Below are 60,948 nucleotides of genomic sequence, written 5' to 3' on the forward strand. Positions count from 1 at the left end.
GCGTTTGATATTGCTTTTTGAATGAAAAGGGAGACAAACATTTAATTTCTGAAGGAACCTTACCCCATGCTTGGGGTCCCAAGTACTGTAGCATTTTTTGCCCGGAGTTATTATTAGTTCTGGGTAAGAAATATTGGGATTTTATCTTGTGGCGAGTATTATGTTGATGGATATTATTTAAATCATTAAAATAAGCACTAAAACAATCAGGTAGAAGTCCATTTTTATATTTGTGCATGAAATTGGCATACTCAATTTCAATTAAGTCATTAAGCTTGGGAACATCAAATTTAACATATAATAAATTTACAGAGGCCTGTCTAGGGTAAAATAAACATGCTCTAAGAGCTTTATTTTGAATAGCTTCTATGGGATGTAAAATAGATTTATCAGCCCTACCCCAATTTATTTATGAATATTGTAAATGAGATTGAAAAAGAGCAAAATAAACAACACGCAATGTACTAAGTGGTACAAAATGTCTGAGCTTATATAAAATTCCACAAGTTTTATTTAGCTTTGTGCGAAGACAAGTTAAATGTGAAACATCCGCATCTTCTTCTAACTTTTCTTCCAGATCAAAAAGAGAGCGTTTGTTAGCTTTCTTAAATCTTCATGTAACTAAGGTTAAAACACAATAGACTAGGACACAGTTCCCTCTTTCGACACTTTCTTACATGCTGTAGGCGTAACCGGGTACACCAAAATAAGTGCAAAGTAAGCTTTATTGTACAGCAGTCTACCCAATAACTGAGCAAGCGCAAAAGACAATTGATCAATCAGACAAACAGGCTCTTCAAATCAAATCAACCGCGTGTTTGAAATGGCACGTGACTTCAATCAAGCGCAACTAAACGGTATAATCAAGCGCGAAGCTCGGCCTTTTGTACGAAACCAACACCATCTGACGAAACTCGACGGCGCGTTGCCAGCGGAAAGCGAGCGAAAATCGAAAGCGCGTCTTTCGCTCGAAAGTCGACGGCGCGAAGCTAGCAGAAAACGCTCACATTGGCGACTCGAAAATCGTTAGCTGTAGGACAGCGCCTGACTGGCGAATATCGTCATGACTTTACAGAAAAAAAATCATGACGATATTCGCCAGTGAGGCGCTGTCCTACAGCTAACGATTTTCGATGTCGCCAATGTGAGCGCTCGCCGCCCTGATGACGCCAGCTGCACGCCGACTATTGCTACCTGGGAAGTTGGTCTACACTAGAGCGTTAAAGAGGAAATTATTATTAGATTAACTCCCGACTATTTAAGTAACTATGCATTGACATGGATGCAGAAACGTAACCAAGCGAGTGCTTGAGCTCAGAGACGAGCTGAAATTCTTTTTTGACCTTTAAATAAAATTGGAATTTTTTGCATTGCTGAATGATGACAGATGGATTCCTTGCTTATTTGTTTGGTCCATTGAATAAACTAAATCTGAATATGCAAGAGAAAAACACCAATATACGGTATATATTGAATCGCCATCTCCGTTCAAAGCAGATTGCGCATCAACATTGGTTATCTGTATCTATGAACCATTGACATATTGATACCATGTGAATTTACAAGCTGTACTGCTTCCCTGCTGGCTCAAGGCAGGTTGGAGGAGAGTGATTGATTAATGTCGCTGTTATTAGGAGATTGTCTTAAGGTATTAGAAGGCTCTGCTGTCCTGGTCGAGGAGGACTAAATTTTGTCTGGCCTCTACTTTTCGACCAGCCTGGCTTGAGTGGCCCTTCAAGAAGCAGATGCCAGTACCGCTCAGCATTTAAAGATGCTTTGGAAGCTTTCAACAGCAAGCTTGATCGTTGAAAGAGAAAAGTTAGAATAAACAATTATTAGTTAGTCAATAAACAAAGTTAGAATTATCATCGGTGCTGGTTGTTGACGGCAAAGAACAAAAGTTCTTCCAGAGTTGGAAAAAGAATTGATTTTGCAACATCTCACAGCTTTATAACTAGAATTCATTCGATATTTTCCTGAAGTTTATGACGATGAGCTTGATTTAATACGAAATTTGTTCACATTGTTGACGACAAACCTTCCGATAAATTGCAGGATGAATTATTTTTATTTATTTACATACTTTTCTTTTAACTGTTGGCTAAAGTAACCACACTTTGTCAAATTTGAGCAATTTTTTTTTTTTTTTTTAAAACACGAGAATATCAATAAAATAAGCATTTTGCAAGGGACCAGTAAAGTAATAGATATTCTGCTACAAACACAAAGTTTTATATCGCGCATCAAGCTGCATCATTTTAAAATGATGATGGGCACGAAAGAGCCGTTGGGAAAGCAACTTGGAAATATGCTGCAGCAAGGTAGTAGGCACGAAGGGCGTAACCGTCGGGCGAAGCCCGAAGGCGTGTTGCCGAAGGCAACACTTCCAGCGGGGTGTCTGGGGTGCCTCCCCCAGAAATTTTTGAAAAACACTTCCAATTTGGTGCGCTCTGAGAGCATTTCCAAAACAAATCAAAAATAAGAATCTGTCAAATTGTGCTTTGCCTATGTCGTGATCATACATCCATTTAATGTTTATAGAAGTCATGAACAATCTTAATTTTAACGTTGCAGGACCAAAATCCAGTGTTAGACATGGAATAATAGTTGTCTAAATATTTAATTCGACATGAATGTTCATTCTCAGATATTCAGTTAGACCTACATTACGGTACCCGGTCAGTTGGTCGACAGGACAATTGGTCGACAGACAATTGGTCGACAAGACAGTTGGTCGACAGGACGTTAGGTCGACAGAACGATTCATTTTAGGGTTAGGGTTAGTTAACTAGGGTTAGTTAACCTAACTCTAACTCTAACCCTAACCCTAACCCTAAAATGAATCGTTCTGTCGACCTAACGTCCTGTCGACCAACTGTCTTGTCGACCAATTGTCCTGTCGACCAAATGTCTGTCGACCAATCGACCGTGCACCTACATTACAAAACCTAACACTTAGGCCTAAACATTACAACCGCAAGCATTTTGTACAAAAAGCTGGATAAGTTTGCCTCCTGCGTATAGAAGCTTAACGAACTAAATATTGCATCCGCACCTGAACGTTCATTGGCAAAGTAACGTTATATCAACGCTGTAAAAAGGGCAAAGGCATGACTATGAAAGCTAGTAGGCTAAACTAGGCCTACATGGCGAGGAGACATCAAAAAACAGCAACAATCTTTTCGCCTTTTATGATGCTGTGCTGTGTACCGTGACGAGAGACCATTCTGTGCGTATGACGAGTAGTCTAGCGGTTGTACGCATTGACCTCACTGGGAAAGCAACTCTAACCATAACACATCTGATTAGCTAAGCAGCTGGTGACGTTTTGCAAAACGAGTGGAGATTGGATAAAACGAAGGCGTTTTTTGACGTTTTAAAACGTGGGGAAAGCAACTTTCATAGTTGATTTCCCTGGAGCCTCAGCGATTGTTTCTGACAGGAGCGTGTGCGTTAATTGGCATTTATAGGCAAGACATGCGGTTTGGTGAGGACTTAGACTACTCACAAGCGTTACGAGTAATTCCAGTCAAGAACACATTACTTTTCAAGTTAAAATAGACGTGATAAAAATAATAAGAAGTTAAACCTAGACTTCAGTCATTATATTTTGCATAGTTTTCGCTCAGGTAAGCACTGCTTTCCTTGCTTTCCCTCACCGATCGTCACTGGAGGAATACGAGATATCAAAAAAGTTTCTAAAACACTTAGCTCTGTTTCGGCATCCAGGTGATTTTTTTGCTTTGTTATTAAAGCTAGAGATGAAAAAGAATTGTCGTTTGTACATAGCTAGTTGAAACAATTACCATCAAATCGATGGTTTTAAAAGTTAGGCACGAATTCGTTTGCAAGACATAACCAGAAGTGTGACAATAATGTTTTTCGAATCTGGACTGCAAAGTAGAAGCCCAACATATTGTAATTCAATCAGACTTTCTTTTTCATGATGATTAAGGTCGCATGTGTTGACATCATCGATGCATGGATTGTTTATCCAAAAGTTTCCATGTCGAGGATCTTCATGTTACGAAAAATGATCGTTAAAATTGTTAGCCAACTCTTTTAAGTGTTGACTCACAATGCTCAGCACCTCTTTTTACAATTTTTCACCACTCCATTTCACCAGCATTTTCCACAGAAAATCGGCTTGTCTTCATTTCATTCCGAAGCGCTATTTCCCGTATAGTCTTTGAAAAACAAGACCTTTGCTTTCTTAAACTCCGTTTCTGAAAAATTTCCATTGCAGGCCTGACTTTATCCCGGAACTTCAAATTTATCTGATTCCAAATTTTCGTTGTGCACAAAAAAGCTGGTTAAAACCCCGCATTTGTGCACAAAAAAGCTGGTTCGCGAGTTGCGACGCATTTCGCGGACGGCTTAATTCGGCTCCACTTTGTGCAATAATTTTCACTTCGTGCAATAATCCACTTTGTGCAATAATTTTCACTTCCTGCAATAATTTTCACTTTGTGCAATAATCCACTTCGTGCAATAATTTTCACTTCGTGCAATAATTTTCACTTCGTGCAATAATTTTCACTTCGTGCAATAATCCACTTCGTGCAATAATATAATTTTCAGACCTCTCCACCATTGAGCTTGATATCTGGATTTTTTATTGATTATCGTGGCTTTATTTTTAATGCGTTAAACTTTTTTAAAAGTGGTGTTGAATCTTATTCCTGCTAGGCATTCAGTAGTGAAATGGTGTGTAGCCTACTCAGTTGCGTCCCTAGGCTATACGGCTGCATTGACACTGTCTAATTTGTAAAGCGCTGAGGAGCAACGCAGTCTGCGATGGATGCAGCGCTATATAAAAGCAAACATTATCCACCACTTTTCTTTACAAACGCCACTTCTTAATGTGTTGTTTTGTAAATAAAATTTAGTGAACACATAGTTTTGTTGTGACATAGGAATTATAGCCAAGTAATCATTTGTGACAGAACAAAAAATATAGCTTGCATCAAAATTTGGAAAATTTCAAGTAGCCTACTCTTATGCAGTGCTTTCCAACCATTAAAACAACCGTTCGCACATTTTTATTTCGAAAAAGTTTCATCTGCACAAACCAACCATAGTTAGTTTGTAGTAATTTAAAAGGAAGGGCTTATTCAATAAAATCTTGCAATTCAACCTATTTTTAAATCGATAGCTTAAGTCGTTACGGACTGACTCTGATTTATTTACTCCCTACTGCTCTACAGTAACTAGCCTACCTCTTAGGCATGTAAGAAACGTGAAATAGAATTGGTATAGTAAAACAACAACAACGAAAATCGTTATCGGTGCGATGCTGACATACGTTTTGCCAAGAAAGCAGATCATCTAAGGTAGACTTACTGCTACTCATTCTAAACTAACGATTGATTCCTGATTCCTCAATTCTGTCACAAGATTTTTTTCCGAGGTCATTCCTTCTTCGATACATGAACTGCATAGTAGCGGCTCGCTAGTGTGTGCTGCGGTGCTGCAGCACTCCCACAAAAGTTTTCACGAAAAGTTTCTCAAATATCTTGGCGTTTTTTAGGCCCAAAATGTATTTTGTGTTCTCTGTTCACAGAATTGCTGACTGGTAGCCCATAAGTTAAATTATTTGGAAACTCGGCGTGTTGTGAAATATTTGGTAGCCACTTTAACAAGGAAAAATTCCGCCACTGCAAATGACTAGAATGACACCGCCAACCAATCATAGGCTACCTTTTCCGTGACGTAAAAAAAGAGCGAAAAGAAGATGATACAAACCAAATCAAGTGATGGATTTTCTGTGAGCTGGTTACCTTAGACTGAGATTAGGGTTAGGGCTAGAAAGTAGTGATTTTATTGACGCGGATTCGATGCCACAACTGCCAGTGGTCTTTTTTCTTCTGTAATTACCAAATAAAGTTCAAAACAAGTATTAGGCCTACTTCTTTGGCTGATAAAGCTTTGGTAGAGAGTTTGCTTTGTTGAACCATAGAGAAATAAATTTATTTTTCTTTGGCTGAGTGCTAGAAGGGTCACAATTGGACGGTAGTCTCTTAAAACATGTTCTGATTGGTTGGCAGTTGCATTGTAGTCATTCAAAGTGGCAGAATTTTTCCTTGTTAAAGAGGCTACCCAAATATTTTGCACAAGATTACAATAAAAGAAACACTCGACTGTGACGTCAAAGAGCCCCAAGTTGTCTTGAATTGCAAATACAAACGAATAGCAAAAGCTTGTACAAACAGCACAATTGACCAGGATGCTATCCCAATTGGAACGGCAGTCGGCAAGTGTTACGTTTTGAAATTTCACGACGATGGTTGCTGCAAGCAATTAGGATTTGTTAGGGATATTTGACGTTTTAATGAAAGCTGGGAATACCTTTAAGAAAAAAGTAAATCTGATATTCTTATTATTAAACAGTTAAAAAGTTTTGAAACTGCAGATAGTTCATATGTTTCAGTCAGGTAGGGTAGGCTACTCAAGATTCTGCAGGAACAATTGTAAGCTGGTGGTCACAGCGGTAAACCATAATCTCTTCTTGGGAAAATTTTAACATAAAGTTCCCGAATCCGTTCGTCTGTATATAATGACCGAAGAAACACACACTTGAACTTCTTTTCAAACAGTGTATTTCTGTAAAATTAGCCCGCGGCTACCGAAAACGAGGGGGTGCAACGCCGTACACCACTTAAACTGTCACTACAGAACAGATTACTTGGATAAAAGACGGAACCTTTGTCCAGCTAGCAAGCACTAAGCCAACAGTTAAATGTGCGGCCAACTTTCAAACAATCATTTTACGAATGACCAGAATAGATAGCAATATCTCAAATTCACGTATGCAGTACTGTGACGCAATAATGAAAGACAATTATGAAGTCATTCCAACAGGTGTTTAAAGCTGATGTAATATTTCCTGTTTAAACAGGCCCAAACAGGCCCAAACAGGTTTGACACAAGTTTTATGAACGATGGTGCAATTTTGGCACATTTTCTAGCAACTTGCATGACGTAATATTCAGTAGACTTGAACGGTTTTTATATGACGTTTGAATAGGTGAACCATTGTCTGGAACATAGCGGCCCCTAGTTATGACAGTCTGACATGGCATAACTAAAAATGAATTGACGACAATTGTGAGCCAATGAATAAAAACACATGATACACTAATTGTTTGAATCACTCACGTTTAAGTTAATAGGCAAATACAAAGGGCATGCAAAGAATGAACAGCAATAAGAATAAACACGACGATACATGAAATTGGTACCATAGGTACACGCTAAATGACGCTATATACAATGGTTGCGATAATAACCGACTGTTCTGGGCTCAGACAAGTGTCGGCCACCGCAGACAAAACCAGGCTCAAACCCTAACACTTAGGTGTTCTTTACGGGGGCGAGGCACGAAATATCCCTCAACACGTAGCCTACTTTCACTTTCCCCGTACTCTCATCATAGTTGCAGACGGCAACTTTGGCTCTACGAACCACAGGCTTCCCTTTCCTAATTTGTGGAACTACCTCATGCACTCTCCCAAGTTGATACTTCCCACGTTTACCAATGTCTTGGAGAGAACCCACCACTACAAGTTGACCAGGCTCCAAATTCTCGGCCATTTTTTGCCATTTTTTCCGGCCCTGAAGCCCTGGCAAGTAAAAATCGATCCATTTACTCCAAAACTGCTGAGAAAGTGACAAATTGAACCGATAATCCCTTCTTAGTTGGTCACGATCATGTGGTTGCCCAACAGCACAGTATGGGTCTAAGTATGGGGTCAAAAGTGAGGCAGGGGTGATGACAGTAAAATCCCTAGGGTCATCACTCAAAGGTACCAAAGGGCGTTCGTTCACGATCCGAACGGCACTGCCTGTGTACGTAAGCAGTTCAATAAAATTGGGCTTACGAATTGAAGAGTCCAAAATGTGAAAAAATGCAATTTTAAATTGTTTAACCATTGCCTCCCAGGCGCCACCTTGCGCCGGAGCATACGGAGGTATAAATTCCCAGTTTATCTCTCTCTGTCTCAGGGCGTTGTGAAATTCAGCTGATTCTATCAACTCGGGTAACTTCTTAGATGCTGCCTGAAAGGTACTTCCATTATCAGAATAGATAGCATTAACCTGCCCACGTAAATCTGTAAACCTCGTAAAGGCAAGTAAAAAATCACTCAGCGACAATGACGTAACCAGCTCAACATGAATAGCGCGAGATGCCATACATGTGAACAAGAGTCCCCAAGCTTTTTTGTGACTCCTACCTTCAACAAAGGTCAATGGTCTAAGATAGTCTAAGCCGCAATCAAAAAAGGGTTTCCTATGGGCAGTTGTGCGAGACAAAGGTAAATCAGACATGAGCTGCCTTATAGGCCGAGCTTTCTCAATCGCACATACACCACAATCATTAAGATACCTCTTCACGGAAGCATTACCATTAGCGATCCAAAACTTCTGTCGCGTAGACAACAAAGTGTGCTGTACTCCACAGTGCGCATTTCGATTATGATGCGACAGTACAACAAGCCTAGTGAAGGAGTGTTTCGAAGGCAAAACAATCGGATGCTTTGCTTCTAAAGAAATCTCGGGAGAATTACTTAAGCGCCCTTCAATGCGGATTACACCAGCATCATCTACACAAGGTCTGTACTTTTTAAGTGTACGCAATTCTTTCAAGCGTTCCTGCTCACGTTGTGAAGCGCCAACACTACCCCGCTTTATCACTTCCTCAAGTGCATCCGGCGATCGTTTGGTCATTAAATGTAACACATCGCCATACACGCTTTTCTGAACAAACTTCACAGTTAAGTCTAAGGCTCTATTAAGATAAGAGGCGTCCAGTTTTGGCTTTATAAAGCTACGCTTTCTCGTTTTACAGCACAAAAATTCAACAAAAGCAACCAAATAAGCAATTCTCTTTTTCATAACATACAAAGAAGATGCGGCCCCGATCAATCTGTGAAGGCCATCCTGTCCAACGTCAAGCGACCCCTCTTCGTCACGAAGATATAGGCTATGGACAGGTACTGGAGTGGGGTTTTCTACAGATGGAATTTCTTCACACTGATAGAGAAGACTAGAACCATTTAACCACAACTCTCGAAACTCTTTCTTTGTAATAAGATTTGGCCTTGTGCCAACATCAGCTGGGTTCATATCGGTAGGGCAAAAACGCCAATCCTGGGCTTCAGACAACAATAAAATATGCTCAACTCGACGCGTAATAAACTTATTCAAACGTAAATCATGGTTTTTAACCCACTGCAACACAGTCCGAGAATCACACCAAAAATACTTACTGCAGTCGGGCATCTTCAATGCCTCGTAGGCCTGCTTCACGAGTCTTGCTGTATTTAAAGTGGCAACAAGCTCTTTCCTAGCTATCGGCCAAGAAAACTGATTTTTTACAACAATGGTAGATTTACCCAGAACGAAAGACACCCTCGGAACTCCGTTAACCAGTCTACGTAAGTAAACAACAGAAGAGAAAGCTTGATTCGAAGCATCACTAAACCCATGCAATTGATATGAAACAATATCATCCGGACTGCACACACCAGAGTTTGCAAAATACCATCTCGGTAACGAAAAATCCTTAAGCAGGTCCAAAGAGCGAAGCCACGACTCCCACTCTTTAACAAAGCTATCAGGGACCTCGGTGTCCCAATCAAACTTGTCTATCGCCAATTGCTGAAGTATAAGGCGTGCTTTTAGAAAAAATGGCGCTCCAAAGCCTAGCGGATCAAAATTTTGTCCAAGCTGACTGAGCATACTTTGGCGCGTGTGTTTAGCTAAGGGCTTTAAGGAACATGCGATACGCATCTCGTCAGACTCGGTTTGCCACACACAACCCAATGGCAAAGTCATATTTTCAGTCTGAAAGTCAATGTCACGAATCAAAGGTGAAAGCATCTCATTATCCAAATTTGACAAGACAATCATAGCCTCCTTGTTAGCACTCCACTTAACAAGTTTAAACCCACGGCTATCAAACAAAGCAATTGATTCATGAGTGATTTGCTGAGCTTCCTCTAAGCTATCAGCCGAAAATATAAAATCATCCATGTACATATTATTTGCAATATTGCAGAGAGTCAATTCACCAGCACTGCTGGGATTCTGCTCGATCATTTTCTTTATAGCCAAGCAAGCGATATACGGGCTACTCTTTATTCCCCAAGGGTGTACACAAAAACGAAATGGTACCATCCTACCATTTTCAAGGTCATCATCTTCAAACCACAATATACGAAACAAATCCCTTTGCGACTCAGGTAACATTATTTGAAAGAAGCATTTAGTCACATCAGCCATGAGACCAAATCTACCAAGCCGAAATCTAGCCAAGACATCTACCAGAGGGTTTAACAAGTCAGGACCCGAAAACATTACATCATTAACACAAGTTCCTCGAAATTCAGACTTGCCATCGTAAACAATGCGCTTTTTTAATTGTGACGTCACAAAGTATGGTAAATACCATTCAAATCCCTTGACATTTCCTGCTTCACCCGCACGCTCAATATAGCCATTAGATTTAAGATCTTTCATGGTGTCAGTAAGGAAATCACGAAGTTCAGGTTGTTTTAAAGCCTTCTTCCTTAAAGCAGCAGCTCTATCTGACGCCAACACAAAATTGTTAGGTAGATCAATATCTTCCTTCAACGGAACAGGTATCTCAAATCGACCATCTTTCAACTCAATATTCGGTTCGACAAGTTCTCTAGCCAAAATATCATTGCGATACAATTCACAGGTTTCATTTTGCAAAGTCAAATCCTGAATGACTTTATTCAGGTCTGCTATTTCCATATCGCGAGACTCAATTTTACGCTGAAAGCCAGAGATGACATCCGACTCTGAAGACGTCTGCACTCTGCACACTTTAGCAACGCTTTCAACTAAGGGTGACTTACCACCACAAGCCAACCAACCGAGAGGAGTGAGTAAAGCATACGGTTCACTGCGATTTTCACCAACACGTTCTTCTTTTGCCCACATCAAATAAGCGTTGTCATTTCCAATCAGTACATCTACAGCACTACAATCATTCAAATGAAACATATTCACGTCATGAAAATGACGGAAACTACTTAAATCCTGCTTATGTGGTAAAGTCTTAACATCGTCAGCCCAAGCTGGGTTAACCACCGAAGTTATATCACAAAACAGTTCATTCGTCTCTAACGACTGAATGTTGAGTTTAACAAGTTCAGCACAAGTAGGTTTCTGACCAGCCAGAGTATCCATTTTAAACGACGCTTTATCATACGGTTTAAGACCAAGTTCGCACGCCAAATCACTCGAAACAAACGTCAACTGCGAACCAGGATCATGCTGACAATACACCAACTTCGATTTGCCAGTCATTGGATTCAAAACACGAGCAGCAGTAACGCGGTTAAAAGCTGCTTTAACATTTCCAATCTTAACATTACGCACAGGAACTCTGGCACCAGTATCATCTTTGCCAACCGAATCCAGAGAATCACGTGACGTCACATAAAAATCATGCAGAAGAAAATAGTGTTTCCTATCGTTGGTAGGTCCACACTTACGACAGTTATTTGCATGATTACAGTCTCTAACCATATGCTGGCGCAAACAATTCAAGCATTTGCTAGCTTTCACAATGACATCTCTCCGATCTTTAGGTGTCAAGCGCAAAAATTCTTTACAATTAGACAAAAAATGATATTCAACTTGACCACGTGACGAACAACAAATACATGCCGGCAGGTCTTTTCGTCTAGCCTCACCACCGCGCGGTGCGCCAACAGCAGTCGAGTACTGCGAACTTCCTGACATGACATTATCATGGGGTTTTACAGACGTCTGCCTAACCGGACATGAAGGCAATTTTCCTTTGCCAAACTTTTTAAAATGCTGCGACTCACCAGAATCGCCCATTAGCATAATGCTAAAATCAGTCGACTTGCGCGTTTCCTCCCGTACTACAAAATCAAACAAACTCTGAAAAGTAGGTTCCTCAGTGCTACCATACTGATCACCTAAAAAGTCAAGATAACGCTGCTTAGCGTCAAACGGGAGTCGCTTAGCCAAATCCAAAACAAAACGTCCTTCTAATTTATCACGCTGACCATAAGCTTTCGCGTAAAGCAAACACTGCGACAATTCATCTTTAAACTCTTTCAAATCACTGGAAGAAATAGAAGTCAATTTGCTACCATAGCGATACTTTCTAATTTCTGGTTCTGCGAAAAGACCTCCACGAACTCCAAAACGTTGGAACAAGCGAGCTAACGACATTTCTATCCTGTCTTCCTCTGACAAGCCAGGAGTGTCGGAAACCAAATTAGCAATCGTTTGTGCAGCTGTTCTAACACAAGCTGCTTGCAACAAAGTCAAACGAGTTCCCTTAAAGGGCGAAACTGCCATCAAGGCCATAACACGATTTTTAAAGAAGACAAATGGCATATTATTACCATCGTAACCAATCAAGGCCGCCTTATCGAAAAACGTCCTACTATTTTGGTATTCAAAAAAGCAATCCTGCTGTTGAGAACTCGATTTAGCGGGAGAAGACAAGCTATATCCCTTAAGGGGCTGAGTGGGCTCAGTCACATGCACAGCCCGATCACGATCCTCAAACACGTTAAAATCAGGAGACACGATACGCCTCTCACAACCACCCAAATTACGTGTAGCTGGGCGATCAGCAACTAGCGGCGCAGAAAACTTTGAAGGGGGCAAAGCATTACTGCTATTGGCGGCCCCGTGACCTGTACGCTCTGGGGGAGGAGTTCGGTTGTAATTCGCAGACCTTGGCTCTACAGCCTTCGGAAGACCCTTAGCCGCGGCCCTGAGACCTCCTGAAACAGCTGGAAAACATGTGGATTGTACAGGTCCACTTACAGATTGAACAGGCGTCTGGAAAAGGTTAGGTAAATTAAACTGCGATTGATGTTCACTTCTGGAATGCCTAGTAGAGCCCTTCCTAGAGCTACGCCGGGAGCCCAACTCAGAACGATATTCAGCTAAAACTGCCTCTTTACGTTGTTCGGCCCTCAACTGAGCGTCTTTGAGTGCGAACTCAGCAGCTCTCGCTTCGGCCTCAGCTCTCGTGGCAGCCTCAGCTCGTATGGCCTCAGCTCTTGCGATGGCCTCAGCAGCTCTAGCTTCGGCCTCAGCTTGGATCTGGAGCTCCTCTCGTCTTAACTGTAGGTTAATTTGTGCAACTATCCGTGACGAGCTCTCAGACATCCTAGTGCTTACATTTGAAGCGCTATCCTCAGGATGTATGTCAGCATCCAACCTATCTGAGAACTCACTTTCTTTTTGTTCGAAGTTATTTTTTAACGAGTTAAATTCGGGATCTACCCTATCACGAAGTTCTGCTAAGATTGCAGAGTTAAAGATTTTAGTCAAAAGAGCATGGAAATGCCGTAATTCCTCTTCTAAAGTAGATAAGTTAGATCGAAAAATTAACAGTTCCTGCTTATCACTCAAAGAACCTAGGGCCACAGAAAGTTTCCCAATTTGAGTCAAAATATCCCGTCTAAGATGCCGGGCCTCTCGAACTGACTTAGCCTCATCGTTAATGGGTCCCTCCCCAGAATGGCCTGCCCGACCGCAAAGAACATCATCAGGCTTAAACTCAGTCGAGTCGACGGCGGTCGAGTCCCTGTCACCACCGAGTGTAGACATATTAAATGTTGGGGCTAAATTTTACAATTAAAAAATTAAGTTACACAAACACACAAAATTTAAGTTATAAAAAACTTAACTGTAAAGACCGTAAAAATACAAAAAAGAATTTAAATGCACGATACCGTAGCTGTACGAGTATGAAGTCCTAAAGTCCACAAAACTTGCTTGGATTCTTCCACTTGAATCTTCAAGCACAGATGGATTGCCTTTAATCTTCTTTCTTGCCAATGAATGTCAAAGTTATTTTTCTTCTGTACCAAACTGAGAAGAAATGTCTTTACTTTTTAGCTTAAAGTTCTTCAGTTGCCTACCGAGAAGAAATGTCTTTACTTTTTAGCTTAAAGTTCTTCAGTTGCCTACCGAGAAGAAATGTCTTTAATTTTCTTTGCTTCTTTAGACTACCAACCAATAAGATCTTCTTTTATTATTTCTTTGCTTCTAAGTGCTTCTTAGCCTACCAACTAACAAACTTCGTCTTTTATTTTTTGCTTCTAAGTGCTTCTGTGCCAAACACTAGACAGAGAATCGTCTTTTATTTTTTATGTGCTTCTAAGTGCTTCTGTGCCAAACACTAGACAGAGAATCGTCTTTTATTTTTTATGGTCAAAGCGGTAAACCATAATCTCTTCTTGGGAAAATTTTAACATAAAGTTCCCGAATCTGTTCGTCTGTATATAATGACCGAAGAAACACACACTTGAACTTCTTTTCAAACAGTGTATTTCTGTAAAATTAGCCCGCGGCTACCGAAAACGAGGGGGTGCAACGCCGTACACCACTTAAACTGTCACTACAGAACAGATTACTTGGATAAAAGACGGAACCTTTGTCCAGCTAGCAAGCACTAACTAAGCCAACAGTTAAATGTGCGGCCAACTTTCAAACAATCATTTTACGAATGACCAGAATAGATAGCAATATCTCAAATTCACGTATGCAGTACTGTGACGCAATAATGAAAGACAATTATGAAGTCATTCCAACAGGTGTTTAAAGCTGATGTAATATTTCCTGTTTAAACAGGCCCAAACAGGCCCAAACAGGTTCGACACAAGTTTTATGAACGATGGTGCAATTTTGGCACATTTTCTAGCAACTTGCATGACGTAATATTCAGTAGACTTGAACGGTTTTTATATGACGTTTGAATAGGTGAACCATTGTCTGGAACAGCTGGCTTTACAACTTTTAATTTACATGGAAATGTATGTTAGTCGCTTTAGAAACCATTTGTTTGGTTTTAAGCTTGCAGCTGTTGTTTATGACTGACCACTAACCAGTCAGGCCTGCTGCCTGTTACTGTAATGAATATTACTTTTATCACAATTTAGAGCTAAAAATACGCTCAGAATGCACCAAATCAAATGTAATTTTTCAAAAATTTCCAGACCCCGCTTTTGAATTCATCTTCGGCGAACACACAACACCTCCAACTTCTAGAACTGACCAGCCGGCACTGGAGCCGCACCCACTTTGTACTCGTAGATTTACGTCTTTTTAGCGTTGTGCATCTGCTGTATGCCACAGTGCGTTTGTATGTTGTGATTAAGTGCATCGCTTGGAACATTCCAAGCACACTGGTTTTATGATTATTTTCAGTGATTGAGTCGTGGCATCTTTTAGTCAGTTCACCACGCTTTGTTTGCAGTTTATGGTACCACTTCACTTGTGTTATCAGTTTAATTTATGTTACGAGTCATGATTTGATTCAGTTCACCACGCTTTGTTTGCAGTTATGGTACCAGTTCAGTTGTGGTGTTAGTTTAATTTATGTTACCAGTCATGATGTGATTCAGTTCACCACGTTCTGTTAGTAAAGCATTTTTTGGTTGTAACTTTTTGAGTTAATGCGTCCTGATGGTTTGAATATTTGTTTTCTGCAAATGCGATGTCGGGTTTTGCTATAACTTTGCAAGTTTTTCAACGGATATCTGAACCAGCCTACTCACCCAATGGCTTCCATACGTTAAACGTCTTGTTTCTATGGAAACCAATATGAACATGTCAACGCAAATCATAAAGCGGAAATGCGCCAGAGAGGAAAACACGCCCACACGCTGTATGCTAAATGCTACGCAAGCGCAGTGTGAACCCCGCATAAAGCGGTGGGAAAAAGGCTTTAATTCCACAAACCGTTTTTTGTGGAATATCATATGCTTAAAGAATGTTAAACATTTTGTCTCTCTTAATTGAATCAAATGCTTTTTTTAAATGTGAGGATAGCACCCAGAGACTTGGCAGCTATAGGTTTCGTTTTCTGATTGTCTCATTTAGAGGTGACACCACCGTAAAGGTTTTTATTAGTGAAACGCTGCTTCCAGCTAATGTTGAGTGTGTCAAAACCCTACAAGTCAAAACCCTACAAGTGCCTTTCTTAGATGCCATGGGCGATTCTCCATACTTTTTGTTAGAATCCAACTTTCAGCACCGCAGGTGAAGACGCTTGAAACTGTTGCTCGAAAAAATTATATTTTTAGGTTTTTTGTAATGTCTGATTTCCATACCAAGTTTAATTTATTAGCTGCAGCCCAAGCCTTTGAATTTCAAGATTTTATATCATTCCGTAAGAAATCGATTTAAAATCCTAAGTAGCCTATTTAAAATCATGACTTTTTGATGTGAGTTCCTTTTAAATTGTGGATGGTGCCGTTTTGATTGTAAAATAAATTCTGTTTTAATTTCATTCGTTCGCAGTTCAATGTCTGATGCAACAGATTTTACTAGCCCAAGTGCAAAAGCATTTCGGCATCAGTAGGCCTAGCCTATTGCTGTCTGATAACAAAGCAATGCAGTCTACAAAGTTGCTGTCGGTGATAAATGTTGCAAGATATCTTGGCGGTGTTTTGTGTTTCAGTGTGAAACCCAAATGTAGACTTTGACCAATAGCTATGGGTGCGCAATCAATTTGCTATTGATGTTGATACCCTGCCTGAAAACTACCAAAGCATTTTTGTGTTTCAAGAGGAGTTTATTGACATTCAGTGCGACAGTGTATTGATGAACTGTTTTAACCCTTTAATGCCCAGTGTAGCCAATTGGCACACCTTAATTGAGGGGCCCCTGTTACTTTTTTAAAAACAAATATGTTTCCATGTCATGGTTTAATCCACCATTTTATCTCTTGTGAAGACAATAAAAGCAAAGAAATTTATTGGAAACACTAATTACCCACAACTCCCTTCCGAAGAAAGCATGGTGATGAGGTGACCATTGAAAAGTTGAAATAGTCAAAAAATGAGGCAGCTTCAGAGCACTGCAGATGTGTTTATTTGAAGAAATGATTGCACTTTTGTGTGTTTTCACAGAATCTTATCAACAAATAACTAGTCTAAATACTTTAATTTTGAAGTTAATGTTTTTAATCTTAGTTGTGTTACCCGAAATTTTGATGTTGCCAAATGGCTACATTGGGCACAGACAGAGATGGGCAAGATCACCAATATTGGTGATCTTGAAGATCAAGATCAAGATCACCAAATCACCAAACTATGTGATCTTGAAGATCAAGATCGTGATCTTGAAGATCAAGATCACTTTCAAGATCACTTTTTGTGCACTTGAAAAAAAATGAAGTTTTTGATCAATGATGTTGCAAAAAATAATTACTATAAGCAACTTGTGTAAAGGTATATACTTGGTATTGCTAACTTTTATGTTTAACTACTCGATCGCTGGCCTAAGAATTGTAATAAGTTAGTGACTATTGCTATTAGGCCTATCAATTGTTGACGTAGTTTGCGTAGAATCGCAACATCACACCCAAAGCCGAGGTCAATTACAGTAGTACTGCAAAAGTCGCAAAATTTGCAATTAGTTTTATACTTTTTATTCATAATAAATAAATAAAAATAAACTTTGAACTGCATCATTTTTTACCAAATTTTTGTCTGGTTCATGTGGGAGTTTGTATACGTGTTACTAAGTAGTTTTAACTTTCACTGTATTATGTCAATGTTTATTGCACCATTTATCCATCTGGCAACCTTGATAGCCTACTGTTGTCTGCTATCAAAAATGTTCAGAGGTTTGCGGTCAGACAAACCGCTCCATACTCAGACCCTAAACAAATCTTAGTTTGGTTGATTTGCTGCAATAAACCACTTTACATGACCAAAGTCGGCTAGAGTTCAGATTTTTTAACGCCGCCATTCTAGACTTTTGAAACATCTAAAATTGGGTCAAAGAAAGCAAACATTTCTTTAAAATTCACGCATGGAAATTGTGAACAAAGTTAAATCATTTTATTATACGTCAACATAAAGTACACTGAAGTTGACTTCTTTATTATGACCAACACAGAAAACTTTTTCAATTTTGAAATGGCAACACTCACCAGATTAGATGGAGACTTTAAATCAGTGGTTCCCAACCTTTTTTGGTGTCGGGGCCGAATTTCAAACTTCAGAGTACGTATGGAGCCGCATGAAAACACTCAAGTAATTATAACGAAAATTTTAAAGCATGAAAGCATGTACCAACGAATAGCAACACTAACAAGAAAAATAACACAAATCAATATTTAATGTCCTACTTGGCATTGGCTTTGAGCTTTGACAAGTTTGTCAAAGCGAGGCTCAATTGCAGAGGAAGCAGTAGCTGCTTGAGGTGGTCATCGGTCAACCGATTGCGATATCTATTTTTGATTATGATCATTTTGCTAAAAAGTGCTTTACATACGTAAGTTGCTCCAAATACAGGGGCGTTTTTCTAAGCATTGGTTTTCGCAAGAAGGCTTAGCTTAGCAAGTTTTTAGCCGCAAGAAGGCTAGCTCGGAGCCGCATGCGGCTCTTGGAGCCGCGGTTGGGAATCACTGCTTTAAATCGTCTTTTGTTGGACACATATTATATTAACAGTGGCTTAATGTTAGTAGTTGCCACTAGCTACTTTGTACAGTACGAGTTCTAAAAAATGCCTCTATCTAGTAAGTAAACTTCAATTTTAAAGTGATCTTGATCTTATTGTTCTTCAAGATCAAGATCACACAAAAAAAATGATCTTAGATCAAGATCAAGATCACCAAAAAAGTGATCTTCAAGATTAAGATCATGCCCATCTCTGGGCACAGAGAGAGTCCAAATTCCATGGAAGAGAATAAATTTCTGAATTTTTTTTACTTTTTATGCAGATAAGTTCTTTTTCTGTAACGCCGCTTGAATTATTTACAATTGATGAAAATAATGTAGATTTGGTGTTGGATGGGATATTGGTATAGTTGTGCCCGCTGGTGACATTTCAGAGTATGAGGATGAGTCTGATGAAGATGCGGAATGTCTTCTTCTTCATCAAGGTTATCTCCAGCACCTTCTACTAGAAAACAGCCACAAGTTAAAGTGGTTGAGGAAAGTGTGAAAGAGGTTCAGCCGACAAATCGCTCAACCAGTAAAATAAAAAAACGCCAGTATACGTGGAAGAAGGAGGTATTTAAACCCAGTTTGGATGTTCAGTGGGAGGATCAAGGGCATACTCTATCTGAATATGAAACCCCTTCGGAATATTTTTTCGAGTTTTTTTTATGATGAACTGTTTGGAAATATTGTCCGTGAATCAAAACTCTATGCTCATCAAAAAGACGAACATGTCTTGATTACATCTATTGCTGAAATGAAAAAAACTTATTGGAATGTTCCGACACATCAATATTGTAAAGATGCCTTCAAGAAGGATGTACTGGGAAAGACGAACGAGATACTCTCCAATAGCTGACTGCATGCCACGCAACAGATTTGAAACGCTGTTGCGTTCCATGCACTTCAATGATAACACAAACATGAAGAAAAGAGAAGAGGAAGGCTATGACAATCAAAGTGAATCCCTTGATAGAGCATCTGCAATCGAAATCTCAGAAAATTCCTCCAAAAGAATATAATATAAATAGCAAATAGCCTGCCAAAAAATCTTAAAGCCATTTTAGTTTTCTGGTTACTCTTTGTAAAATGCATATAACATTTCTTCTTCGGTTTTTGACCTTTAGCAATCGAATTTATAGGATAGTTTGTATCTAAGAATTTTCATATTTGTGCATTCTGTATGCCCAATGTAGCCATTTGGCAACATTTTTTAGTTTTTTTTATATAAAACACAAAAAATAAAAATTTTGGTAAAAATGGATTTATTGGGTCACAAATGTCACTAAAATACAAAAAAAATTTTTTTTCGTTTGTAGAAAGTAGTCCGGGCATTAAAGGATTAAGAAAGAAACCCTTGGTCAATTTTGGACAATAGTCAAGAATGAAAAAACTGTTGTTGGCACACACGCAGTAAAAGCCCTCCTGCCATTTGTTACTACCTGCCTGTGTGAGAGCGGGTTTTCTGCGCTCACTCACATCAAAACAAAGGAGAGAAATTATCTTCGGCCTGAAGATGACATGACATTGGCACTGAGCAAGATAACCCCAAATTTTGACAAATTGTTGAAACAATACAAAGTCAAGGCTCACAATAATTAAATTCGATATTTTGTTGTTATGTTTAATCGTGTTATATATGAGTGTGGCTCATATTTTCATGCTTACAAAACGTTGTGCAAACGTAGTTTTGAAAATAGGATCACCAAATCTTCGCTATTATTTTAACCTTAATTTTTGGGTTGCCACAAATAAAGGTTGAGAAGCACTGAATTACAGTCACATACAGAAAAATGTCATTTAGACGTTGAATTAACGTTGGCCATGCCATGCCAACGTTTAAATGGATGATGAAGGACCCCAATTAATTCTCAGCCCACAAGAACACATAAGTTGTTTTTTAAAAAAGTAAAAATTAAACATAGCGTTTCTGACACGACTTCTGGCCCCCTATTATGAGTCAGGCTTTTGTATGCTCAATTTCTAGACTAAAAGACTAACAACTGACTGCAATCCATTATTATACTTGTTTTTTGGAAAGAACAAAAGATTGCTAAAATGCAATTGTTTTTGTACAATGCGATGGACCACCAAGGAGAGATATGAATCCAAGTAAACGCAAGCTATACAGTATGTCTGTAAAAGTAACGTAATAATCTATTAACACAAAGACACGGTTGGCGTTTTGGAGGTTTTCTAGAGACAACAAGCACCGCTTGGTTGGCTGATACTTGGCATGATATTCAAGGTGATTATAAAATTAACAGAGGATTACCTGGTCGTCTGCGTATGTGCAAATTTTGCGGACCGTGCTTGACAGGTCTCGGGTGTGGACATTGAAAAGAAGTGGAAGCAGGACCAATCCTTGTAGAGGACTATTTTTCTGGTGTTTCAGTCTGCTTCGCCGTGAATTGTCGGTGGTGAGGGTAAAGCTTTGATTCCTGACAAGTTCCATGATCATATGGATCATATGTCGGTCTGGAAGCAGGCGAAGCAGCTTGCAAGTAAGGCCGCGATGCCATACCGTGTCGCAGGCAGCTGTAAGATCTAAAACGACAACGCCTGTATTCTTTTTGCCTCGAAGATATCTTGAGTCAAGAGTATAACCTAATCCACAGTGGAGTTTCCGAGCCGGAACCCAGCTTGCTTCTTTGGAAGGAGCAAGTCGATGATTGAGCAATGATGATTGGGTTGACGCCGGCATAGATAAGCCTTTCGAGGATTTTGAAAGGAATACTAAGAAAGGATATCAGTCGATAGCTCCTTGGGTCCTCTGGTGGCTTGTGGTTATGAGCCTAAGGGATCGCAACCATTAAAGCTCTTCTCCAGATTTTTGGGATAATGAGGTCCCTTCTAAAAGTGAACGCACTTTTATATCGATCATTCATATTGATATGTAACATGTACCATGTAAAAACCCTACAGATATATCGATCATTCCGCCCAGTTAGCTCAGTGGTTACGCGCCCGGCTCAAGATCACTCGGCGTTGGTTCGGCTTTCGGGGTGTGCGCTTGAGCAACGCATTTTAGGATTGCTCTCCATTCAGCGGCACTTAGTGAATGGAATAATTCCCCGGCGACAATACTTCAACAATCGGAAACTTCACTTTGCCAATCAAGGTAACCGGCCCTGCATCAAGAGCCTCTACAAGTATACGAAACTACCAGGAATAACCAATCAAGGCTTTGTCCGAGGATAAAGATTCAAAACTTACCAAAACCAACGATCATACAAGACAAGAATTATCGACAGAAACCGAGCTAGTACTTTGTGCCTCTCTTAGTTGTTTGTGTTTTAGAAACATGGCATTTGTAAAATAAAACATTACTTCAAAAAGCGTATTTGAATAAAATCTATTCAACTCAAATATTTTGAAAACTTGCAGAAAAAGAATAGTGAACTTTTTACAGATTTTGTGAAGTAGCCTACTTTTGATTTTTTCAAGGTTTACAAAATCTACCAGGAGTAACAAAAAAAATGAACTTGTTAAAAGTTTCTTCTGTGACTGTTACGTTGCTGGCGTTCCTCTGTTCCATAGCAGCGACCTTCGCCCCAGCTTGGATCTCATTGAATGGGAACTACGGAGGATTTTTCGGAAATATTATCAACAACATTTATGTATCGAGTGAGTGTCAAAGAGACTGATTGACTTCTTTAGTAACTTTAAGAATGAAAGTGACTGTCTTTGTCTAGTCCACAATCGAGTGCTAACAAATCGTTAACAATGCGATAAATATCAGACCCCTCCATTGTGTATATTCACACTTCAGCTGCATAGCCAAGTGGTGAGAGCCCTGGAATGGCACTCGAAAGGGCGCCGGTTCGCCACCGCTCAAGAGAATGCGGCTGTGTCTTTGGCAGAATAAAAGGCATGCCTAAAGGTGTCACTATCCCTTGTCACCTTTTTCTGCCGCATTGATTGCTAACCTTTTGCATCTTGCAAGTTTAGCATGATGATGTAATAGAAGCGTTTGTTCCATATTGCACCGTCATAAGCATTTCTTAATCATACTTGTAAAATTCATCTCAATTAATCTACTTTTTACTGCTGCTTGTACGGACAGTTTAGTAAGTTACCGTATCAAATTGTTGCAATATTTTCTGTATTTCGTATATTTAGCAATACTATGAAGAAAAAAAGAAATGAAAAAGAATAAAGCAAGGATATGAAGGTTTTGGACATTCAGTGACTTTTATTTTTTTATTTATTTAACATGTAAATTTGCGTTTTTTTGGGCTAGTTGTGCTAATAGTAATCTTCTGTAATTTTTTCGTTTCGATCCAGTTGTGCTGATGAATCCTATAGGAAGAAAACCGGTTCCACAACATAAATTATAGTATATATTAAAAAAAATTTTGAAATACTATTGTGAGTGTTAACCTGGTCAAATGGTTTAAGGTTTAGACTTGAAAAAAAACTATTGATTTATTTTCATGCCTAAAGGCTAAAGGTGGGTATGAAAATTGGATTCCTTCCACTTAATCTAAATTTTCAGCTACCGAGCGTGAGCCTGGGTACGACAAAAAAAGCATCAAACCATTTTGTGCGTGTTTGTTTTAGATACTGCTCTGCTGAAGGCTTCGGATGGGTCAAAAGCTTCGGGTGCTTTCATGATCATTGGGACAATTATACTACTTGCCGGGATCATCCTTGTTATACAGGGAGCAAATAAATCAAATTCTGATGTAATTAAATGCGGAGGAATCAGTTCAATTTCAGGAGGTGGGAAATACTAACTTTGTTAACATCTTCTTTAATTGTGTACCATGCTTGTTCCAGGCTTAGGCGTTCATGCTCAGTTCTTTACATTTATCCTGATATTTGACTATATTAAAGATTGTTGCGGTTGGAACGTGAAGATGATCTTTGAGGTTATTTGGAAAAGTGAGGTTCTGTTTTTCACGAACTCGTTTTCTTTTAATCTTTCCACAAAAAGCAGTGTATTTTTTCTTCTCATAACATGGCCAAAAACGCTTCTTCGTCGCTTGAGGATGTTTTTCAAGAGGGTGGTCACAGCGGTAAACCATATATCTCCGTGGGAAAGTTGTAGGATAAAATTCCCAAATCCTTCGTCTGTATGCGATGACCGAAAAACACTCTTCTGAAAAAGTCTTTCACGAATTGTATTTCAAGAAAACACAGCAACACGGGCTGTTAAAACGAGAGCGAACCACGTACGCACCAACGAAAAATTGTCACCACAAACAGATTTCCAGATAAATAACGGAAATTTCGTCTAGTTATTACCCAAAGCAGAACTGTTTAATATCTGACCAACTTTCACAGCGACAGTCTACAAAAAATAAGAGAATTGATTGCGATGATGAAATAATAATGCGATTATAAGAGTAAGAGAATTGATTGCGTAAATGCACGTAACCCGCCTCTATGACGTAACAGTCCATATGCATTGTTAAGCAATTTCAAGATAATGCAATAGTTCACAGGTGTTACAAAAGAATGATGAAATCTCTGCTCATTTTTTTAGCAATATTCCATGACGTAAGACGCCAGGTTAAGTAGACTTTAACGGTTTGATTTGAAGAGCGATTGTTCGTAACAGAGGGTTCTGGTTTGAGTTAGTTCGTCTTCATTTGTTTTGTGGCTGATGTATGATATTCGTTGCATTTTTCAAAAGAACAACATTTCAGCGGCGTTTAAATGCTTTTGTGTTTCTTTGCTTGGTGTCCAGGTTTCACATCCATACAGCAAATGAGGAAAGATATACCACTTTAACACAAGCTTACTTGTAAATTTTGTTTCGAAGAATGTATGCAGTGTTTGCGAAAGCCTGTTTCGCTTGAGCAATTCTTGTTTTAATTCCTTTTTTGCATTTACCATCATTCGTAATGAACGATTCATAAGGTATTAAGAGTTGACTTGTTGAATTGGTTTATTTGAAATCAATATTAACTTATTGCAAGTTAGAACAGAGTTTATTTTCTTTGGAACCATCATGCCTTCAATCTTTCTAGTATTAATATTTGATGATTATGTGCCTGATCTGATGCAGACGTTGGCGACCATTGTCTTCCAAACTTCTCTGTCATTTGACATCCTTGTAAAATCGATAGTTTTGATTGTTGTGTTTGTGGCCCATTGGTTCAAACTGTTTAACAAACTAAAGATGACACTACTCTAGCGCCATGTGACAAATAAAGTTCAAAAAAGGAACCGCTAGATAGAGATAGTAAGTTTTGCGGTTCAAGAAATTTTAAGATCGTGCAAGATTTGTTAAATGACCATGCTTAACCCTTTATCCTGTGACGTATTTTGGCCAGTTGACTTGCGGACGGGGGGGCCGGTTCGACACTATCACTTTGAGCTCGTGTAACTCAAAAACTACGCAAGATAGATCAATCAAATTTTCACATGGTGTAGATAATTTATCTGACAACATAACATCGAAACTCTTTTGCAATTTGTTCAACAGCGCAACTTGAAAAATCAAATAATTTGATGGTTGGTCATATTTTTTTTATTTGACTTGAGAAATTGCTTCGTAATTAACTTATAATTGAGTGTGACGGGTTAATTCCATTGTGTAGATTTTAATCTCTTACGCGGAGACGTCGTCCACGCTTCAATGAAATCGTAATTGGCGTCCGACTCGCGTTTGCTTGTTGTTTTGCCGGAGGCATTGTAAAAAAAATTTGCTTTGTTTCAACATTTGCAGAGAATGAGACAAAATCACCACAAAAAAACTATTTCAAGTTCTTTTTGAGTCACATGTTTATAGTCTACACTTTTTCAAACGTACTGTCATTACTTGATATTGGAACTAAATCAAGCAAATTTTTTTTCACATTCACACTGTCGAATTTAGTTATGCATGATCAAGAAACACTTTGTATTTCACAGCACATCTCAGGAAGCTATTTATTCGTTTTTAACATTATTTCAACGTCTAAAGACGTTGAATCGATGTAAAAAGTGTCTGATTTGCTGTCTGGGTAGCGGTTGAATACAGAAAAGTAAGGTAGCCTGTGGTGTCACGTGGTATTTGAACAACAACCTATCCAAAGGTAGTGACTTGCTTCGATAGGAGCTTGTTCCATTTTAGGCCATCATGCACTCCAAAAACAAAGAGCGTCTAAAACTCCTGACTGATAAACTATGTCACGATGCATTCCAAAGTGAAATGTTTCAATACTTACCAACAATGATCACTTTGAATGAAACAATTTTGCAAACAGTTGTGACAAAATGTAGTGATAGGCCCTAATAATCGTTTAGTCAAATCGTGTTGGTAGGTTATAGAACAGGTCGTTTGCCAAATGGAACTCCCGTTCTGCCTGACAAACTCAAAGTCGTGGCATAACGATACGAAAAAGAGAAAAAAATATTTTTCAGGCCGATGCTATTGTCGTAAAAAAACAAAAAAAATCACTAAAGTGTTGACTTTTTCCTTGGGCAAAATTGAAGGTTATTGATATTTTAAAAATGCACGTTTGTGTCAATATGATTGAAGTGTTTTTTTTTCATGTTGTTAACTAGATTTGCAAAATAACGTTTTCTACATTTTTTTCTGATTTGTTGGACATGCATTTTGTGTCAAGTTATTTATTACGCATTAGAAGATTTCTTTCTGTTCAAATTTTGAAATAGCATTTTAGATGCAGTTTGCGGTTGATGGCGTTACTGCAAAAACCATCTTTTGTAATTGACACACATCCAAAAACAAAAGACGCATAAACTACTGCTGGCTGATAGACCACGTCACAATACATCATAATGATGTTTTTCCGAACCAAAGACCTAGAAAACCAATTTTGTCGTATATTAGATTAGACGTCTGCAGACGTTGAACCAATGACAAAAAGTGATTTGCTGATTTGAAACAAAGTGATTGCTGTTTCCAATGTGCAAACATTTTGATAAAAAGTAATCAAGTTTTGGCCACAGCATTTTGGTCCATTTAGGCTACTATGGTCAATCAACTCACGTTGCAAATAACTTGTTTTGTGTAAAGTCTTGCTTGTGAAAAAATCGAAGTAAAAACACAAAAATGAAGTAAGCTATATTTACAAAGTATTATATTCTTGAATGAACCATAGTTTTAAAAAAGTAGTTTGAACAGGTTTCATCTGATAGAAAATACATTGATATCATCGCGAAGGACCAAATAGCTGCAAAAATCACTTCAAGCAATTCTTTGGGGTGATTTTCATTATGCAAACCAAGGTGAACCTCAATATACATATTTTTATGCCAAACGATAAAAATCGTTCTTTCTTTTTTTCAAGGACAAGGAAAACGATCCGTATAAAATATAATTCAATTCAACGTATTTCCCTTCTTTTGTCAGATATGCATTTTGTGTAACAATGCTTTAGAAAAATTGCTGAGTATGGCATAGCGTTTGAGATGCAGTCAGAGAATACAACTCTATGGTTGATGGCGTTATTACAAAAGCCAATCTTTTGTCACGGAAATGTATTCGAAAACAAAAAGGCACAAAAGCGCTGACTGATAGATTACGTTACGATACGTTACACAAACGAGGCATTGATTTCAGATTCTTTCAACCCAACAAACAACTTTGCTCCAAATGACACAAGCGTCTAAATTCATGGAGAAAAAGATGTAGGCCTACACCGTTTTGTGAATGAAAAGTTTGAAATTATTGAGTTGGTCCTAATAGTGTTTCTGCTGAGATATATCAAAACTTTTCAATCCTCGTATAAAAAAATAATTTTGTAATCTCTCAAGCAACTGCAAAATTACCATTTAGGTAAAGATTCAGTGATGATACAATATGCACAATGCTTGTCAAAGCACAATAATTTAGCTGAGCGTGTTTTTCCACAAAAGCCAAGCAGTTTAGATAGTCTGTGTCAAGTTCTTTTCAATATCCATCAATCTCTCGTTTTCATAAAACATTTTCACAACATTCATGTGAATATAAGTGTACAGGTACATGGAAAAGTTTATTGGCGGGTCAAGAACGCACTCCTTGCTTTTGGACAAGAAATCAAGAAACTTACCACATCAGTCTGTTTGTTTTATGAGATAAACAGAGTTTTGGCAAGAATTTTCCTACTGCTTCTTGTTATAAGTTAGAAACAAAATGTATTCGCCATAGAAAACAACGTAAAATTACATTTTTTCAGTATAGCTTATCGGATGCTCTCTGATAATTTCAAAGCAACTCAGATGTAATTAAAAGATTAATCAAAGCAACTCAAAACTCGAGTTTGCAAACAAAAGGCGGACTCATTACGGTTGAATGCTTTACAACAAAGCCAACTCATGAGATATCTGCGTCGCAGTTCCACGCACGGCGGCGCTCAGTAATCCTATTAATCCGTATAATTTGAAAACAAAAGGGCTAGCTAGTAGCTAGCTAAAATATCAGAGTATGTTATGAAAATCATGCCATATCTCTAAAACTATAGACAATAGCAACGTCATTTAAAGCGGAATAAATACTTGAATAATTTTTAGAAAAAGTCAAGAAATTATAAAGCTGTGGATCGCGTAGTTCTTTAATGATATTGCTTTGAAAAGTAGCAAGTCCCCACCGACCCCCCCCCCACAGGAAATAGGGTTAAACGACATCAATAAAAGTTTGTACACAACCTTTATATTCATAACTTTGTCGATAAATTGGTACCGGGCCCGAGAAATCCTGTCAACGGCCCTCAACGACACACACAAGAGAAGCTATTGCTCGAATACATTATGGGTCCCAAAAAAAAACAATTTTCAGCAAAAATAAAAACAACAAATTTGTACCATGGATTGCATCCTATCTCTTATACCGAACTTGGCCTACTTTCCTCAGTATTAAAGCTTTGGTAAAGAGTTTGATTTGTTGAACCACAGACAAACAAAAAAAGCAACAGCGGATTTAACATGTTTTATTACACAGAGATATGACATAATTTTAAAAAATCAACTGAAATGGTTTCGACACGCCTACGTTTGTCCTCATCAGGAATTACCTAAATCTGCAATAAATGAAAATTATATGATGAATCTGACTGTATGCAATATAGCTGTTACGATACTTCGGCCTGAAATGCACAAACTGAACAAGGGATACAAGAATGATTACGAGTAAATTATATGGTGGGAAACAGATCACATGAGGTGTAAACTACAGACATGTGACAAACAATTAGAACATACACAAAAGGAACGATGAGCCACAGGCGAATAACTGCCAGTTGAGAGACGGATTATTACGTTTGATTCTAAAGGCTTCCATAATCTTAGTCTAAAATTCAGATCTGCCTCGAGAGATGATTTTAAATTGGCCGATCGAGACATTGTCAGTGCACGTTTCACAAGAGGCGATGTGCTCTTTAATTGCACTTTTAGTTGTTAGGTTTGGGTTTAAGTGCTCCCCGGCCCTCGTCAACAAATGTCTGGTTGACATACCAATGTATGTCTGGTTTGCGTCACGCAAACAACCTAACCAGACGCAAACTAGACATACATTGGTGTTGAACTTGTATGTATGTTATATCTCTGTGTAATAAAACATGTTAAACCCGCTAAGGTTGCTTTGTTTGTCTATGTTTCTTCAGTGTGAACCTGAATTTCTTTGAAGTTTAAAGTTTTACAGCGTATCGTTATCAAAAAAAACTTCTTTTAATATGAGAACCAACCAAAATCACTCAACCACACTTGCAGCAAAATTGCCATTGTTCCTCACTATTTCGTCAGGAAAAAATGTAGTAGGCCTATAATCGTATGATATGCACATCGCATATACGCGTGCATTTGAGGCTTAAACCAGTGTTTAAAAAATATCGTTACATGCGTGTAGGCTGCTGCTCCATATCCGCCACTGATTTTGGTGGATGGGCAATCCTTGACCAGGTGATCGACGTCCAGAATGCTGAGAGTACCCCATCTATGTAGTGTTTGGGTAGTGCGGGTTTTAGTCCGGCAGCCCGTGACGTATTTGTAACATCATAAGGTACAAAAGGTTTGAGTGTTTTATCAACCTTGCCCCACTGTGGGATGTTCAGAAACCCACATCCGAGGTTTCACTGCTGGGGCGTTTGGGGGCTACGGCCCGGTGAAAAACCCATTTTGGGGGTCAAAAAAACATCATAAGGTACAAGAACAAAACCTATGCCAGATTTTATGCCTTCACTTGTTGACTTTGGAGCAAGTCGATCTGGGTGCCCCAGGTGGGGCATTCCCGAATAACGGGCCCCCAAAGTTGGGGCAAAATACGTGAAAATAACATCATAAGGTACAAAGATGGAACTTCTTTCATCAGTTGGGGCACGTTCCACTGAGTACGAAACAACTTTTCTTATGGCCCCAAGGTGGGGCTTAACCTCATTTTGGGGGTATATAACCCTAAAACATCACAAAATTAACATCATAAGATACATGGATGAACCAAGTGTAGGTGATAGTACCTCACTTACGGAGTTCAGAACAATAAAATTTGGTCGCCCCAGGTGGGGCATTCCCGAATAAGGAGCCCCCAAAATTGGGGCAAAATATGTAAAAATAACATTATAAGGTACAAAGATGGAACTTGTATCATCAGTTGGGACATGTTCCACTGAGTTCGAAACAACTTTTCTTATGGCCCCAAGGTGGGGCTTAACCTCATTTTGAGGGTATAACCCCTAAAATTCACAAAATTAACATCATAAGGTACATGGATGAAACCAAGTGTAGGTGATAGTACCTCACTTACGGATTTTAGAACATTAAAATTGGTCGCCCCAGGTGGGGCATTCCCGAATAAGGAGCCCCCAAAGTTGGATCAAAATACGTACCGGTAAAAATAACATCATAAAGTGCAAAGATGGAACTTGTATCATCAGTTGGGACGCGTTCCACTGAGTCTGAAACAACTTTTCTTATGGCTCCATGGTGGGGTTAACCTCATTTTGGGGTATAACCCACAAAATTTACAGCCTGTTATAAAATTCACAAAATAAAATTAAATTAAATTCACTAAAATAAAATTCACAAATAAAATTCACGAAATTAACATCATAAGGTATAAAACCAAGTGTCTCTCGTATATATTTCGAAACGTCTGCAAATATTTTGGAAAATCAACGAAGCATGTAAGATATAATATCTACACAGCATAACATTTGCTTATTAGGTTAAAATTTATCACTATAAAAATAGATATTGTACGCTGGGGTGGATTGGCGGCTAATCATTAGCCTACTGGGAATTCGAGAACGTTCCCGGTTGGCCGGTCTGAGGATCACTGTCCTGTTTGATGTACAAAAGAAAATTTTATTTAAAATATAATAGTCGTAGCGCTATACCCTTATTCTTTGTTTGAATAACACTGACAATGATTCAAGTTACAAATCGAAGCTTGCTATACAAATGCGTAGCCTACAATGTCTAATTTTATAGCCTACTGCCCTACATCATATTACCAGTGAAAGACTTTTTCTGAAATGAAATAAATTGTTTGTGAAACGAGCATTTTTATGCTAAATCTATTTTGATAGAAGTGGACCGTTATTATTTTTAAATTCCCGGGCTAATTCAGTTTGCTAATCCGCCCCTGATTGTACGTAGGCCTACCTACATTTAAGTTTCTCTCAGACTAAACACTGAACAGAAACAAATCACACTGTGTGGTCTCATTTAAACAACTGAGAGGACTTCTCGAATAACATGTGATTTGTGCTGAAAGGAATGGAAAAATTGCTCGCTACAAAATAACGAAACCTGGAACGGTGTGCGAAAGAAACGTTAAACTATAATACACTAGAACGAAAAGATGCACATTGAGCTATTTGAAAACGTATGCCCTGTTCATCAAGTCAAAAGGCTTCTTGAAAAAGTATGCCTCCTGCATAATCTCTCTCGAGTAGGCTATGCACCATTGGCCCCGGTTTGCAGCCATGTGAAAAGATCAATCCAAACACTTTGTTCCATGTGGTTGTGTGAGTTCTGGTGGAAACCGTAAAATTAATGCAAGTTTAATTAATCATACTCTATCCCCATGTTCACAAGAATATAGATAAAAAGTTGCTTATGTAGGCTATAGCCTACAGTTTATTTATGCTTGAGGTGGAGAGAGGCAAAAACGTCTATTCATTAAAGGTCTGCAGGTTCGTCGTCAGAAAAGTCACATTCATCCGTTTCTGTTGTTTCATCATCTGATTCTGTTCCGTCTTGGTCCAAACCCTTCTCACTTTGCAGAACGTTGTCCAGCGTGGACGGAACTGGATCTCCATGTAAGCAAACTAGAGTGAATTTACTATCTTCCAAACGCCAGCCGCTTTCAACGACTCCTCTTCACCACACAGCATTTTTTCGCCATCTTTTCGATAAACATAACATTTTTCATCAAGTGTAGCATAAAGAACCTTTAAGTCGAGGAAGCTGGAATACTCATCTGATTTCCAAGAATTAACAAGAAAATGCACCAATTAGCACCAATGCTTGCTTTAAGTTGTCATTCCTCATTGTGGCTGCAAAATTAACAGGTCGTTTCATGGCCTCTCCTTCGATGACGTATTGCTGATCGCGGAAGCCATGAATTGCTCGGCAATCTCGCTCGGCATCTTTGATGGACGGCGATACAGTTTTATCGAAAACAACGTGTATTGTTTTCCCACTGTGTCTGCACAATTTCTTCAAAGTCGTCTTTGCAACACCTCCGAACGTCATCGGCAAATCTCTAAGAGGGTGAAGAAGAAACATACCATCGATCAACGTACAGTCAACAAAAGGCGGATCTGTACTTTCAATTTTCTTTTCAAGAGCATTCAAAAGCATTGACTTTTGGGTTGATTTCATCGTTACATCGATATGGCACAAAGACAGTGGTACTGGTGTGAAGGGGTAAGACAGCATCAATTCCATGTCTACCTTGTGATCTACTGCTAAACATAGAAGCCTTCCCATCAAATTGCGTTCCATTCTCAACTGAGAAAATTTGCCTTTGCGGGTTATGCTTTTCACAACGGCAGCTTCAGAAGCAAAGTAGCAGATTTTGTTTCTACGTATTGGCTTGTTGAAGGTGCTAGCGTCCTGGTGGCATTGACTTATAAATTTGTTTCTATCCTCAGTTCCTTTTTGAAAAACATTCAAAAGAAAATTTGAAGTGGCAGGACCGACTGCTTTTCCTGTGCTAATATTGAATAGAAAGGATACATCGAAGCTTGCACTAAATGTTCAGTTCAGTTGGTTTTATTTCTGACCATCATATCAAAAACAATACACGTCAACATAGCAAAGGTCGAGAAAAAGGTAGAAGCGACAAAACGCTAACGTTAAAACGGATGAATGGATGAACTAATGGATGAACTATACTGCTTATTTTTGCGTTAGTTTATCCAAATGTCTGCGATCTCTATCGATGCTTGAAGGACGAAGGTCAAATGATGCTTCCTCTGCTGATGTCATCCCCAGATCTTCATAGAAGTGGTGAAAGATCGATCGGCGCATAAAGTTGGTAATCTCTGTCTGGCACCAATTGAATTGGTGAAAGACGTAATCCTAGTGAGTCGATTGGCGGATTCGGCAAGATTGCGGCAAGATGCCTTGTTCAAACAGATCACTTATTCCAGGGTGAGTTTCTTCCATTTTTAGCATGTTATCCTGCAGTCGCAAAATCCATCTTGCATAATTTGGTTGGTTGAAAATGAAGAATACGCTTGACATCTCTTCTATGCAGTGCACAAACAACTGATGATTTGCAGAATGAATACTCCAAGCAAAGAGGAGGTACGTCGAGAAGCTTTAAGTATCCATACCAGTACTGGGCACTGGGCAGTCTTGCCATTTTCTCCTGCTTCGGTTTTCTTTGAAAATTCTTGGTAGGAACTCAAAAAGTCTTTAACATCGTCATCCAAAAAGCCAATCGTTGACTGGGATGGACGAATACATAAACGACGTAGTTCCTCGTCCAGATTTTCAGGAGCAGGGCATTGTAACAAGAATTGATTAAAATGCAAGATTTTTAATGCTGCTCTGAAAAGAACGTGTATTCGTTTGCACCTATTGTAATGAGTACCACGCAGAAACCCGTTAAGGGATCCTTCGGCAAGAATACCAGTTTCTGTTAGGATGTATGGACCACCTGAACCATCCAAGTACTTACCCATAGCTTTAAAGAACGCCATGCAAATGTGGAAACCACCCAGTAATATGAACAAACGGTCATATTTTGGACTTTCTTGCTCTTGAATGGTGAGGGCATATTTTGCAATGGCCAGATCATATGTAACACACATGTACTCTTGCTGGCATTCATCTGCTATCTGCAAAGATCTTCTCATTGTTTCAGCAACCACTTGCAGACTGGTGGGAGACTGGTTGATCTGCGGAAGGTACGAGATCTTCTGTCTTGGGAAGTTATCTTCGAATACTTTTGCATTCCATCCGACCCACATAGGTGTCCTTGGAATACCCAAGGCAAGGGACACCATCCACAATGAATCAATCGGAGGAAAGTTTTGCAAAGCCTTGTGCATTTTAATTCTCTTTTCATCCTCAAGAGCCAAAAAAACGAGCTCTGTCATCCGTTTCCGCTTTCTATACGGTTAAAGATCTACAACATCAGCTGCCAGTGACCTCCGCTTTCTCGATTTCTGCCGAAAGGTTCCATCTTCAGGTGGAGGCTCCTTTACAATTTCTTCCGTTACCGAAGTTACAACCAGATTCTGAAAACAGATGCCAACTGTGTCGTGGAGGGTTCCCTTTCCATCCAAAGTATCGACAAAAGCATCATAATTATCCCAAGCTACACCGGTGCATAAGTCTTTGTGCTACAAAAAATCCTCAGCTGAAGCAAAAAAGCTTTTGACGTTTTGCAAACACTTGGTTTCATCCAAATAGGCTACAACCTTGAATTTGGGGGTTGTATATCCTAAAATGAGGTTAAGCCCCACCTCGGAGCCATAAGAAAAGTTTTTTCGAACTCGGTGGAACGCGTCCCAACTGATGATACAAGTTCCATCTTTGTAGCTTACCTTATGATGCTATTTTTACATATTTTGCCCCAACTTTGGGGGCTCCTTATTCGGGAATGCCCCACCTGGGGCGACCAATTTTAATGTTCTAAAATCCGTAAGTGAGGTACTATCACCTACACTTGGTTTCATCCATGTACCTTATGATGTTAATTTTGTGAATTTTAGGGGTTATACCCTCAAAATGAGGTTAAGCCCCATCTTGGGGCCATAAGAAAAGTTGTTTCGAATTTAGTGGAACATGCCCTAACTGATGATACAAGTTCCATCTTTGTACCTTATGATGTTATTTTTACGTATTTTGCCCCAATTTTGGGGGCTCCTTATTCAGGAATGCCCCACCTGGAGCAACCAAATTTTATTGTTCTGAACTCCGTAAGTGAGGTACTATCACCTACACTTGTTTCATCCATGTACCTTATGATGTTGATTTTGTGAATTTTAGGGGTTATATACCCCCAAAATGAGGTTAAGCCCCACCTTGGGGCTATAAGAAAAGTTGTTTCGTACTCAGTGGAACATGCCCCAACTGATGAAAGAAGTTCCTTCTTTGTACCTTATAATGTTATTTTCACGTATTTTGCCCCAACTTTGGGGGCCCGTTATTCGGGAATGCCCCACCTGGGGCACCCAGATCGACTTGTTCCAAAGTCTACAAATGAAGGCATAAAATCTGGCGTAGGTTTTGTTCTTGTACCTTATGATGTTTTTTTGACCCCCAAAATGGGTTTTTCACCGGGCCGTAGCCCCCAAACGCCCCAGCAGTGAAACCTCGGATGTGGGTTTCTGAACATCCCACAGTGGGGCAAGGTTGATAAAACACTCAAACCTTTTGTACCTTATGATGTTACAAATACGTCACGGGCTGTTGGACTATTTGTTTGCAGATGGTCCTGCTAGATGTTACCTAATACCTATTCTTGTCTGTTTGTTATGTGAAATTCTTGAAGAGCCGTTGGTTGGTCAGAGATAACGTCTCCTCCCCTTGACAAGTCTGCGTGCCATTATTGGTTCCAATCATGATGAAAATCGAAATTGTTGTAGCTGGAAATTTTAGTATAGCCTAAACAGAGAAAAAATCTGAGCACACAATAGGCTGCAGCAGTGGCGGCTCGTGCCATGGGGCTGCAGGGCTGCAGCCCCCCCTGAAAGAAAGAGAAAAAAGGGAAGATATGTTTTCCTCTGTGTTTGTCCGACCCGATTACTTTTTTCACTTATGGATTGCGGATTGAAAATTAAAATATTTAAAAATTTGTTTGGAAACATGGCTTTGGGACAACATTCTTTGCAGCCCCAGATTTTGGATTTCAAGTGCTCTGATTGGCTAAAAAATATCCTTGAAGCTCCACCTCTTTTGGTATTTTACAGAATACATAACAGCAATTTTTGAATCTGTTGGGGCTGCATGGAAAACAGCCCCCCCCCCTAACCGAATAATTCTACAGACTTTTTAAAGTTAAGTTTTGTTTCGCAGAGTAGCGATGAGACATGACTGTAAATGTGATAGCTGTAGGATTAGGGTATTCAACAGGTTATAGGGTGTACCGGTACTAGGGCAAGAAAACAACAGTGCTAGGACAAGAAACAATAGTGCTAGGACAAGAAACAATAACTTACACTGGATCTCGAACCTCAATCGTCTTAGGCTACTGTGTGACTGTGATGTGCAGTCTGACCATAAAAAGAGCTCAACACCTGCTCTCCTGGGCCACATCGAAACCTGCTTTTGCCTGAGGATGGGTTTCTTTTATGTCTGGTTTTCTTTATCCATCTTATTATTGTTATTACAAAGTGGCTATTTTTACACACTTGTTGCCATAGTTACAATCAGGTGTTGCCAGAGTTAGGATTAAAGTTAGGTAGGGTTAATTAAGGTAAGGGTTAGAGTTAGGAATAAGGTTAGGGTTTTGATCTTTGCCCAGTTTTGATCTTTGCATGTGACTCCATGCTGCTGAGGGTTGGTATAGTATTTTCTAGGGCAAGGAACGATAATTGTTTCCACTCAGTGATCCGTCAGGAGTGATAGATAGTTAAGTTAGGTGCTTCACTAGTGTCTGCCCTCTAGGTCTAGTACCGGTATGCTGCAGAAGTGCATCTACATGAATGATTTATCTTCTGAATTAAACGGTCTTTCTGTTGGCTGCTGCATTGGCAACTCCTGTCTTCAATCATTTCATGTATGCTGAAGGCTTGTGTTGTTTTGCATCAAGTGTCAAGGGACTCCAGAAACTCATCAATGTTTGTCAAATGTATGTAGTTTCTCATGACATTATATTTAATTGCAACAAAACTGTTGGTGTTTTATATAAAGCCTAGATGCTGAAATTTGGCTATAATCCGATCATATATAATACGGTATTTAAATAAAAATCGTATCTGCTTTGAGACCCTTGAAATATATTGGAGTAATAATTAACGCTTCTACCTGATGATAAAGACATGAAACGACAATTACGGTCATTGTATTGTTCTGAAAACATGTTAAAAGCAAGGTTTTCCAAACGTTTGATTGCTGTTAAAAATGTGTTGTTTCGTTCCTATTGTATGCCTTTATATGCCTGTCAACTATGGTGTAACTATCTTCTATCCAGTAGTAATCGCTTACGTGTTGGATACAATAATTGTTACAGAATGTTGTTTAATCTGCAGAGACGATGCAGCATCACCTCTGCATTCGTTGATAACAATATCACCATTTTTCAAGCTTTCATTTGTAAAAAATTATATCAGTTTGTAACCCGCTGTAACTTGTCTTCCAACCAATGGATATATGAACTAATGCGAACAGACTGTTACACTCAATCTTTGTATTTGGTACATTACGACTCAGCTCTTCGGAGTTGAGTATCTGCTTTGTTTCTACTTTCATCTTGAGTCTGATGCAAATAAATAAAAAAAAAATATCATATATATATGGATACTCTTATTTTGACTCTGAATCTACCTTCATTTAAAAAAATTGACAATGATTTCATTTATCTTAACAGGTTTATGCTATAATAATTTACACTTTAATTGGAACATTTTGCAATTTATATACAATGGATAATTCTGTAATGTCATTGAAAAAAATTAGGTTTTCTCAGTTGTCTCTGCAAGAAAAACTTAGCATCAAAGCACAAGGAAGACCCACTCCAAACCTTGACATTTCCCAATCATCCACCAGTAGAGGTAACCCTTATGCAAGGAAGTTTAACAGAAATGTGTATGATGATCATGACTGGCTGTGTGGCTGCAACAGTGAAAATGCTTTCTTTTGCTTTCCCTGTTTACTGTTTGGTGGAGATCAAGAACATTCCTGGACCAAAGTAGGTGTGAAAGACCTGAAACATCTCAGTAGAAAGACAGAGAAGCATAGTAGATCAACTTTCCACATGAACAATACTTTGAGTCTTTCAGTGCTTGGCAGAGTTAATATTGCTACACTTATAGATTCTGGATATCAACTCTCCATTACTAAACATAATGAAGAAGTAACGAAGAACAGAACAGTATTGTCAAAGATTATAGATTGTATAAAATTTTGTGGCAGATTTGAATTGCCATTAAGGGGACATGATGAAAGTCAAGGCTCAAAAAATCCTGGTGTGTTCATGGGGTTAATTGATTTTGCTTCCAATCTTGACTCACGCTTCCAAAATCATTTTAATTCTGCAAAGGTATTCAAAGGTACATCCAAAACTATTCAAAATGAGCTTTTGGAAACGATTCTTGAGCTTTGCAAAAGCAAAATTAAAGAAGAAATATCACAGTCTGAATTTGTAGCAATCATGTGTGATGAAACTACTGACATCTCAGAGAAGACACAGATGGTGATTGTACTACGGTATGAAAGTCATGGGAAGCCTGTTGAAAGATTTTGGGGTTTTTTTAATCCTGCTAACCAGACAGCAGAAGCTCTGTCTTCAATCCTATTTCAGGAACTTAAAGTTTTGCTTGGGAGCAATACATCCAAACTTGTAGCACAAACTTATGATGGTGCTGCTGCTATGAGTGGTGCAAGAAATGGTGTGCAATCAAGAATCAAGCAAGTATATAGCAATGCACACTTTGTCCATTGTTATGCACACCAGCTAAACTTGGTTATACAAAAAGCCACTTCGCAGAATACCAGTGTCAGAGTCTTTTTTAACAGTCTTTCGGGAATCCCAAGTTTTTTCTCCAAATCTCCTCAAAGAATGGCTGCTTTGGACCAAGTTGCTCAAAGGCGTATTCCTCGCCCATCAGCAACACGATGGAATTTTAAAAGCAGGACGGTGAATGCTGTATCGGAGATAAAAGACGCACTTATAGAATGCTGCTCAACTTTGGAACAAAGCAACTCTTCGGTGACTGGCTTTGCTGCTGCTGGTATAAAACGAATGCTCATAGATCCAAAATTTGTGTTTTGGTTAGATTTCTTTTCGAAAATCATGCCTCATGTTGACATACTGTTTGCTCAGCTGCAGTCTGTGGAGCTTGAGTCATTCAAAGTGCAGTGCTCTCTGGATAATTTTCTGTCAGCAATACAAAGAATAAGGGAAGGCATTGCTGCAGACAATGAGTCACCTTCACCCACACGGAGAATGCCTGAATCCCAAATCATTGATGCTAAAGAAGTATGTGATGTTGTCTTAATGCAGTTTCAAGAAAGGTTCAAGTTCACCAATCATCTTGAAGCAAGCACTTTATTTAATTTGAAAAATGCTTCACAATATGCAAGACAGTTTCCAGAAAAAGCTTTAGAAAAATGTTGTGAAGCATACCCTATGTTAATCAAAGACAAGCTCAAACCGGAGCTGTCTGTTCTCTATTCTAGAAATGACATGCATTCAGTGAGTGGACTTGTGCAGCTGCTTTCGTTGCTAAACCTGGAAGGAATGCAATCAACTTTTTCTGAAGTAATAAAGCTAGCTAAAATTCTACTTACCACTCCAATGTCAACAGCAGAACCAGAACGTTGCTTTTCATCCCTGAAAAGGATTAAAACCTTTTCCCGCAGCACCATGTGTACTGAAAGACTTTCTGCATTAGCCATGGTGTCAATAGAAAATCGCTTAATAACTGAAACCAAAGATTTCAACGAGAGGGTAATTGACCATTTTGCCATGGCAAAAAGTCGCCGAATGGAATTCATCTATAAATAAAGGTCCGCTGTCCTTTATATGTGATGCTCAGTAATGTGTAGCAAAGAGTAAATGTGGCACCTATGGCTTGAGCGAGATCAATGGTTATAATTACAATATGTGTGTGTGTATTTGTTTGTTTTTGTAATGTTAGGTTCAGTCGTGTTCTCATTGCTTTAAGAATTGGCGCTCCAATTGTTTCTGGAATGAGGAGGCGACTGATTCTTAACTAATTCATCTACTTGTTTTAAAGTGTCAGGTTTGGTGGCCGTGCTTAACTATATTTATCGATGCATATACCGCAATATTAGATCCTTTCATGCACGTCTTAAACCATTAAGGTTTTGCCACCTTTTCCTTTTGTTGGTTTTGTTACTGTATTTCTTTTTTACAATATCATTTCTTTTGCATTCTGTCAAAGAAAAATAATTTGAATTGAACTGAATTATACTTGCCATCCAGTGGGCATTTATACTTGTGATAGAATTGAGATTTTGTCTTTGTCCTTCTGTATTGTGATACATGCAGGGTTGCTAGCTGGCTTCAGCTGGCAAAAGATAATTTTTGTAGGAAAGAATAAAAAATGTTAACTTCCAAGCATTTTTAGTTCTGGAGCAGTGGGTGCATACATGCAGGGTGCTCCAAAAAAGATGTAGCTACGGTTATACTACATGTATACTGCAATATACTGTGTGTGTGCGAAGATTATGTACTTTGTAATGAGATCGTTTTTAACTGCAAAAAGTCGTTTGCTATGTATTTTCTAACTAATCACTTAAAGTTAAATTTAAATCCAATTTCACGGCTCAACGGAAGTCAAATCAAATCTGTAGATAGCGTCAGATACTTGGGTGTATTTCTTGACACGGCAATGTGTGATGACAAGGATATAAACCGACAAGTACGATCATTATACTGTTTTACCAATAAATTAAAATTTTACAAGAGCTCCAGTGAAGTTAAAAATGTTCTCTTCCGTTCATATTGTACCCCAATGTATGCATGTCACCATGGGAAAATTATCACCAACGTGAATTAATCGCTTGCGTGTTGCATTCATTAATGCATTTAGAATTATTCACCATTTGCCCAAACATTATAGCGTAGGCTACGTGAACATCAAGTCTTGTGTAACATTGTATGTCATATAACATTTGATGCATTACAACGGAAAAGGGCCTTTTTTTTGTTGGGTAATGTGAATCATCGTCAAACTCTATTGTTGATTCCCTGATAAGGTATGACTGCTATCGTAACTCAAACTACCTCCTTCATTATAATACCACTATGTAGGCTATGCCGTTACCTAGCCTTGATGGCTGCTATGGCACAGCAGTGATATCAACATTCATCGATTGATAAAGTTTAAATTTCTTTTTATAGTTGGGTGTTTGAACAGATTAAGTATGATATTTCATTTTGAATATTGATTTTTGTTTCGCATGTTTAATTTGTGTGATATGGATCGCATGATCTGAAATGGACGATTGATTAATAAATTTATTGCTTACTTCAGCGTCATTCCTGTGAATGTACTTCTGTTTGTCTTTTGTTTCTGTGTATTTTTTGTGTGGATCGTATGTGGACAATCGTGTCCGATGCCGGCGATCGACAATAAATATTTGCAGACAACAAACTGAGCGAACTATTGAGAAAACGACGAAGTGCATAGAACATAGTTTGATTTGTATTTAGCACTGATTTTGAATATAAAAATTTGAAATATTAGTATTTTTCAAGCTCTACAGCAGCATTTTTGACTGTTATTCCACTCCCAAATTTCTTTTGAAAATGCTCTCAAAATGCACCAAATTAAATGTAATTGTAAAAAATTTTCTGGGGGAGGCCCCCCAGACCCCCCGCCGTGGGTGTCGCCTTCGGCGACACGCCCGCAAGGTTCGCCTGATATCGCCCTCCAACAATTCTTGGATATGCTGCCTTGCAGCCCCCCCAATTCAGGAGGCCACCAGCCGCCACTGGGCTGCAGGCAATGAAAATAGCTCAACAAAGCTTCCAATCCACTCCGGGCCTTTGGCAATGCAAAGTTGTGGATCACAGCATCAAATGCAATGTCTGATTTGGTGCACAACATGTAGCCTACTGGCTGATTAATCGGTTTTGAGTTATGGTTTAGGCCTACAAGCAATTCTTTACAAATTATACCACCTGTCCACAGATCAGGCAAATCCAAATGAAATTTATTTTAGCCTACATTGATTGATTTTTTGAAGAAAAAAAAAGGACAACATGAAAGAAATCTGCTTTGTGTTTTTTAAGTGCTGTTTATTATTTAGCCAAAAACATTTATTCTATCACTGCGTATTTTACAGTTTATCGCTGCACAATTTTGGTTTATCACTGCACAAAATGGTTATCACTGTGCTTTAGAATTAGGTATGGTTGGAAATGACTTTATATTTTTAAAAGATAAAGTTAAAACTAGCCTTGTCAACATCACAATGTTAAGCATGAAAATTATGTTTGTGAAATTTTATGAAGAAAAGTTACGAGCGCGTGAAACGTTAGCAGCCATATGGAACTCTTGTAGCCTTTTTTTTTTTTTTGCGCAACGCTCAGAGTTCAAGATGGATACCACTACATCTTGCAGGTTTACAATTTTCCATTTGAAATGGATTTGTTTCCTGTCTCATCATTAGTGCGTCCGCTCCGGGAGCCGTCCACACACCCAAACACTCAGCAGGCACACCATACTTACATGGAAGATACCTACCAGGGAGGCGAGGGACTCACTACGACCGAAGGGACCCACTGCGGTAGATGGTAATCTGTGGATGTAAATGTTTGGTTAGTGGCTGCCTCAAGCTGATCTGCCTGTCTCGACTTTCCCCTTGCTGATCTTGGAGCAGTCTAGGAGATGGCGGGTCAAGCTGGAGAACTAGCGCGTTTTGGTAGAGAGTTAATTTTAATTTTATTTGAAATTGTTTGTGTGTGTGTATCTTCTTGTTGCCCACTTGAAGAAGGGCACCTGCTTGTGGGAAACGGGCCACTGCAGTCTGACACCTCATTTGGCGGAGATGCCAGAGAGGAGCGGCCAGAAGAAGGGTAGCTTTCGCTGACCCCAGAGTCATCTTGGAATGGGCCGCTGCAATCCTGTCATCCCAGGGCGAGTGGGATAACGGAGAGGGACAGATAAAGATCTCCCGCTGCAATCACTCTTCCGGCATTAGGCCGTTGCAGATGAGTGAGAGGGACGGGTTAAAGGTGGGTTGTTACGCCCTTGGCTGTCTAAGCTTCTTCAAAGATGATCTACGACCGTACTGTGCTAGTGAGATCCACCGCTGCAATCAGTCATCCCTACCACCGAGGACGACTGAGAGGGCGGTTGAAGAGTGGATCTCGACTGGTTCTTCTTTCTTCTGACCCTAGGAGGAGGTTTAGAAGGAGTAGAAATGTCAGATGACGAAGGAATGTTATGCTTTTGTGTTATGTCTTTCGTTTTTGTCATGATGACCCACAGGGCTTGAATGGTGGACCGTTTTGTGTCCTGTATATATGTGTCGCCTATGTCCAGAGATATCTTCTTTTGGATGATGGTGTGCTTGGCGACATTCATCATGGTCAAAAGAATCAGGTTGTTCTTATGTCCTCCAGGAAGTTGATTGTAGAGGATCATGTCCTTTGTTATTTTCATATCTTTGTTCGTCAGGTCAGAGTATTGTTGTTGAAGGCGTTTCCATATTCCTTGTGCAAAGGAGCACCCGATTAGGACGTGGGCTACGTTGTCTTCGGATTTTCTGCAGAATTTGCAGTTTTTTATTCTATCAGATTGTATTGATCTGTTAAAATCTCCCCATTTGTATCCTCCATGAGCAATCCGAAACGACATGGAGGATAGGTAAGGTGGAAGGAGGAGTTTGATTTCCCTGTTTTTTCAAGAGGATCTCATTCCAAGGAATCTTCTTTCCGTTTTGATCAATCTTGTCAATCTTCTTTTCATTTTTCGTTTTCAGATTGAGATAGATGTTTTTATAGGAGGTATTTTCCCAGTCGTGTTTCAAGCCTTTGAGTTTGCAAAAGGACTTGAAGATGTCCGCATACATTTCGTTTGGAATTGGGGCATGCGGAATGCTGTTGGAAAACAGATGAGGATTAATGTGTCTCATTCTGTAGCTCAAATTGAACATGGCCCATTCGTGCCAGATTTCAGTGGCGTCTTCTAGTGGGAAGAGGTGCCGAATTCTGTCTATGCGACTAGTTTGGAATTTTGATTGGATGTCCACCATGTTGATGCCTCCATCTTTGACAGGAGGAAATGTCTTGCTTCTCTGGAGCTGTTCAAATGGCGAAGGATGCCAGAGGAAGCCGAATAGGATTTTGTTTAGTTCTTTAATGTGTTGTTTCGTTGGCATCAGGACTCTACTCAGATGCAGAGTGACGGGTACCAAGAGAGTGTTGATGATGGAGATCTTTCCATAGAGGGAGAGTCTTCGTGGTTTGTGGATGTTGGCGATCGTTTGAGTTTTCTTGATGGCGGTCTGCCTGTTCATCTTGTCAAGTTCTGTTTTGTTTGTGCCTAGCCAGATGCCCAGGATCTTGACGTTGTTCAGGATCGCAGCTTCTGGGAAGAGCTGCTGAGCTTTTTGGGCCAGGTCAGGTTTGGACGCCAGGATCTGGGTCTTTTCCTGGTTCACTTTCTGGCCGGACATCGTCTGGTAGATGGCTAGTTCTTTGTTGATTTCCTTGAGTGATGGAATGTCTCTTGTTATGAATGTGGTGTCGTCCGCATATTGCTGGATTTTGATTGTCAGCATGGAAAAGCGAAAACCGTTGATCAGATGGTTTTTCTCTATGCGACGGGTCAACACGTCGGCACAGATTATGAAATAGAGCATGCTGAGGGGACAACCCTGTCGAATGCCCCTTTTGACGTTGATTCGTTTTGTTAAAGCTCCATTGATTTCTATTTTGCTTTTTGTTTTGTTGTAAACCAAAGACAGGTAATTCATCATTATTGGTTTTACTCCGAGTTTCTTCAGGATTCCATAGAGGAAGGAGTGACTAACTCTATCAAAAGCTTTTTCAAAGTCTGTTATCATGATGTACAAGTCCCTGTGTTGTGTTTGAGATGCTTCCAGGGCAGCTTGTATGTTCATAGTGACATGCTCTATTCTGCGGTTTGGCAGTCCACATTTCTGATTCGGACAAATCAGGTTTGTGATCATGGGTGTGAGTCTGTTGGAGAGGATTTTACTCAAGATCTTGTAATCTGTGTTGAGCAGAGAGATCGGTTTCCAATTTTTGAGCTTTTCTTTTTCACCTTTTTTAAAGATTAACTTCACTTTTGCTTCTCTCATTGAGGGAGTCATTGTTTTTCTCAAATAGCAATTTTTAAGCATTTCTAGAATGTCGTGTTTCAGGAAATGCCAGCATTTTTGATAGAATAATGAGCCGAGACCATCTGATCCAGGTGCAGAATCCTTGTTCAGAGAGTCGATGGCGGTTTTTACTTCTTTTAGACTGATCAGCTGTTCCGCTTGTTCAGCTGCGTCTTCCTCAATTTTGGCCTCTCCAAGAATGTTCAAGTAGTTGTTTTGTTCTTGAGAATTTATGTCGTCTTCTATACCCCATAGGGAGTGGTAGAAGCTGTGTACTTCTTTGAGTATGTCTTTTTTCTTAGTGAGAATTGTGTTGTTTGAGTCGTGTATCTCAGTAATAGAGCTACTTTTACAATTTTGTTCCTCTGCTTTGAAGAAGCTTTTGGAGGGTTCTTCATCGCTTGTTGGAGTTGTTCTGGATCTGATTTGGGATCAGATTGCTTTATAATCGTAGAAGTTGTTGATTTTCTCCAAGAATTCCGGTCGACGTTCTTCCAAGACGTGGTTTAGATGAGCGTCCAGAGTGTGGAGCATATTGATGATGAACTGTTTTATTTCGATCAACGACGCACGAGTACAAAATAATTGACACGGCGAGAAGAACACAATAAACATAGCCAGGTCAGAGACTTTAAAGAACCGGCCTGCCACGCCCCGTGGAGGCGGGGAGCGGCGTGATTATGGGGTGGCGATGCACCCGGAAGGGAAGTCCACCAGCTTAGGTCGCGGGGGCCAGGCTGGGGAGTCTAGGTACCTGTGGAAGGAAAGTGTGGATCGAGAATTTTGTGCGACTCGTCCGCAAAAGTTAGAATGGCGGAACGGGCCAGGGAGACGGGCTTTGCTTTCTGCAAACGCAAAAAGGTCAGCTCACGACGGGCCGGGCGACAGAAGTTTTATAAAGCCAGGCAGCGCCCACGTCTCCATCACGTGACCGTAACACAGGTACGTTTAACTCCTATACCCGGTCTGCCCGTAGGCAGACCGGATAAACTTTGGGGTCTCCCACGAGAAGAGATGCTTAGCTACAAGGACGATTTGAATACTCGTGGGAGACGAAAATTATATAAAATCTGGAGAAAAGGCTCAATTAATTGGTGTAAAAAAAAAGATGGTAAGTGGGAATATATTGTATGCTTTACCTACCGAAAAAGTGTTGACGTTGAACCAACGAGCACGGATGTGCACTGGCCAGACGTTGAGGCAGGTTCGCCCAGATGGGTCGGGGGGACTAGCGATCGAAGCGTAGATATGACTAGGCTACGTTACCAGGAAAAATATAGAATAGTGGGATGAAACTTTGGAGGTTGCATCGAGTTGATCAGGAAATCATGTTTATCGATGAGTTAAAAGCAACGCGAGGTTGATCCGAGCGGGAAAGAGCAGCGTATCGGGAGAAGGTAGTGTGTGATAGTCTAAAATATTGAAATATGAAAATACAGATCCAGTGTTGTTAATGATATTACGTCATTGATAGATGATATGAGTCCATTCACGATATGCATCATCATCATCATCATCTGATTGTAATCTTCTCTACGCTTGAGTGCGACATCTTGCGAGAGTTTGATCAGTCGATTTTTCAACATTTTCTTGCCCTGATCCCACCTTATAAGCATGTCTGGTGGTTCCATTTGTGGTACGTTTATAGTCCAATTTTCCCAAGCCGTTTCGAGCTCTGTTATGACGTGTGAATATTCTAATATGCTGTTATTGATTTTGTATGAATATTCACCCCATTTGGTGTGTTGTTGATATTTGAGATGAATTATCGGTAATGTGCAGTGGTCTGATGATGTGAAGTATTCATGTTTCATGTTATGATAATTTTCAAGTGCATGTTCATTTATGTATATTCTATCTATCCTGGTCCCTCTATTGTGGTTTTTGTATGTGAACAGCCTCCTGTATGGATGCTCTTGTCTGAATATGTCTGTCAATTGGTTATGACGTATGAGTGTGCTAAGTGATGTTTTATCCAATGTAGTTTTGAAGTTTTGCGGCTTAGCGGTGTCCAGCGAATCGAGGATCACGTTAAAATCACCGAGTAAGACTACATGTTGATGTTCATATTCCAGCATAGCCTCGGAGAGCAGTTCAAAACAGGACTTTTTCTCTCCGATGCTCTGCGGAAGGTATGCATTGAATATGTTTATGTTATTTTTACCACATTTGATGTTGAGGTGGTGTATTCGATTTTGCAGTATGTTGTGATGTGTGATTTCGGACCTATCGTGTATGTCTTTCTTCACGATGAACATTGTCCCTGCATAGAAGGTGGTTCCATCAGGTTCTATGTTGGTGTATGTTATGTAATTGTTATGTTGAGCCCACGTCTCGAGTTGATCGGTGGGGATTCTGTGTGTTTCCTGAATTGCCAGTACAGAGAGTCTGTGAGATGTAAAGAACTGTTTGACATCTCGCAATTTCTTGGATATTCCGTTGATGTTCATTGAGCCAACCTTGAGGTTGCCCAGTCCGGCGTCCGAATCGTCACTCTCCGTATCTGTGAACATGATTATAGATAGAGAAAAAGCAGATTAAAGTTTAAGAGGTTGGACTAGACCAGTGGTTCTTAACCTGGGCGCTACCGCCCCCTAGTGGGCGCTGTTAACTTTTAGAGGGGCGGAAATATTCAGGGGGCGTTATAGGGGGCGCTACATTCAGAAGGTGTAACGATATTTTCCTCACTGCAAATTTGCTTTAGTAGTTCTGCTGGGGGTACGAGAATCCACCGAGGATGAGGAGCTATATACAGTATAGAGATTGTGTTTAACAAGGGAAGTAGTGATTCTCTCTCAGAGCATTCTATGTTGGCCTATACAGCACAATGCACAACACCATCCGACAAGCGTGGACGTCGGATGGTGTTGTGCATGGCCTTTGTTGTTGATAATGGGCATTGTTTCCCTTTCCTTGTAGTAAGTAAATGGCATTTTGTGGTCAGCTTTTGGCAGGGACAGCGGGCAGGCAGTGCAAGCAAACCATAAGGACTGGTCATAATAATAGTCAGTCAATAATGGTTATTAGTGTAACTCTTACTAACTACTAAAAAATCAGCAGAGATGTGCCTTAAGACTTTTAAGTTAAGAGCCTTAAGGCACATCTGTGCTGATTTTTTAGTATTAAAACTAACATCGGCTTAAACTAGTTTTTTCTTACTAACTAATAACTAATTACTACTGGCTGTAGGCTAGCCTTATAGTCTTGGAAGAAAATGTCATTAGTAGGCTACAGCCCTTATATTATGGTGGGCGCCAGACTATGGAAATCTCTGAAAAGGGGCGCTGGGGAAAAAAAGGTTAAGAACCACTGGACTAGACCGTGAAGTTGGCTGGGACGCCGTCTGGGTCCGTGAGCTCACCCACCGAACTGAAGACATTTCCATAGGGAGGAGAGGTCCCGGTCAGTTCAGCCCGCGTAGACTCTCTCGAAGAAACGGACTCCAAGTCAGTTGACGAGTTGTCATTGTCAACTGAGACCGGCGCATCCTTGGAGCTGGCGTGGGATGCGTCGTGGTCTCTGGGATTCGTCGTCCTGGGAGATGCTGGTTGGGAAACCGATCTCCGCTTGAGCAAGGGTTGTTTTGGAGTCGATGTCTTGGACTCTGTGTTGGACATGGGCTTATCCACTATCTCAGCATCTGATGAGAAGATGCTGCGCACGGGGGTTTTGGGGTTGTGTTTCCCTCCTTTGCCCACGGTGGTAAAGCCATCGTCGCTCGTGGTGGGGTTCTTTCTCTTCCTACTGTTTTCCCGGAACTTTGCTCTTGCATTGCAACCAGGTTTGTGCCAGCCTGTTGACCGGCATACATGACAGGCGATCTGTTGCCTGGTTGGCGACGAATCTGACACGTACGTTTTGCTTGGTTTGGATGCAGCAAAACGCGGTCTGGACTTCTCGGCCTGCCTGGCGAGGAAAGCGGCTTCTGATTTTTGGCAGAAGAGTTCATTGCTTCTGTTTATAGATCTTCTCGAACGCGCCTGTTTCCTGGGTTGTCTAGGCGCCCGGTCTCGAGGTGGATCGGCCTTGGAGGTCGGGTCTCGAGGTCGATTGGCCTGGGTGTTCTTCGGTTTTGTGGGGCACTTTGATGTTAGATGGCCCCGGACTTTGCAAATTTGGCAGAGAGGCAAATGTCCTTCTCCAGGCTTGGTGATGGATATCCACTCACCAAACATCTGCACCTTTTCTGGGATGTTATTCAGTTGAGTGTTCTGCAGGTAGACATGCAGAAACTCGTTGCAGATGGTGGGGTGCTGCTTATGTCTACCTTTGGTCATCTGATAGACTTTTCCCCAGTTTGCTTGGCAAGCAAACTCGTTGATTAAATCCAGATGCCACTCGCCTGGCACTGGGTATAAAGTAATCACGTCGCATGGTGGCATAGGGCGCCATACTTTGATTACATAATCAGTTTCCTTGTGCTTGTAGGTCACGGGTGACTGATGGTCTAGCGCCAGCTGTTCCATCAGCAAGGATTTTGTTTTATTCTCAGAAGCTGAGAAAGTAACGGTGAAAATGTGCTGCCGCAGGCTCTTGGCACGCACAGCTTTTAGCTCCTTTCCATATTTTGCAAGGAAGCCATCTTGCATAAAGAAACCAATGAAAGTGCTTACATCAAGCCAGGACTGGCTTGATGCTTGCACCACCAAGGTTCTTTGATACTAAAACTCGTTGGCCTTAGAGTCGCCCATGAGTATAGCTGGTGTTAAGAGTATATTATTTTAAATATAAAGAATTAACAAAGACTTACCAGAGTCCAAGCTTTTAAAGTTTTAAATCTCCCTTCTGAAGGAAAATTTAGCTAACTCTGACTTGACCACACCCTAAAAGCTGGTCACGTACTATCTAGACTCGTTGTAGCTAACTGGCTATTCTCACCTGACCTTTCTACGTGGCAATCAACTACAGTAGAACTCGGTTAATCCGGATTCGATTTGACGGGCGATTCCATCCGGATTAGGCGAAGATCCGGATTAACCGATGACGGTTCTATCAAGCCTGACGTTACCTAGATAGAAGGGTATCGGTAAAAATCACTGAAATTGAACGCATTAGTGTGGTCATCTGTCAATTCCAAGACGCGCGATCACCATATTAGCGATAGAATTCTTTTGAAATGCAGTATGCATGTAAAACGAAAGTATTTGTAGACTCTGCTCGATGACTCGCTGACTAATAAGTCTTTCGCTGCTTCCTGTCTGTTGTAGATTCTAGTTATGGTGCTATTTTATTTGCATTGTCTATATTTTGTACCGTATACTTTTCTCGCAACAGACAAAATAAAAGGTTTCTCTCTCTCTCTCTCTCTGCGTCTAACGCAAGAACACACTGGCAAAAGTTATATCTTCAGACATGCGTGTCGGAATAATCTGTAGTCACTCAAAACTTTTGAAAACAGTTACAGAAGACGAGTTTCTTTGGAAAACTTACAAAAAATCAAACAAAGTCTTCTATTGGAAAAACATCACCGACATACCGCCGAAAATTCCACCGACATCTTTTCAAGTTACAGTACGAGTTTGAGCATTTGCACACAAATTTTGCGTTAGGAGGGATTACTGTTCATGAAAAGAAGAAATCCGCAATAATTTATTGCGTCACATTAACCCATATCCTCCTACCGTCAGTTTAAACTGACAGCACATTTAGATGGTTTCTAGATTACAAACCGTTTAGTCGAAACCCAGTTAGTATGTTATGAGGTTCGTAAGGTCTGTACCTAACACTATGCATATAGTATATTTAGTGAAATTCCGTTTATCCTTCGACTGGATATAACGGATCAAATTTCCAAAATGGATATTTTTTGTTGTTGGTAATTATAGCGGTGTCAATTTTTACTGGATCGCGTTATAATGACATAAACCACGAAATTAGTTAGAACTAACATTGCTGTATCCATATTTTGCATACTTAGAAGAAATTAATTGTTTGTTTAAGTTTTGTACCATTTCCGCTTCCGTCAGTTTAAACTGACGCTAGGGGCAGAAGGGAGCATGTAAATTGTAAATGATTTTACAAATTATGTGCAGAATAGTTGAGTTTAGGGGTTATTTTGCAAACATTTTGATTCTCAAGCAAAACGTTGATGATATATTAGCAAATGGAAACTTAATCTAGGTCAATTGGTGAACATAATATGGTTTTACTGTTTCATTTTGAAGTTAAAAGTAGTGATATATCATACACATCTTTTGATTTCATACAGCATAGCAATGGCGAAACATTTGCATGATAGCAACAAATTGACAGTTTATGAAGCATTGGAAGCTCTTGAAAGGTTAGAAACTGATGAAGAATCAATATCAGAAGTCGTGTCTAAAGCAAATTTAGTTATATTTCCTCCTGAAGATGATGGTGGTGAAATGGATTGTATGCCAGACAATCTATGTGGTAGACAGTTGTTGGCTAATGCTGAATTGGATCTCGTACTCTTCCAGATGGAATCAGTTCAGTTCAGTTGTTTTTTTATTTCTGACCATCATATCAACACAATACACATCAACATAGCAAAGGTCAAGAAAAAGGTAGAAGCGACAAAACGCGAACGTTAAAACGTGCTTGTGATCGAAGTAAGTTATTGAGTTGAAAAAAATTTGGCACGGTCGCAACACCTTCAGAAAAATTTAAGATATAAAGGGAAAATTAAAAAAATAAAAAATGTTACAAAACAAATAAACATATAGCCTATAGGCTATAACTTTATTAGCCTACATAACTTTAGCTGATATATTGAAGATTTGTATGGACAGTTGCTATGAAGATCGGCCATGGTGCGTTATCAAGAGTGCTGATGGTCGTAAGGGGAACACGTCTTGATGCGTTTAGCTCATAGCAAAGAGCAAGGCAGGCAAAGAAAACCCCACAAAGAAATCCTACCACGGGCAAAGCCATTTCAAGCGCAACGCACCAGGCCTTGCACGACTCACAAAATAGATAGGCTATAACTTGACGACATGAAACAATGACAAAAAAACAAACTAGCAAAAAACAACATCATCATCTTGCGGAAATTCAATTATACCCAGGGAAGTTATGTCTTAAAGATATCAAGCGTGCTTTGATAAAAGTTGCGTTGATAAAGCGATAATTTTAGACCCCAGTCAGCTAAACTCGCCACTTCCACACCGATCCAACGTTAGCTAACGTTGTATTAATGCAAAAATGACAGGCATCGCCAGCTGGGATGTAGTAGTGGTATGTCCCAGTAATATGATAAATTTGGGTTACCGTATGTTTTACACGTTAAACCATATTAAAGTGACAAAAAATATCCAATTTGGCATATTACGTTAAAAAAAAAAAAAAAAAAATAGATAAACAATCAGACAATAGCATGACGATCCAGTCCAAGATATTGAAATAAAACAACTGGCCACCGCTTCACCGAAAGATGGAGATTGGTCAAAAAGGATGGAAAAACTTCTGCAGACTCTGTAGAACTTCTGTGGACAAAAAAACACAAGAACCAGAAGGCCAGTAGGAGTACTTACAATCTTACTATTTTGCTAATAAATCAAATAAATATGCCAGGCAAAAAGGCAATCACACATTTACAATGACGTTAAAAAAGTTGAAATCATTTATAGCGATCCTTCTGTTAAGCGGATATCATCAAATGTCACGACAAGAGATGTATTGGCAGAGGCGAAAGGATTCCAACAACCAAATGGTAACTGAACTGATGACAAAAAATGAATTTTAAGAATGTAAGCAATTTCTTCATCTCTCGGACAACCAGCAATTAGACAAAAGTGACAAATTTTCCAAACTCCAGCCATTCTTTGCTGCAGTGAACAAACAATACCTTGCAAACTACAAACCTGAACAACATGTGAGTGTGGATGAAAGCATGGTACCATACTTTGGGAAACATGGAGCAAAACAATACATTCATGGGAAGCCTATAAAGTTTGGCCATAAGCTGTGTGTGCTAGCGAAGCCGTTAGGCTACTGCGTACAATTCCGCCCTTATGCAGGAAAAGACTACCAGCTGGAAGAGTACGATGATATTGGATTTGGGATGGGTGCTGCAGTAGTAGCTCATTTGATGCAACATCTACATCCACAAAGCGAGTCCAGTTCCAACTATCATGTGGTTATGGACAACTTTTTCACAAGACCGGGACTTCTGCGATACCTTCGTGAAAAGTCTATTGCAGCTACAGGAACAGCCAGAGTTAACCGCATGGAAAATCCTCCCCTCAAGCGAGTTAATGAAGTTGACAAGTTACACAGAGGTGCCTCGGATGTTGCTGTGGAGACATCACATCAGTGGCGGCTCGTCCATAGAAACTGCAAAACTGCAGCACCCCCTGCACATTTCAGTATTTTATTTTTTTTATTAATTTCACGTTTTTTCTCGTGTTCTCTATAGATCCTACCGACTAGAAGTTTCATAATTTCTGGGTTTTAAAAAATATGATGATTTTTTAAGTTTTGTATTTGGCAGCTCTGAACTGCAAGCCCTGCAGTTGCGATCTTATAAAAGAAGAACAAAGAGAAATTGTGACGTCATATTTTGGCTCAGGTTGCTTCAAATCCCACAATTTCGAACTGCAAATTTTGCAGTTGCTGGTCACGTGGTCAGGCTAGCTACTGTTGCAAATACTGTTGTTTTCAAACACGATATTAGGTGGCTGCGACTGATGCTGTTACATGGTTAGACTAATGTGCTTTGCTTTCTTCACAAAAAGATAAAGCTTAGACTAGGTTTTCATTAGTGTTGTTAAATTAAATTTAAGAAAAGCTCTACCAATAAATTTTTGTGGTTACCAAACCTGGTTGATTTTTTATAAATTAGCCTAAATGTAACCTAGGTTCATTGTTAACTTACGATAATAAGTTAAGGCCAAAGGTCACATGCTAAAACAGCCTATTTAAACTTGATGAACATCAGGAAATTAATTGCTCAAATAGCCTCAGAATTCATGAAATACCACTAAAATAAGGTAAAATTTATGGTGGTCATGTCCCTAGACCCCTTGGCATCGCGCCTTTGGCGCTCGCTCTTTCACGTATAGGCTACCTCCGGTTGCAGCACCCCCTGCTATAAATACCACGAGCCGCCACTGCATCACATAACATTGCTGCTATCCGATGGAAAGACAGAAAAGTAGTAAATGTTTTGTCAACTATTGCAGGAAAAGACCCACTGCAAAAAGCGAAGCGATATAGTAAGCAAGAGAGAAAAAATATTGATATTCAGCACCCAAATGTAATACACGTTTACAACCAACACATGGGTGGTGTTGACCGTTTGGATCAAAATGTTTCAAAGTATATGATCAACTTGAGAAGCAAAATGCTCTGGGCTTCAGAAGAGCAGTTGTTGAAAGTTACCACCAGCTTTATCGAAAAGATGTTTCAGATAATACTGTTTCCGGACCCAGGGCATCTCCGCAACCCCATATAAAATACAGCACTGCCCAACACTGGATCATAAAAGGGAAGCAACGCCGCTGCGCCAAACCAGGATGTTCTGGAACATCCCTTTATTTTTGTGAAACCTGCAATGTTGGCCTACATCCTCAGTGTTTTAAGGAGTACCACATGAAATAGATGATGCCAGAATTGGTCTCTTTCAGCTGAACTCAAGCCGGGTGAACATGTGAGACGAAATGGTTTCAAGCCAATATAAAGTACATTTTTACGATAAATCAATATCGCCAGACGTTGAATCAACCAAGAACATTCCTATCTTTTGATACTGTGACATTTATTTGATTCGTTAACATGTAGTGATTTCTTGACTTTTTTGTCCTTTTCAATTATTGCTTTGGTTGAATACGTATTAGACTAAACACTGACCGAGAAAACGTTTTTGTATTTATTTTATATGCCCCCTCCTGCTCCTAACGTCAGTTTAAACTGACAGGCCGAAAATTGTTGATAATTGTCCCCACCAAATTTTTTTTTCAAAAATATTGTTCAATTTGGTTAAGATACCTTAAAAATAATATACATACAGAAAATTGCAAAAAAATTTTAATTCAGGAGGATATGGGTTCGGAACAATAGATAAGAAATTTCTCGCAATAGGCCTAAGCCACGTTACGTTTTAGCATAAAATGGCAAAACTGTCGGGAAAATCCGGATAAAGCGATAGAGAAAGCGCAACTTTTGTCCGGAATAGGCGAAGATCCGGATTAAACAATCCGGATAATCCGCAGCCGTTTCTCAAGAAAAAGATTACAAATCATTTGTACTTCCAGTTTCATCCGGATTAGGCGAAGATCCGGATTAACCGAATCCGGATTAACCGAGTTCTACTGTAATTTCCTTAAGGGGAAAAGGCTGATTCCAAAAAAAAATCTAGGGAGGGAAAAAAGGCTAACTACTCGCCTAGATCAGTGGTTCCCAGCAGGGGGGCCACTGATCTAGCTGACTTAGGCTATTTTCTAAACTTTCTAGTTATTTATTTATCTAGCTGACTTTAAAAAAAATCTAAAAAGGCTAGCAAAAGTTGGGCTGGTTTCGCTTTCACTCGCTCGCTCTAGCGAGGAAAGCAAGGCTTGCTTGTTAAACGCTTTTTGGCAGAAATGTTTCCAAAGCCACCAGGTCGCAAATAATCGTTCGCACTTTGAATACGAGGTCAGTTTTACTTACCTTGTATTCAAATAGAATGTAGCCTATTGTGCGCCGCTAATTTCTTTGTTTCGCAAGTTGGTTTAAGACTAGAATTAAAGCTGTCATCTCATTCAGGGATTGCCGTGATGATTGGAGTAGCAGTATTCGCGGGAAAAGTTGGACCTCTTGTGGCTCCGGGTGTTCAGTTTAGTGCAAGTTTTGATCTGGCTTGGATCGCCTTTGTATTAGGAATAGTTGGAGGGATCATGTCAGTCCAACTATCTAGAACAGTGTTTCTCAATTCCCAGTCGGCGTATTCAAACTTCGCCGAAGGTTCTGGATGAATCCGCAACCACGCCAAGTTTTGAAAAGAAAAATTTTCAATTACTTTCTACATTTGTCGCGTAATATATCTTTAACTGATGTAATAATTTCTGTAGTTTAATTTTACAAGTTGAATTGAATGACATCAATTAATTTTTTTCTATTCCAAAACTTCGCAACCTAGTGAGTTTCGAAAAAGCAAAGAGAGCTTTCTGTTGCTGTCTTTCTGAGTTTTATGTGATGTCACACAGTCATTTAATGTGCTATTTCTGAATTGGTTCAAATGCTCATCAACATAATTTCTCACTTAAATCAAATATAGTTATTACTATATTTGATTTAATTCGCTCTGCTTTGCCTTTTTGCTTAGCATTGAGCACTTTTTGTAGTATTAATAGTTTTCATGGTTTTAATTTCTCACTTAGGCTATTAACTTTAAATTTCTAACAGCTTAACTTTCCGTTATGACTACCATTTGCAAGTTCGTCAATTTGTGTAGCATTGTAATAAAACAAAAACAAGAATAAAGCATGAAAACAACGATGTACAAAAGCATCAAATTTTCTTCATCACAACCCAGAAAGTGCATAGTGAAGGAGAATCTAAGAAACGCCAGTGACTAGATTATGATTTCTTTCGCCAAATGCTCCACTGATCTGCGAAAACATGCATATGTCAACAAAATGTCTAAACATGGAATTGTAGGCTAAAGGTTTTCATATCCCGCTCGTAAGCATTCACTTGCACTTCAACAATGATCATAACAAAAAAATAATTCGCAATAAGCTATTTATATCCATGTAAGGAATATTAAGCTATGTTAAAAGTTATGTTATCGAAAAGTTGAGCAATAGACTGAGTTTCGCTTTTAGCAGCATGATCGTTGCTTACTTCACAATTTGATTTTAACAACCAGTTTTAGCTTGATGCTGCGAGTTCGCTGTGGCAGTAGCGGTGTGTAATAGCTTTCAGAACACAGTTCCTTAGTTGTGCTATGACGGTACAGGACATGACTAGGGAACAGTGTTCCGAAATCTAGTACAAACCGCTACTACCACAGCGAGTTCGCAGCATCAGGTTAAAACAGGTTGTTAGTAGCTACATTGTGAAAGAAAGCCCATAGTTTGTTACTAACATGTCACCACAAACTTAAATGATAATCCACCCTTTTAATACTTTATGTTCATTAATTACATCTAAGTAACGTCGGGTGGTGAAAATCAGTAGCCTTGACAGGAGGGTACAGGGGTACTTTTGGATCGGGGATAATTTGAGGGGCTCGGAACCTTTTCGAGGGGCCCAGGAACATGAAGAAACCACGCATATGGTTTGGATACAGCGCACTTTTCTTACAAAATGTCTTGATTTGGTGCCCAAGGATCTCATTGGTACCGGGCCCAAAATATCGTTTCAACGGCCCTGGTGATAATTAAATGTCAAAATTACTATTCTGAAGATGAATTAAGTGATTAATTATATCAGGTTTCATCGTGAGTTTAAAAATGATAACAGGTTATCCAACGAACTATCCTATCAAAACTTATGGGGTGACAGCAGTCTCTCATGAAATGATCAACACTTTGTGAGGTAGCACACTTCTTAAAGAACACCCATTAGATCAGGGGTGGGCAAACTATTTATCTCGAGGGCCGCATTCAGAATCTGAATTTGTTCGAGGGCCGCACAAAAGTATAATTAAGATTATAAGCCAAAACATAAAATCTAAAATAGTCAAAACACAAACTTTCATTTGATGTTACAGAGACGAAAGAAACGGAGATTTTATATACAGTACATGCTGTGTTACATAAAAGATATAAAAAATGTTTGTCTCAATTATTTATTTGAATACAACCCACATCAAGATCAAACGTTGCCAGACGTACTTAGAGCGGATTAAACAGAATACATCTTTGAGCGAGTTAATATTATCAGAAAAACTTAGTTTCTGTTTCTCGGCAGTCGAGTGTAGCAAGATCTGACAGCGATAGACACGTGTTTTGCCCATGAGGCTGGCTCATATTTTTTTCGCGCAATTGGGCTCTTTTTTTTGTTTTTTTTCGCGCAACGGGCTCAGCAGTACCGAATTACTTGTTTGAACTTTTATTTCCATCAGTAGCAATAAAACGTGAATAAAAACTGACGCAAATTAAAATAAGCCAGATTGTGAAGACCTTGAATAACCGGTCTACCGCGCCCCGCGTATGCGAGGCGCGGCGTGAGGGGTCGGGCGACTTTGCGCCCGGAAGCGGTTGGTCCACCAGCTAAGGACGCGGGCCCAGGGCTGGCGAGAGAGAGGAGAGAATTGGTGGCCGAAATTCCGATTCATGAGGTCGCGTCCCGAAAATTTAGAAAGTCGGGACGGACCAGAGAGACGGGTACGAACCGCCCTTTTGGGGTGGGGGTTCGTCTTCCGGCAGGCTGCTTGGGTCTGCCGGGGAGAACGGCTTACACCTGCGGGGAAGATAGCCCACGGAGAGCGTTCTCTCGCGTCTCTCTCTCGCAGTCATCCTACAGACACTCACCTGGGTTTTAATTTCTGGGAGCTCCAGGCCGGCTGCTTTTATGAGCGGCCGGGAGCTAGAAACTGTGGTCTCCTGCAAAACGGAAGATTGATTTGATTGAAAATGTGGGACGTTTTGCAGGGGCTAATTATACGTTTAAAAAATACAGTCTTCCTCAAAAGTATTGATTTTGTTTGGGAGGATCATAATTGAAGTGAATGAATTTCACCCGCGGAGCACAGAGAGTTGTGCATGCCACATGGTTCTCAACCGCTGGTTTTGTCAGTCAATTAGATCCTTACCTTCGTGGAAAAAAAACAACTAAACTAAATGTCGTCAAGGATATGCAGAATGCACTATTGAGAAGGAGCGATCTTCCTGGCGTAAGCACTACCTGACTACTACTTTTTCAAAAACATGTGTTTCTCGTTCGTCGAGTGTAGCAAGCTGACGCCAGGAAGATCGTTCGTTTTCAACATCAGAAAAACTGTCGCAATCGTCGCTCCTCTCTCTACCAAGAGTCTTGGCCTTGGTCCAATTAAAACGAAAAAGAAAGTCTTGTGATGGGACAGCCCGAAGTCAAAAAGTTCCATTGTGAGCAGGGTTGAGAAAAACCCGGGTTTTTTTAAAAAAGCCCAACCCGCCCGGGTTTTTTTAAAAAAACCCGGGTTTTTTTGGGTTTTATTAGGTTTTTTTAAAAAAGATGCAAAAAAAGGTAGATTCATGCTTATTTCACCTCAAAACTACTTTTTACGAGTGAAGTGCCTTTCACTCACAGTACATGCTTGCATAACTCAATAAAATAATGCACTAAGGCTGTTGTTGCTTGAATGTTGCATCATCCATTAATTTCAAGATCAAGTTGGATGTTGCATCATCCACTGATTTTTATACCAAGTTGATGCTACCGTGGTAGAAATCACATTATTGCATCATTTGTTTAGATTTGAAGGCAAGGAGCATTTATGCCATCATGTTTAAATATTTTTTATCATTTATATATATATTATATATATATAGTATTGGATGAGCAATTGAGCGATTGCGTGGCCAATTAGGCAAATGCTCTGAAACAGCCATGCGTTAGAATCCAGAATCTGTAATAGGTAAATAGCCTCCTAAATTGCATTTCACATCATATATACAGACTACAGTAGAGTAGTACTTTCACCAGTTTAACTATAAGGCCTTCTTGCATAAATGAGTTTTAGTGTAGTATACACAAAGTGACATTACTTGATTTTTGTGTACTGTGCAATATCCACTGCGTTTTCAGTTTATTCTTGGAAATTACTTCACAATCACATCCTTAAGTCCTAATTTAAAGTTTGTTGTAAGTGCCTTGTAGTGTTTTTGTAAATTTTTTTAATTTTTCAATAAAAACTGGACAAATATGATGCTCTGGGTTTTTTTATGGGTTTTTTTGGTTTTTTTTAAGTGGGTTTTATTAAAAAAACCCACCCGGGGTTTTTTGGGTCGGGTAAAATACCGACAACCCTGATTGTGAGGTAATTGGTTGTTTAGCAATTGGCTGCTTTGACATTAATAGCCAATAGCCATGCAAGATGGCGGAGTAGTGAGTACACAAATGACACGATAATTCTTGTATCTTGCTAAAAACTGACATAAAAAATACGGTTCTAGGACAATTGCCCCGCGGACAATTCCATTAAAAAGTGCAGTAAAGTTTTTTCTTATTAGCGCTAATGGTTTGATTCTTACTTGCGACAAAAAGATATATAAATATCGCCATTAGAAATGTAAATCATGAGCGATTCCTCTTAAAAAGTCAAGTTCATTGCGATTTTCATAGTCTTCTACAATGATTGCAATGAGAGCTGAACAGTCTTGATAGCGTTTTTTGCGCGGTGGTGCAGGAAATCCTGCAACCATTTGGTTAACTGTTACCGTTGTTAAAACCTGCTCGCTCTTTAACGCGTCTATAAACTTCCAAACGTTTGGATGACATGCAGTAATGTTAGCTTGAAGGTGGATATGCCATCCTTCCAACGAATTGTTTGTATGGGGAAGATCTTCCACTACACGATCATCCATGCTCCACATGCTGATCGGAAAGCGGGGTAATCGTCTGTTGATGCGTAGCCTTCTTCGGATGAAGACATCTTCAAAGTAATCTACGATCGAGTCAGCTTCTGTTGGCATAGTATCCTGAAGTGTTTCAAACGCACTAACTACGTCATTTGGTCGAATGAAAGCCAGAGCTGGAAGCTTACGAATTTTCAGAGCAAAGTCAGCATCTGCCTGATATTGGCCTTGCAATCCTTCCGCCTGCCTTTCCTTTGTTCGGTGTAACGAGTAACGATGTTGCCACCAAACGTCTTCGCGCTATGAATAAACTTCACCAAATCATGCTTAAATTTTAGTGTTCTCTTGGTATTCATTATCCGGGGCAATTGTCCTACGACGGCAATTGTCCGGGGACAATTCTCCGGGAGGCAATTGTCTGAGGGCAATTGTCTGGGGGCCAGTTGTCCGGGTACCAAAAGTATACACCTGAAAGTGGTCAAACTTAATCTAAAATGCCGCTAAGTCACTGATGCTTCAAGTCAACCCTCTTAAAAAATTTCAAAGCAAACTACTTTGTTGCAAAACCGACTTGAGCGAAAAGTTGATCGTCTTACCACACTCTTCGTAGTTGCGAATATTAAAAATATCAAAGTTGATATGCA

General features: G+C 39.6%; 1 protein-coding gene across 1 annotated transcript; it reads left to right on the forward strand.

Annotated features, from left to right (window-relative positions):
* The first annotated feature begins 21,883 nt into the window (after positions 1–21,883).
* On the forward strand, positions 21,884–56,259 carry LOC145777535 (uncharacterized). Its single transcript, XM_082588938.1, has 3 exons — positions 21,884–22,112; positions 23,049–23,210; positions 55,566–56,259. The coding sequence occupies exons 1-3, from the start codon at positions 21,965–21,967 to the stop codon at positions 55,772–55,774; spliced, it is 519 nt and encodes a 172-aa protein (XP_082445064.1). The 5' UTR covers positions 21,884–21,964; the 3' UTR covers positions 55,775–56,259.
* The last annotated feature ends 4,689 nt before the right edge of the window (positions 56,260–60,948 follow it).

Source organism: Aplidium turbinatum, chromosome 9 (assembly GCF_918807975.1).
Source record: "Aplidium turbinatum chromosome 9, kaAplTurb1.1, whole genome shotgun sequence".
NCBI lineage: Eukaryota > Metazoa > Chordata > Ascidiacea > Aplousobranchia > Polyclinidae > Aplidium > Aplidium turbinatum.

Coding starts and splice junctions, on each gene's coding strand:
- LOC145777535 (XM_082588938.1), top strand. CDS start 21,965: ATGAACTTGTTAAAAGTTTCTTCTGTGACTGTTACGTTGCTGGCGTTC. Junction 22,113..23,048: donor CAACAACATTTATGTATCGA/GTGAGTGTCAAA, acceptor TGTTTGTTTTAG/ATACTGCTCTGCTGAAGGCT. Junction 23,211..55,565: donor AATCAGTTCAATTTCAGGAG/GTGGGAAATACT, acceptor CATCTCATTCAG/GGATTGCCGTGATGATTGGA.